Source organism: Puccinia triticina, chromosome 5A, assembly GCF_026914185.1.
Source record: "Puccinia triticina chromosome 5A, complete sequence".
In the NCBI taxonomy this organism is placed as follows: domain Eukaryota; kingdom Fungi; phylum Basidiomycota; class Pucciniomycetes; order Pucciniales; family Pucciniaceae; genus Puccinia; species Puccinia triticina.
Genome location: NC_070562.1, coordinates 4,687,208 through 4,748,155, shown reverse-complemented (window position 1 = coordinate 4,748,155; position 60,948 = coordinate 4,687,208). Strand labels below are relative to the sequence as shown.

The 60,948-nt window shown below is 45.0% G+C and overlaps 5 protein-coding genes across 5 annotated transcripts; 2 read left to right on the top strand and 3 right to left on the bottom strand.

Annotated features, from left to right (window-relative positions):
• Positions 1 to 384: 384 nt before the first annotated feature.
• Positions 385 to 2,420, bottom strand: PtA15_5A574 (uncharacterized protein; the record flags this gene model as incomplete). The annotated part of the gene is made up of 3 exons (XM_053169350.1): positions 385 to 1,077; positions 1,145 to 1,209; positions 1,277 to 2,420. The coding sequence occupies 3 exons, from the start codon at positions 2,418 to 2,420 to the stop codon at positions 385 to 387; spliced, it is 1,902 nt and encodes a 633-aa protein (XP_053020556.1).
• Positions 2,421 to 17,081: 14,661 nt separating this feature from the next.
• On the top strand, positions 17,082 to 18,005 carry PtA15_5A573 (uncharacterized protein; the record flags this gene model as incomplete). Its single annotated transcript, XM_053169349.1, has 5 exons — positions 17,082 to 17,124; positions 17,274 to 17,447; positions 17,512 to 17,640; positions 17,755 to 17,879; positions 17,964 to 18,005. The coding sequence occupies 5 exons, from the start codon at positions 17,082 to 17,084 to the stop codon at positions 18,003 to 18,005; spliced, it is 513 nt and encodes a 170-aa protein (XP_053020555.1).
• A 3,686-nt stretch (positions 18,006 to 21,691) lies between these two features.
• On the bottom strand, positions 21,692 to 24,055 carry PtA15_5A572 (uncharacterized protein; the record flags this gene model as incomplete). Its single annotated transcript, XM_053169348.1, has 6 exons — positions 21,692 to 21,697; positions 21,997 to 22,287; positions 22,354 to 23,433; positions 23,512 to 23,649; positions 23,750 to 23,826; positions 23,890 to 24,055. 6 exons carry the CDS (start codon positions 24,053 to 24,055, stop codon positions 21,692 to 21,694), a joined length of 1,758 nt encoding a protein of 585 aa, XP_053020554.1.
• Positions 24,056 to 25,283: 1,228 nt separating this feature from the next.
• Positions 25,284 to 27,038, top strand: PtA15_5A571 (uncharacterized protein; the record flags this gene model as incomplete). Its single annotated transcript, XM_053169347.1, has 11 exons — positions 25,284 to 25,480; positions 25,611 to 25,694; positions 25,761 to 25,785; positions 25,892 to 25,904; positions 25,973 to 26,165; positions 26,245 to 26,260; positions 26,348 to 26,439; positions 26,506 to 26,631; positions 26,708 to 26,741; positions 26,809 to 26,943; positions 27,018 to 27,038. The coding sequence occupies 11 exons, from the start codon at positions 25,284 to 25,286 to the stop codon at positions 27,036 to 27,038; spliced, it is 936 nt and encodes a 311-aa protein (XP_053020553.1).
• Positions 27,039 to 38,965: 11,927 nt separating this feature from the next.
• On the bottom strand, positions 38,966 to 42,435 carry PtA15_5A570 (uncharacterized protein; the record flags this gene model as incomplete). The annotated part of the gene is made up of 12 exons (XM_053169346.1): positions 38,966 to 39,145; positions 39,197 to 39,425; positions 39,506 to 39,604; positions 39,657 to 40,144; positions 40,232 to 40,396; positions 40,484 to 40,634; positions 40,703 to 40,906; positions 41,325 to 41,356; positions 41,529 to 41,735; positions 41,817 to 41,891; positions 41,969 to 42,227; positions 42,353 to 42,435. The coding sequence occupies 12 exons, from the start codon at positions 42,433 to 42,435 to the stop codon at positions 38,966 to 38,968; spliced, it is 2,172 nt and encodes a 723-aa protein (XP_053020552.1).
• Between the last annotated feature and the right edge of the window lie 18,513 nt (positions 42,436 to 60,948).

Here is a 60,948-nt window from a genome sequence, read left to right as displayed (position 1 = left end):
AAGTAGTTCGGCTGATCATGGTCAAATCTTCTGCACAAGTTCCTCTCATTTATTCAAAAACAGAAACAATCGTTTTCCCTATCATACAAACAAAGACAAAGTAAAATCAAAATCAAACAAACAGAAACTTCAACGTAGGGGGAGGGCAAAGACAGATAAAGCGGACAATAGAAGCAACATAAGAAATAAAACGGATAAATTGAGGGTATACTTAGGTAACAATTGCAGCAAAAATTTTTGTGTTTAAAGGGGGGTTATAAGTATGTGTATAACGCTTCAAAGAGAGAATGCACAGCGTCCTTTATACAATCTAAGAACAAACCGAAGAGAAGATTGAAAGAAAATGAAAGAGGAGGAAATGGCATAGGGTGAGTTAAAAAGAAGTTAGGCGAGGGTAGTGGAAGAAGAGGAAAGTCTAGAGTGCAGTTGAGGCTCGGCGTCTCCGTTGGCAGAACGAGCCTTGGAGATGTGCTGCGAAGGGGAGCGAGCAAGGGTGTCGGAGAAGGCCGAGTGTGGGGGCTGATGGCGGTCGAGGAAGGGGCTGTAGCGAGTAGTCGAAGCAGTCGAGGTGGAGGGCATCGAGCTGGTAGACTCAAAGTAGTCGCCGGTAGGTCTGAGACGCTCGAGACGGGAGCGGGGTGCCGGGGCGTCTTGAGGAGGGACCTGTTCGCGAGAGCCGAAGCGGGAGCCGATCTGGATTCGCAAGCTGTCGATCCGGGAAGAGCCGTCGGAGCTCAGGCTGCAGCTGCTACTGCTGTTGCTTCGCGAGTGACCAGCGTCGCCGAGGTCGGACAACGCGCGGGTGGCCGGGGCGGACTGCAACTGCGGGCTGCTCGAAAGGTAGCCGGAAAGCGAGACGCCGAACGACTTGTCGCCTGCGCCGTTGGCCGAGGAAGTGCCAGAAGACAGACGTTGCTGGAGGCGCGAGGTGGGAGGGTCGTGCGCGTTGCGTCCGGCTTTCGCTCCTTCCTTTTGGTCGTGGCTGCTGGGGGCAGCTGGCACTCCTGCATCAGTTGCCGTGGTGTGCAAGAAGCAGCATCGTTTGCCATACGGACAAGAGCCGTGAAGCCAGAATGTCTGTCAAAACGAACGGAATGGATGAGCTCATGCTGATGCAGTACAGTGGGCGATAAGCGTGACTTACGCGACAAACTTCGGTCTTGAACTTGGGGTGTCTGCTGACGTTCTTGAGTTCTTCTTGGCCGTGGGCTGGTAAAACAGAGTGAGAAAATTAGTGCGAGGATACAAATGAGAATGACTGCATGTGATTGCTCACCAAATTGACACTTCGAGCCGTAGCGGCAGGTGCCTTTCTCCTCCCAGCTTCGGCACAACTCGGTCTTGTACAAGTTAGTCTTCTTGTTGGTAGGGCTGGGTCCGTCATCTCCGTTCTGAGAGAGTCCACCGTGGTTCAATCCGGCGCCGTTGGCAAGTTGAGCCAAGACGTTGGTACGGGCGGCAATCAGCTCCGGAGTGAGGCCGTACAAGTCCAACAAGGGCGACACGCCGAAAGCAGCGGTGTAGGCCATCAAGGTCTGAGGGTCGATCATGGGCGGGGCGGCATATCCTGCTGGGGCGGTTGGGTAAGCGCCAGTCAGAGAGGCAAGCGAATTAACAAGGTTGCGGGTTTGATCGGCAGTAGTGCTTGTTGCTGGGTGGACCCCAGGGTAGGCCTCGTTTTTCATCCCGCCGAGGCCGGCAGGGTACAACCCCATACCAGGTAACCCGTTGTTGACAAGGGGGTTCAAGCTCATCTGGGCCATCGATGCAGCCAAGCCGCCGGGGTAGCCGGGGAATTGCAAGCTCGAGTCGGCGTGGCTTCGGCTGTTCCACGAATCGGTGGAGGATGCAGTAGATTGGTAGGAGGCCGAACGAGAGTGGCCGCTGGCACCATCCATGAAAGCGCCCGCCAGGCGGTGATAGTCATACGCCGGCTGTTGAGCAGCAGGTTGCGAGCGCCAAGCACTGAAGGCATTGTAAGTGGGTGCTGATTCGGTAGAGCCGTGGAATGCACTGTCGACTTCAGAGGGTTGGGCGCTCGAAGGAGTAAAGCAGTCTTGGGTTTGCCGGGATTGCATAGCAGCCTGCGAAGGAGGATCAACTTGTCGCTTGACGGGGCCCTGCGCATTTCTGGCAGAGGGGGCAGGGGGAGTGACCGGGTGGACGGCCTTTGCAGCGGGCGAGCCCATAGACCCAACGTCGGAGGAGGCAGTGGACATGTGAGGAGCAGACATCATGCTGCACTCAGAGGCCGTGCTGGATCGCTTGTAGTCGAAGTGGTGGAAGGTGCTGTTGGGCATCGGGGTACACATGTCGGTGGACGAGCAAGCGGTGGAGGGGCGAGAGTCCTGTTCCGATGAGGGAGCAGACGAAGTGGAGCTGATGGAAGATTTGGCTTGGTTGAGGGACAGCATCATCATGATATTGACTTATAAGTTAAAATGCAATACGATAGGCGAGAGGGATACTAGGGAAGAGGCGATTGATAAATGTTCCAGACAGCGCGGTGGGCGAGGGGTATTCCGGGTAAAAAAATAAAAGGTGAAGAGGTATTGGGGGGGGTGAGAAGTCTGACGTTGGCCGAGAGCAGTGAAAATAGTGCGACTCCAAAGATACTTTTGAGACTGACGGTGATGGGAAGGAGGCAATGGAAAGATAGTTAAAAACTATGGAACAACAGAAGCGCAGGCAGTGGCCAAGCAGGAGAGACTGGCGACTCGAAAAGGGTCACTGGGCTGATGGGAGGCTGTACTTCACTTCGAACTGCAAGAGGAAAGAAGAAAGTATGTACGGGAGAACAGGATGAGCAATCAAGCAGGCAATGGGGGCTTTGGATATATCTTAAAAAGAAAATAAAAAGTGTGGGTTGCGGATGGGGGTATGGCACAATTGAAATGGCGGGGGTGGCGGAGACTTGTTATATAAACGAAAAAATAAACAGTTAGGTGATGGGAAGAGATGAGCGGATTGAGCGAAACTGGGACGGAATGGGAGTAGATTGGCGAGGTTTTGAGGACGATTTTTTAGGACGGCTGGATTGGCTCAGAGACGAACAACCCCAGAGACGAGAGGGTGTATCTATGCGGCGACTGGTTTCAGCCTCAACAAGTAGTACCCTGAAGGATGGGGATATGGTCGGTCGTCAACTGACGCCAGACAACACGCTTGATCATGAAACGGTCAGCCAATCTTGGCGGCGCGCAAGAGAAAAGCCGGGAAGAAGACGAAAAAAAAAGGCATGGAAAGAACTGCCGCCAAAGAAGATCGCGGAAGAACATACCTAGTAGCAGCAAGGAGAAGACCACCGGCGTCAGATGTATGGCAATACGTATGAGGCTCCCCGTTCAGATTGAATGGCTTTGGATCGTGGCGGACAAGAGCCGACAGAAACGGTATGTTGGCTCGGATTGAAAGGGTAGTGCAACAAGTTTTCGGCGCTTTTCTACTTCGAGAACCATTGCAGGGCGTCAGTATGGAATATCCCCTCTGTTCAGCATCGGCTGGACAAGTAGCATGGACCAGGGAAGCATACGATACACACCATACACACATGCAAAAATAATAATAGTGATAAGCTTCGTTCACGTTGTAGGATCGCTTGGGGCCGAGCGCGTTGTCCAGATAGGCCGGAAGGGGCTAGGCGATGGTGATGAGGGGCGTGGCTGTAGTGGAGCAGTTGTGGAAGTCGTTCGAGACAGCTGGGTTGTGTGGCGAGGGGGCTGTATGTATTAGCGAAGTACGCCTGGATGGTGATGGAGAAGACTTTAAATTTATGACGGAATCCAAATACAGGCTGCTGTGGAAGAAGGGTAGCACACGACGGCGGGGGAACCGATGGCTGGTTGCTCGAGCAGGCTGGACTTTTAAAAGCAGCCAATCGACGATAATCGGCCTGGCAACTCGCCTCTTCCAACAGAGCACCGTTGGCTGGAGACCAGAGAGATGTGTGGAGCGGAGTGACTGTGGGCCAGCATTATGACTGTGGACCCGGCAATTGCCAAGGGTCGGTGTAACACCCTCCCGGAAAATTGGAAAATTATCTGTGGAGCTGCCGAAGCCAGACAACTGGGCGTACGTAACAATGCCGGATGCTGAGGCCCAAGTTTGTATCGAGGGAGCCGATGCATACAAATTGCTCGCGTGGGCTGGAGACCGACCGGGCTGGACTCGGTGCTTGGGCACCGGAGCCTGGCTATATTCCCAAATAAATATTTGTGCCGGCGCATTCGAGCCTTTGTTTTAATCGGACGTTACGAAATTCAACAAGTGTTTCTGGCTGTGTACATAATACATTCGGGAAATTTTATCAAGCCGTGGCCGCCGGCAGCCTTGAACATGAAACATGACATATTCTTTATTCCCGTTCCCAGGAAGATAGTTTCTCGGCTCTCGGTGGGTCGTCGGGCGGACGAAGCTGGGCAGAGCGATGGAGCCGGACCCCAATCCTTGGTTTCCACACCAGTCAACGGTCAGAGGAGGTTGCCCATGAGCTCTCTTGCCTTCGAGGCCCGTCCACTGTCACAGTTGGCACGACCTCGGTCCTTCCACACACGCACACTGCTTCGCAGTCTTCGGTGATCCTTCCCTTCCTGGAATCAGACTTGTGAGGTGACATACATACCCCCGAGTGATCGGAGCGAAGAAAGCACTATCGACTTCGAGGGAAAAATGTGAGTTGATGGTTGCTGTCACCCCAGGGCAGCACTACATATTTAGACGCCAACATCAGTCTTTTGTTTGGTTGGTTGCCACATGATTTATGGAACGCCCATCAATCAATTAAAACAAGCATAACTCCGCCATCATGGACAACACATTGTGGCTGGAAATTGGCCTTAATTCGCACTTGCCACGCTCGACTGTCTTTGGAATCTCTCCACACAGCAGCTTGGCATGGGCATGCATACAATTTATGCTATTTGCTGTGGAGAGGCAGCGTTAATCGGTATCGGTCAGAGCAGGTCAGAGCCTGCTCCATGGAGGGGGGAGGCTGAATTCATGGGAAGCTAAATTCACTGCCACATCTGGATGCCTCTTCTCTTGGGTCTTTATCATGTGATAACTGATTCGTGATTTCACATTCCTGGGAAGACTTGCCGTCAATCTGCAGCCCCCTGCAGAGCCAGATCTGCAACCAGAAAACCTTAATCTTTGCCGGGACATGCTGTGACTTTAAGGTTCCGATCAGGTGCTCCGGAGGCGGTCTTAACCTATCCCGCACCCTGACCCTGGTAGAATTCGGTATCCGGCCGGATCTTACCGGATATTTTGCTAAAATGAACAATCCAAGCTCCCAGGGTGAGTGGGAACACTCGTGGGCTCCCAAATAGCACTTCGATCAGCCTGTGAAGCTTCTAGGACACCCGGAAAGCATCAAGTACCATGCCACGACGGAAACGTTCCCCCTCGACGACTTCCGATGGTTCTTCCGACTCGTCCGACGATATTTGCGTGGTTGAAAAAAGCCCTTCAACTAATGTTTCAAGTACGGTGCAGCCAACCGGAGAAAAGCGGACTAGCTCGTGGGTGTGGAAATATTTTGAGTGTAAGACCATTGAAGGAAAACAATGGCATGTCTGCCAGGCATCTCTTGTTCCTCGGGGTACTGTAATCTGCAATGCGAAAATCGCCCCCGACAAACGAGGATCCACAAAAAGTATGAGCAACCACTTGCTTAATAAACACGGAATCAAGAAAGACAACGCACGTGACGTAGGATCTCTAGTTTGGTTCCTCGATAAGAATAAAGAGGTCTCAATGGAAAAGCTTACTCGAGAAAGCTTGCTGTGTGCTGTTGGTTGGTATGTTGTCCGATGTCATATTTCTTACCAAACTGTTGAGCATCCAGAGTTTCGGAGAATGCTTGAGTTGTGTAACCCTGAGACAAAAAGCCTTTTCCCCTCTGCCAATACCTTGAGCAACTTCATTCTCACCACCTTTATGAACAGCCAGAAAGCTCTGAAATCTTTGCTCCGATAAGTCCCCTCTGAAATCAGCTTGACTTGCGATGGTTGGACCTCACCTAGCAACAAATCACTCCTTGGAATCACGGCACACTGGATTGAAAACTACAACCTCAAATCAATGATATTGTTGACCAAGCTGATTGATGGCCCCCACTCTGGAAAAAATCTAGCATCTCATCTTGCCAAAGTCCTTGAAACATATGGAATAAAGCAAAAAAATTTCTGTATCACGGCGGATAAAGCATCAAATAATGGAACAATGGGTCAAGAACTCCATGACCTCTTTGGTTTTGATGAGGAAAATTGCTTGCTTGGATGTATGCCACATGTGATAAACTTGGCAGCAAAAGTTGGGATCAAGTCCTTCTCCAAACCAGTACGCGGATCCAGTCCTCCTTGCACGCTTGCAGGCATTCTTAGCAATCCACCTCCCCGAGTAGATTACTCTAGTCTTATCTCTCGAATCAGTAAGCTGACAGCATTCTTGAAAAAATCATCATAAAAAGCTGCTGCATTCGAAGACATCAGCAAAGCTCTAGTGATGGTAGCAGATGTTTCAACTCGGTGGAATTCAACATATGACATGCTGGACCGCGCATATCACATTTGAGCAACATTCAACTATTCTGTGAGAGAAATGCATTATCTCAGAAGTACAATCTTTCAGACTCCAAATGGGAAGGTGTCCGACATCTTGTCAGCTTTCTGGAGCCTCTCTCCCAAGCGAGCCACATGATGTCCACAAGTAAATTTCCGTCGATGATGCTAGCGGCTCCGGTCTACACCTGGATCATGGAAAAGTTGAATGAGGTGAATCACATCTTTCATTTTCATTCCTCAACCCATCCAACTTACACTCATGTATCTCTCACATTGCAAAATACAGACTCATTCGCAGTATGAGGCTCAGGGATTGATTCCAGCATCAGAACTCATGATTGCCAAAATCAAACAATACTTTGATATCGCAGCTAAAAAACCTGTTTATCTTTGCTCAACTTTGCTCGATCCTCGAATCAAAACCAGTATCTTGAACGATCTACTCCTCCTTTACTTTGATATGAGCAAGGATGAAGTTATCCAAATGTTCAACAAGGCTGCTGAGCATTTCAGCAGTGATTCAACATACACGGAAACAGAGTTGTCAAAAAACAAAGAAGGAGCTCAACACAACATTGGTCACTCATCGATAAGTTTGGCATTGTTCAAGAAGAAGAAAATCAAAATTTCCTCTCTTGACGAGGAAATCACGGTATACTTGGACTCCGAATGCAAAGAAGAGGCTTGTGAGCCACTAACTTATTGGAAATGCAACTCAAAGAAGTTTCCGACCCTCGCCACAATGGCTCAAACATATCTGGCCGCCTCAGCTTCGAGTACTCCCTGCGAACGAGCATTCCCGGTCGGTCGGCATATTCAAGATTACAGCCAAAACAGAATGAAAGTGACAACACTTGAGTCAATCATCTGTTTGCAGAACTGGATTGAAAACGGAGTGATCAGCATTTGCAATGCCAACAATATCAAGTAGTGCTCTCTTTATCTTATGTTTTCCTACTTCCAATGCAGGATTCTTATTTTTTCCTGCTTCCGTCTTATTAAGTCATCATCATAATGTAATGTGACCCTACCACCTGCGTTCTACTTGAGTATGCGGTCATAATAGTGCAAGATAAAGCCTTTCGGAAGCCTATCACAGCCACCCCATCTGTATTGGGGTAAACTGAGGAATCCAGCCGGATACCGGATTTCCACAGGCCAATCCTGAACCCTGATCCGGTCCGCAAAACCCGCGGATTCCTCCGGATCTGCGGGGTCCGGATCGGAACCTTATGTGACTTGCTGTCCCAGGGGCTGCAGATCTGATTCTGCAGGGTCTGTAGATCTCTACAGCAAGTCCTCCAGTAGATTTTAATATCAAAGGTGCCAATTGAATCAAAATGTGTACAGTTGCGCGCGGCATTCTACTGTACAGAGCTGCCCACAAAACTTGTTGGGCTACGCGGGGGAAAACCCCGGCTATGTCGGGGGTCCAGAACTCTAAAAGAGTACATTTTTGGAGTCTACAGAGTGTGTAGATTCCAAATCTAAAGTGGCAACCAATTTGGTCCAGCCAATTTTTATTTTTTTTTGTTCACAGCCCATGTTTTGGGACCCACCTCCAAATACGGGCATAAGTACATATGTATGGGGTCCTAAACCCATACTTATGCCTCCTGGTTGGGCACTAAACCCACAAATGAAGGCAGAGACTGTCATGCAGTGCTTTCGGGAGTGCCTGGTGGGTCTAAAACCATAGCTGGGACACCATACCATGTCCCAGCTGCCCAAAAATATGTGAAAAAACTGTATTTTTTCCAGGTTTTGGGCCCCAACATTTGGGACCAGCCCAAAACCTTGTACAGTAGAATGCCGCGCGCAACTGTATCATTCTGGTTTGGGCCTGTTTGGGCTTTTCCTTGAGTCTTGTGGATCCTGTTCAAATCACATTTGCCTTTTGCCTCCAGAAGTCAGTCACCCTTGAAAGATGTTGGAGCCTGCACACTGAAGGAATTCCTGCCAAAGCTGCAGCTCTTGCAGATCTTGAGTTACACTCAAAAATCCCAAAGTTTCACATCAAATTCTAGTCCAAGAGGCTCTAGAATTGGAGGACTTCCCATCACCTAAAAGGCTTGAGCTAGAGGAGGCCGCTAAACCTTGTTTGCTGGTGAAAACTCAATATCCATCAATTTTCACCAGCCAGTAAGCTTTTGCTTGTCCCTCTGCTAGCTAGATTAAGAATTTTAGCCAACAGGAAGTCCTCCACTATTCTTCATGGCCTGCAGACCTTAACCAGAATTTTTACACTGCCCATCAGAATTAGGGTTCTCAAATTTGAAAACATACAAATGTGACATCCTGCCATACACACTTTTTTTGCAGGGAAGCATTTGACAGTCCCTGCAAATAAGGTTGTATGTTTTCATGACATATGTCGCTATGTTGCAACTTTAAGAACTGCAAATGCACATGGCATATCTCATGAGAAGTCAAGCAGTTCATGGCTGTGCTGCAGATTTGACTCAACCATCTGGCATATCATGCCACAAAAGATGGGTGCCTTCTGATATTTCATCTCAGGTTTTTTTGATGTTCTTTTTGGCATGGAAAAAAGGATGTTTGGCTGATACTTGTTGGAATTAGGAGGCTTTGAGACTGTACACCGGCCATGAACTAATTACTTATTCAAGTTCCCCATACTTGGATTCCATTAAAATCAAATGTAAAAAGGAAAACAGTCTATTCTACTACTAGGTTTAACAGAATCAAAATTTGGGGCTCACTGCAAGAATTTTCTACTGCCAATGATTTATTTGGAAAATGGGAAGATATAACAGCAGACCATTACAATACATTGAGCGTATTGGGTAAACATTTTTCATTGGAGATGCATACCTACATGTCCAATTTTTTGTTTTTAGCCATCATCCATACAATAACAGCCAAAAACTAAAAATTGGACATGTAGGCATGCATCTTCAATGAAAAACGTTTACCCAATACGCTCAATGTCTTGTAATGGTTACACCGTTGCTTGTGGCCAAAAAGAACCTAAAAACTTTCTGTATAAAAAGCCTAGCTCAATCCTTATTCCATTTGTTTTTGGAAATCATATATTTTAAGTTTTTTTGTTGGGGTTTATCTTGACAGCTGTCAGATAAGGCCTGAGGGTAAACCCAACATGAAATACCTCATCCTGCACAAGACCCTCTTGATTCAGGGTGCAAATGGGTCGGGCCAACCTAAAACAACCCAAGACCCATTGGGTTTTGGGTCAGGTTTGGGCACATTCTTGAAGAAAATGACATGACCCAAACCCGACCCGACCCAACTGGTAAAATTGTTGGGTTGGGTTTGGGCAGCCTATTTCCTAATTGGGTCAGCCTGCAACCCAACTATGACGCCTCCAACAGTCAAGTTGGGGGCTTTTGGCGCCTATGAGGTCGGGTCGACCCAAGACCCAAACCAACCCAACCCGGACCCGACCCAAGATAGTATGACATTGGTTTGGGTTTGGGCAGCATTTTAAAATCTGCCCCAACCCAACCCAACCCGCGCTAAATGTTGGTTTGGGTTTGGCCGCTGTTTTTCAACCCAAACCCAACCCGTTTACACCCTGACTCTTGATGAAGGACTTAAGAAGTATCAAAAATTTAAAAACCAAGCTCATATTTGGAACCAGGTAAGCTTGCTTAACCTGCCAGCCACTCCACAGGGGAATTCTGTAAAAGCTCTGGATTTTATTCTTGAATAATAATCCTGAAATGAACAATCTTCATGCTTTTATAGGTTTGAGCATCACTCACCGTGGGAGTTTCCTCAGCACTTGCGTGCAAGTGCCATCTCTTAACTCAGTCATAGATTTGGTTGGATCTCACTTAGATGCTGGTTTGAAGGCAAGTTTCATGTCTGCCACAAAATATCCTGAAATGACCTGGAACAATACTTGATCTATTGTGTAATGTATGTGCAAAATGTATGCTACACCAACACCCAAAACAAGGCCATTTTAATGATAGGTTTTGCTTTAACAAAGTTCCTCATATTTCAATTATCATGATTTTCAACCTCTTAGGAAACCCATACCCAGTAGGTTACTCTGAAACGGTTTTTGTATTTATTTTCAGGGCACACACCAAAAATATGCCAGTTCTTTTTAAGTTGTTTCTATTACACATGGTGCAAACTTTGGATGTAGTGTAGTGATACTGTGGGAGGTAGAGCTGGTCCCTAGTACCCGTGGAAGTGCACAGGTATCTGCCGGGTGCAGGTGCGGGTGTCCAGTCTGGGTCCAAATTCAGGCAGGTACCTGCGCACAAATTGCCATTCTGCACAGCTCTGCTTGCCCCTAGTGCCCATTGGCGGGTACTAGGTACCTGTGGACGGGTACCCATGGAAGTACGCAGGTAACTGCCAGCAGGTTCTGTATATGGTTGTGGGTGTCCATTCTGGGCATTCTGGGTCAAAATTCAAGCAGGTACCCACACCCGCCGCAGGTACCCGGGTGCAAAGTGTCAGCTCTAGTGGGAGGTCTGATTTTGCTCTGGTACTACGGTTTGACTTTGGCGCTGTGGGGCCAGCTGTCACACAACCATGTAACCTGTGCGGGTTTCTGTGACAAATCGTGTCACACAAACCTACGCGCGCGCGTTTGTGTGACACATAGACCATCACCCAGCCATATCATGCCAAGATGAGTGCCCCGCAATCCCAGGGGAAAATTAGCTGAATCCTTTAAGAATTGTATCTGATTTTCATCCATCAGTACAGAAATCCTGTTAAGCATCTTCTCTGAATTCATTCACAAACCCTGGGGAATCTGTGGCTCTCCTGGACTTGTCCCAGAATTCTAACTCCCTTGGGAGCTGAAGAATGTGTCACAAAAATTTACACATGTGTGATGGTGTGTCACATTTTTCATCACTGAGCCAAGTGATGCCAGCCTGAGTGCTCATGCAGAGCCAGGGGCTTAGGTGGACCCTTCAAAAATTGTTTATAACATTCAGCCATATGTACACAAATAATTTTGGGGATATTTTCTGAAGTCATACACAACTCCTGATTAATATGAGGTTTTTTTCTGCTGGACATTTCCCAGAACTTCAAATATTTTGTCAAAAACTTCAGCAACTAAAGAATGTGTCACACAAACTTACACGTGTATCTTTCTGTGTACCACTAACATATCTCAAGCTTTTTGGGATCTATGATAAAAACATGATAGAATGAAATATGTAGAGCTGGCGCTTTGCATCCAGGTACCCGCAGCGGGTGCAGGTACCTTCCTGAATTTTGACCCAGAATGGACACCCACACCCATACCCGGCACCCGCTGTCTTTTATCTGTGTACTTCCACAGGTACCTAGTACCCGCCAATTGGCACTAGGGGCAAGCAGAGCTGTGCAGAATGGCAATTTGTGCGCCGGTAACTGCCTGAATTTGGACCCAGACTGGACACCCACACCCACCGGAGGATACCTGCGCACTGCCACAGGTACCCGCCCCTGGGTGCCAAGTACCTGCCAACGGATGATAGGGGACAGCTTTAGAAATATATGTTTCCCATGGTAAATACCTTGTTCCTGCCAAGTATTAGATATTGCTTTGCAAGGTAGTTGAAAATGTGTTCTAAAATAGTTCCAGTAATAACTAGATTCAAGTTGGATCTGGTTTTCAATTGAAATAAACTCCTTTCCAAAGTGCCTTCAGCTCAATTGAGCATAATTGAAACATAAATTCATCATTAATTCAGCATACATTGAGGCTCAAGTTCCGTGTTATATCTAACAGGTTTCTTAAACAATATTGTCCAATGGCACTTGCACACAAGTGCCACGCAAACTTCCATGGTGACTTGCAGTGATTCAGTAACGCTTCTCGGGACAATATGTAGCTTTGTTGCATAAGCACAACTTTCCTGCTACAAGAAGGCTTTGGCACTGACACAAGTTAGATAATGTGCCTGCTTGTCCATTAGAGACCCAATACACGCTTGGCACCACCTGGCGGGCACTACAGATACCACTGGCAATGGACAGGTCACACGCACTCGCCAAGGCATGCTTGTTGATGCATCACCATGATGGCTGGGACAGAACTTCTTTTTGATCGTGAAGTTACCTAGTCTTGAGGGCCAAGATGATTCTTCCCTGGCCATCTTGATGGTAAAAACTTTCCAGCCATCAATACTGGACGGTCTCAATGGCAGGGTAGAAATACTGTTGGGCACTAAGAAAAACCTTCATGGTTGAGTTGTTCCAGTCATTGAGACTGTGCAGTCTCTATATAAGCCGGTGCATCTTGAGCATCAAGGTGGCCGGGAAGGAGTACATATTCCCTTACGGCCTTCAACTTCAAGACTGTACTGTCAGTACAGTCTCAATGGATGAGATGACTGATCCATGGTCACTCAATGGCCAAGGTGTTCCCTTCCGAGCTTAACTAAGCCACTTGTGGTGAGCGGGTCTGGGCAGCAGTCCACAAACTTGTGGAAGTCCCTCTTCTGCGGGGGGGGGGGGGGGGGGGGGGGGGCGGGCAGCCCCAGTTGCGGAGCGACCCCTCCAAAGGAGGGACTTGAGTCTAAAACCGACTTAAGGCTGCGTCACGGTTGGCCAGTTTTGGGATGCCAACTTTTGGACAGCTGCACCTCCTGTACATCCATCTCCCTGGAGGTATACAGTTGGGTGGGAGATAGAGGAGGATTGTGCGGATCTGCTCATCCAATTTTCAAAAGAATATTCTGAAAATTGGACCAGCAGGAATTTTTGCAAGATCACAAAAATCCAAAAATCTGACTCTTCAGGATTGAACTGAAGTTGATTCTTGGCTTCTCAACCAGGATCCCTCCTTCACAAAATTCCTCCAAAATGTTTCTATTTACTATCTTGGGATGGCCGTCTTGTCCTCTACCCATGGACCCCAACACCTGACCCACCCACAGTAGCCCGGCGGAATACCACCCTACTTACCAGTGCATTCCCGCTGGATCCTGGCCTTTGACCGGCCTCAACAACAGTTAACTTACACCGCCTCCCCAGACAGCCAGTACGCGATGAATCTGTATCAGCCCAGTTACCCTGAGCCGGAAGGAGGGGGGATAATGGTCTGTTCAACTCAGTGAGATTCTTGACGGGTTTGCGGACAATGGTGGTGGGCCTTGCAAATGGTTGCACCCTAGTAGAGCAGAATGGTTCAGGTGGCCAGTATTCCTGTACAACTAGGCCTAATTTGCCTATGTGTGTGCCTGGTTTATAATTGAATGGGTTTTGAATGACTTTTGAAACCCTGCATGTGACTATAAACAAGTTACAACCGGGATTCAAAACAGTCCTAAATAAATTTCAATAAATTTTCAATTATGTTTATAATTGGGGCCTAAACATGTTGAGAGTGTGGTGATGCAAACAAGGCTGCTCCCAGCCAAACCTTGGAATTGGCTCACACAAGAAAGGTTGTAAATTTTGAGATAGAACAAAGTGCAACTGTGATTGCAACACCTGAGTTGAATATATTTTAATCCTTAATAACAAATGACTCCGACAAGACAAGCTCTGACTCTAGCACACACAACTGCAATTGCGCAGGGATTATTTTGATTTTAATGATTGTGATGGTGAGGGACGCGCGTAAGAGATTTGAATGTCTGATTTTTAGGGAAAAGGAAGAAGGGGATACGGAATAATGATGATAGGGTTCTTTGGGTTAGTTTGATTTCTTGGAATGTTTGATGGGATGGGTAAAGGTTATTGATGTGCTTATTGGTCTCTTCCTCACAATCAATAATGATGTAAATGTGTGAGGAAAAGACTAGCAAGGTTTGCGCTTGGGATTTGCTTTTTATGATGGTTGAAAGAAGGGTTAGGTTTACAACCGGTACTCTTTCAGATGCTGGTGAGAATTGGAATGGATTGCTGCGTATTCATAATGAGATGTGGGTTATTCGGAATATAACAGCCCCCCTCAATTCAACGGCACCTTCCAATCCAATCATGTCTTGAAATTTGATGAGCAGGGATTTTCCTAGATTCTTGGTGAGAATGTCAGCTATCATGTTTGATGCATACACATGTTTCATTTTGAAGGTGCCGGCTTGGATGTGCTTGCGGATCCAATGATGTTCTATTGCTACATGCTTGACGCGTCCACGATGAACCGGGGTTTGAGCTAGATGAATAGCTCTGAGATTGTTGCAAATCATCTCAAGGGGTGTTTGAATCAGAATTTATAGTTGCTTCATAAGTTTTGCAAGCCAGAGTGCCTCTTTTCCTGCTTTGGTTATAGCTCAGTATTCAGCTTCCATGGATGATAGCGCCACCATGGGGATTTTTAGGGAAAAGGAAGAAGGGGATACGGAATAATGATGATAGGGTTTTTTGGGTTAGTTTGATGTCTTGGAATGTTTGATGGGATGGGGAAAGGTTATTGATGTGCTTACTAGTCTCTTCCTCACAATTAATCATGATGTAAACGCGTGAGGAAAAGACTAGCAAGGTTTGCGCTCAGGATTTGCTTTTGATGATGGTTGAAAGAAGGGTTAGGTTTACAACCGGTACTCTTTCAGACCATCCGCACCGGGCGCTAAGTTAGCCCGGATTAGGGCACTTAGTTTGACCCCGCAACCACATCAGGTTGGATCAACCGGGGATCAACTTGACCCGGAGCTTGGTTTGGAGCTAGTGGGGTATAAATCTAGCCCCCACTAGTCCTTGGACTAACCTCTAAAATGCATATTGTGTTTTGCTTAATGGTTGGACTTTGAGAGTGAAGTTGAGTGCTATAGTTATGGGGTTGTCTGGCACAGCCCCAGTTTAATCTCCATCATTCTGCCATACGGAGCCCGCCTGTACCAAAGTGAAAATGATCATGATGATCTTTATTTCACAATGCAAGGCAAAAACAAAAACAAAAAATGGAATTGCGGAATGCCATGATTTGTGCACAGCCACAGGACCATCCGTCCAAGCATTCTACAAAACACAATATGCATCATGCTCAATGGCATGAACGCTATGTGTTTAGGTGCCAAACATATACCATACAGGCACCTAATCACATAATCTCCGATAGCCTCGGACCTCCCAATCTACGCCGATGCGGTCGGCCACTCGGATTAGCTTAGTCCGACCGTAATCCGAGCTAGTTAGTCCAGACTAACTTAGCAACGGATGCGGATGCTCTCTGGCGAGAATTGGAATAGATTGCTGCGTATTCATAATGAGATGCGGGTTATTCAGAATCTAACAAAAGTGTTTTAGTACGCAAGGCCCTCCCTCCGGTCGAGGTCGCTTCGCGACCAGCCAAATGCACGCCCGCACGGAGGCTGGGACTTGTGTTAAGGTCGGTTCCCGTCATCAATAATGCATGTTCTAGATGGCGGGGAAGGAATCCCCTTGGCCATCAAGGCTGTAAAGTTTTTTTATAAGATGCCGGTATGGTTATGGCAAATGGAACTGGACAAAACAGTCCCGTTGCATCAGCTGTCGGCGCTGGTGGATCCCGGTATCCAATGTCGGGGCGATACTTGCGAGAGGCACCCGGGTACCGCACCGCTTTTTGGTCAAAACAATGTACCTATTACCGCAGCCATCTCCGCGCGGGAGTAACGATACAAATGTGTTTAGTTATCCTTCATTCTTTACTAAGCTACATGGAAGGGTTGAGAGTATACGGTTGGGCCTTCACCCCTGACAGTTCATCATGACCATGGCTCGGTGATCCAGCAGAGCATTAGAGATCCCAACGTGACCACAGGAACCACTGCTCTCCGGTCCGGCGTTTTAGCGTATCCAGGCCGGGGGCAACGTACTGTAGTGATTGTGGGTGTACACAGCTCCACCCAAACTTAAACAAACAAGTATGGACGCGCTATTCGAATGCCCTGACTCGCAAGGCAATTTGCCCTTGATATTTCTTGTGATCCGGCATTTTAGTCCGAAGCGCTAGAGAGACGCCGGAGGCTTGGCCGAAATGGTTTTTTACACATGACCTATTCCGATCACTCCAACAGCGGCAAAACACTATCTTCTCCTCTCTATGATCCTGCGCGAAGGAGGATAAGATGATAAGGATTAGTCCCACCGAGTCTTGACTCTTCGCGCTATCGCCCGGCCGCAAAATCCACTCAAGCAGTCATCCTGACACGTTCCTATGTCTTTGAGTCATAACATCATTATGTTTGCCGTTGCAGTCAGGTAATCAAACTTATCAGCCAAGGCGGCTATAACCTCAGACTAAGTGTACCAAACTAAGAATTCTCCAAAGAATTGACCCTTTGCAGACCGGTCATTACAAGGGGCGGCCGGACTATCCAGAATCACCTGACAAGTCCGTCATCTCTACCTCGTCCAAGGCGCTGTGGATTTCTGCGATAATGGTCACAATGTGGATATAAAAGCGGCCTCTCATCCTTCCCCTTTACGTCTACCTCCCAACAATCATCTCTTCTGCTGTTGACCATCGGCCCTGAAAACCTCTTTTTAGTCCACGAGTCTATATTTTGCTTTAATCCTTAGCAAGCTCTTTGCTGGCTGCCTTGCTTCTATCACATTAAGTCTACATACGATCAGTTTGTCACAATGAGTAAATTGAATATTCGAGACTTCGCACAAGGCAAGCAAGGTTTGTCAGCTGGTAAGACGGTATAACCGGCTTTTGCATTAGATCAACTGAGTAACATCTTGTATCGTGACCAAGAGAGCTGATTATATACTCTACCCTTTGCCTTCTCTGCTCATGATATGAAAAATGAAAAATACACGGCAAAATAGATTCGGGCGATACACCAGCATCGAGGGACAGGGGAAAAACGTTCTCAGACCCCAATGCCACCAGAGAGATTCTTGCCGATCGTCTTACCAATGAGGAAATATTCAGGTTGGCTTGCGCGATGGAAGAGGTCCGCGAAGCGCGACCTGGGCCATTGACTGGCACCCAAGGGCATGGTAGGAACATGTAGTTGTCTGTTGGTCAAAATCAAGCCTTCTGATGAAACTACAATTTCTGCAGTGAGCTTTTCTGATGCTTTCGACGGCGACATCGACTCTGTAAGCGAGAGTACCTGCAAGATTGAATTGGTCCCCAAAAATGCAGACACTCGTGGAGACAACCGCAAAAAACATGCCAGGAAGCAGACAAGTTTGTCAAGCCCACAATAAATTATTTTCCTCTTCCCCAGTTTCTATTCATAGTCAGAATCACATAAAGATTTACCAAAGATTGCTAAATATGGTGCACTGTTTCTGGTTTCAGTGATTGACTGCCGCTCGATCCTGACACCTCCCGACGTAAATGAGCAGCCTCAACAAGCCAAGCGAAGTGCAAGCCAGGTTCAAAGTAGCAGCCAACCAAAATGGAACTCAGGAGGCTCTGGCCAGGTGTGTACCCATCCAACTACTTGCCCAGCAAAAAATTTGCAGGACTTCTTTTTGAAATTAATGTACATTCAAACCTTTGACTAGCCCGGCAAATTTGTCTTCCCATCCAAAGAATTCAAATCCTGATTCCATCAACTAATTATGCATCACATCCCTTTACTTCAATATACGCTGGACATAAGGGTGGGATTGTGCAAATACAAGCTACTGTACCCTAGTTATATAAAATAAAAGTAGATCATATCAAAACTTCTCCATCAGTTGTAGGAGTATCTTCTTATTTCTTTGGAGAATTTTCTACTCAAATTCCCAGTTCTTGGAAGGATCTTTTGCTGCTTGTTCAGCCTTTCTGCCTTATTTCAATGTGTTTATGCCTTGCTGTATCCAAATAAATATCATCAGCCAATGTGGACATGATTAGTCTAAGGCTCACTTTCAAATGCAGCAAGCTTGCCTTGCAGTATGATTTATCAACAAGTGGTTGATGATGGAGTAAACTGGGTTCATACAAACCAATCAGCCTAAGATTTAAAAATCTTACCGAACTGAGATTTTTTAACCAGTGCAATTCAAATGCTACTGATTTGAAAAAAAAAAAAAACAGAAGGCAAACTTTGCTGATGCATGAGTAAATGAAGCATTTGGCAGGATGCCTCACTTTGTGGGGAACTTTCACAACCATCATATTCAATCCAAATAATAAACGGACTTACTTCACACACTGCAAAAAACTCTTTGCGCATTATGCAGTGCGCCAAGTCCCCAAACACTTCGCACACTGCGGGAGAAATATTAAAGGCCCCGTTTGGCTGCTGCGTTATACATCATAAATGATTGAATTTAAGACGCGCGCCCCCAGGGGTTTCAAAGTTTTGGTGGCAACGGGGGGCAAACTTTGGGATGTGGCGTCATAAATTCAAACATTTATGAGGGTTTAGGCCCTGTTTGGCAGCGTCATTATTGCGCAACAAATAATTGGGGCATGCCCCTTTACATTATGCAAAACATCATTTTTGGGCCTGATCTTTTGGAAGTAAACTATCAAGCTTTATGACAGCTTACTTTCAAAAGACTATCCTAAGAAAATGTTTTTTACATATGTAATGGTATTGCATTTTGAACATTATGCTGTGTAATATGACACTGCCAAACACGGCCTTATGACGTATAACGCGGCAGCCAAACGGGGCCTTTGATATTTCTCCTGCAGTGCGCGAAGTGTTTGGGGACTTGGCGCACTTCACAGTGCGCAAAGAGTTTTTTGCCGTGCGCGAAGTAAGTCCGTTTATTATTTGGATTGAATATGGTGGTTGTGAAAGCTCCCCACAAAGTGAGGCATCCTGCCAAATGCTTAGGACAGACTGAGGCAGTCCCCGCGATTAAGAAGCCCTCCGCGGCGAACTTATCCAAGTCCCTCCAAGGGGGCCCAAAGGGCCCTCCGCAGGAGGGACTTACACCTAAGCGGTGAAAGTTGGCATGGCAGGGAACAAATTTGAGGCTCCATGAAGGGTTTTTTTTTGCATCAGTGTTTATACCCCCATGTCATGGTTTTTTTGCATAGTATGTTACACCAAAAGATAGAGAGGAAGCAGGGCTTCATCTTCATCTTATCCTTATTCCCTCAGCTCTACATTCCTGTTTGTCCGGGTGCTCCAAAGGCAAACTTGTACGGACTCGCTCGAAGATACCGCGATGCCATATTCTCATGAACTCACTGACACACACATGCAGTTTCAATTACAACCCTAAGATCAGTATAGGCTACTGAACATGATATGTCAGGTGGCTGTCTAAACTCTGAAAGGAAAAAAGATATTGGGGCAGTTTATTGAGTTACTCACTCCTCCCCCTCAGGAGGAAGTTGGATGGTTTGTTGCTTTGATTACACAATGAAGAAAGCAGATAATGAAACTTTTAAAACAGCAGTCCCCTCCACAACATGCAGAGCTTTCATGTACTGAAAATTAGGAGAAATAACTTGTTAAGATGAGGGAGAGATTGTGAGATTACTAAAAAAAGTGTGATTTTCTCAAAAAATCATGTTCCTCCTCGAGCTTAATTAAGCCTCTCCAAGGAGGCGCGAAGCGTCTCCGAAGGAGAGGCTTACGTGTAAAGTCGGACCCCCGGGCTGAGGACATCCAAATTTTGGCAGGGAAATGCTAAAAAATAAACTCAACACCCAATTAAAAATAAACCACAAGTCCTTCTCAAATGCCTTGAGGGGCAGTTGTAGCTGCCCATCTTGGGCATCTCTGAAAAAACCTATGATTTGATTTCTGTGTAAATAAGACCAAAAACTAAAGAGCCACAACGTGAGAAAAGGAATAAGCCAAGAAGGGAAGAAAATGAGACAATAGAAAGTGAACAAACCCTGAGACAAGTGATTGTCTATAAAAAAGAACAACTGAGTGTAGAAGAAGTTGAGTGTAGTTGTGTTGAACTGGGAGATGAAGATGAGGATTAGTTGAGAGGAAGGAAGTAAGAGAATGACATGAAGATAAAGACAAACCCAGATAGGAAGTTAGGACAACAGTATAAGAAGTAGAAGGAAGGGCGCTAAGATCTGAAGACAACAACTAATGAAGAAAAAAAAGGTTAGCCATGGATAGTCGGATGAGATCGTAGAGCGAGTCCGGAAACGCAGAGTGCATTTCTCACCAAGGGGAAAGCTAGAAAGGAGGTACTAGTTAAAGCTTTCGGAACTTGTTGAGAGACAAGTGGCTGACGTCTTGAGGAGTTCAGGATGTCTTGATCTTGTTTGAGGAGACAGCGCAAGTGTGAGATCGACAATAGTGTGGACAGATGAGGTTGAATCGGATGTCGATGACCACGAGCGATGTGGAGAAGCGGGAGAGGAATAGACTTCTTAGATTAGGTTTGAGTTGGTGAGCGATGGTTGACGGAGCTAGATGCGGCGCAGATGAGCGTGCGTGAGCGCGCGGCACGAAGAGCATGTCACGAGTTAAGGCGAGTTTCAACATCTCCTGCTTTTTATTTGGGAAAATTTGGCCATAAATAAGCTGCTCAGCAGCTTTTTTGGCAAGGGCACTTACAGGTTTGGTAAAGCAAAGTTCAATGACCCTTCGGATTCTCTTTTTCTCGGATCACGGAAAGTCTCATGGTTTTTAAAGTATCAATTTACAATTTTAATAGAAAATTTGAAATTACTCTCCAGCTTGTATGCCTTATGCCGTGTATGCAATAAGGACCGGATCTATCCGAGAACTTATCTGGGCCTGCATTGGGCGGATTGCTCCAATGTCCAATACTTATCCATTCCCCTAGCTTCCTAATGCTATGGAAACCTTGAGCTTTGAGGGCCGTACATATACCAAAAAATCACAAGCTTTTCAATGGTCTGAGAGGCGTGACCAGAATCAGAGTGCTTGTGGGTGATTTGGGGGTTGTAATGTGTTCCTCAGCCAAATGGCTGGTTGCCCTCACGCAAAATTTGGGACATAATATTCAAGCCCCTCCTTCGGAGGCGCTTCGCGCCTCCTCGGAGGGGACTTGTATTAAGCTAGGTTCCTCCTGTGCCAAAGATCACCGCTTGCGAGCAAGTCCCTCCTGCGGAGGTCGCGCGACCTCCTCGGAGGGACTGTGTTAAGTTCGCCTCCGCGGCTGCTGGCCGAGGAGGGACGGAGGCAACGGGCTAAAAGACGCGTGCAGACAGATGAAGAGTATCACAGAATGTTTTGAAGCCGGGAAGATGATGTTTAAATTTTGATTTCAGAGGGTGCAAAACTACGATGTATGGGGACAAGCGGTGATTATGGTACTTCAAAAAAACAAACATTGAGATACTATGATCCCTACTTCTGTTGAGAGCGATTCGAGGTGTTTTCGGTCTCTTTTTCCGGTATTGGACGAGCTGAGAAACTAACGGGCAGTCCCTGCCATTGCCTTTTGCATGGCACGCTTAAGTCCCAATTGGCACTTTTTCAGTTCATCGGCGCTGGAATCTAAAAAGATGAGTTTCATTGGTGTGGTTAGTTCAGTGTCGGTTATTGCGATTGTGCCGTCTCAGTGGCTCACCCTCAATCTCGAGCTTCTCGAGAGCTTTAGCAAGTTCGGCCTCGACGGCAGCCTTGTTGTTTCGCTTGATCTTCATGCCGACCTCAGGCGAAGTGATGGTCGCTTCGACCTGCGAGATGTAAGACTCAAGCTCCTGCTTGGCCTCGTGCTTGGCAGAGAACTCCTTGTCGGCCTGCTTGAACGACTCGGCGTCCTTGATCATTTGATCAATCTCAGCGGATGATAGACGTCCGACCGAGTTGGTGATCGTGATGTTGGCTCTTCGGCCGGAAGTTCGATCAAGGGCTGAGACCTTCAGCAAACCGTTGGCGTCAACCTCAAAGGTACATACAAGCTCAGCTTGTCCTCTCGGCTGAGGGGTGATTCCAGAGAGCTAGAAAGCGCACTTCGCGTGAGTTACACAAATCAATTGACAAGTATCATCAGATGATGGACGTACCTCGAATTCTCCAAGCAACCTGTTCTCCTTGCAAGTGACACGTTCGCCTTCGTAAACAGGGAAGGTGACTGTAGATTGGTTGTCCTCGACGGTGGTGAAAGTTCGAGATTTGTTGGTGGGGATGGGTGTGTTTCGGGGAACGACAACACCGAACACGTCGCCCTGCATGGCAACACCAAGAGACAGAGGGGCGACATCGAGCAACAGAAGGTCGGCTGTCTTCTCACTGGTCTGACCGGTAAGAACGGCAGCTTGGACGGCAGCACCGTAAGCAACAGCCTCGTCGGGGTTGATGCTCTTGTTCAATTGGCGGCCACCGAAGAAGTCGGATACCAAGGATTGGATCTTGGGAATCCGTGTCGATCCACCGACAAGGACGATATCCTCAACCTTCGACTTGTCAATCTTGGCGTCTTTGAGGACCTTGTCGACGGGGTCGAGGGTGGATCGGAATGTTGTGGCGTTGATCTCTTCGAATCGGGCTCGAGAGATGGCAGAGGAAAAGTCGGTACCTTGGAAGAGAGAGTCGACCTCGACGGTGGTTTGGGTAACGGAGGAGAGTGTTCGCTTGGCTCGCTCACATGCAGAGCGGAGACGACGAAGAGCACGGGCATCACCATCGATGTCCAACTTGGTTTTTCGCTTGAACTCGTTCTTGAAGTGTTCAAGGAGGGCATTGTCGAAATCTTCGCCTCCCAAGTGGGTGTCTCCAGCGGTAGCCTTGACGGTGAAAACACCGCCAGCAATCGAAAGGAGGGAAACATCGAAAGTACCACCTCCCAGGTCGAAAATCAGGACAGTTCGTTCCTTCTTTTCCTTTTTGTCACTGGCTTCGCCAAGACCATAGGCGATGGCGGCAGCGGTAGGCTCGTTGATGATACGGAGCACGTCCAGACCAGCAATAGCACCGGCATCCTTGGTTGACAGCCGCTGGGAGTCGTTGAAGTAAGCGGGCACAGTGATGACGGCCTTCTTGACCTCCTTGCCCAGCTTGGTCTCGGCAGTCTCCTTGAGCTTGGCGAGAACCATGGCAGAGATCTCTTGGGGAGAAAAAGTTTTGGTCTCTCCGAGGTAGTCAACCTGAGATCAATCGAATGAAGGGGTTGGTTAACCGCAGTCAATGATCGAGTGCCAGTTCAAGGTTGAAATATAACCCACTTGGATGAATGGGTTACCATCCTTTTCGATGACGGTGAAGGGCCAGTGGACCATGTCTTTCTTGACATCGCTGTCATCAAAGCGACGACCGATGAGACGCTTGGCGTCAAAGACGGTCATACGAGGGTTCATGGCAGCCTGATTTGCAGCAAGGTTGCAGCGCGATGGTCAAGAAAAACGGATGAAAAGCATCAGGTGATGCGATGAATCCAGGCGGACGAAGGTGGGCTAGACGAACCTGGTTCTTGGCGGCATCACCTATCAGACGCTCCTCGGGGGTAAAGGCAACGTAGGATGGTGTGGTACGGTTACCCTCTGGGGACACGAACAAATAGTCAGTAGGGTGGAGGAAGCTAAAGGCCGGAAGAAATCACTGACGGTCATTGGCGATGATCTCCACCCGGTCGTTCTGCCATACACCGACGCAAGAGTACGTGGTGCCGAGATCGATACCAATGGCACCGTTGAACTCGGTGCTTTCAGCCTCTGCGCCAGGGACGTTACCATCAACGGTAGGGGTTTGTTCGGCAGACCTAGTTTCCATTGCGAGATGGATGGAGAGGCGATGGGTCAAGGTTCAGCGGATTGCAGTTTTGGGTTTCTTGGACAGTCAAGAGGACAGTCGATCGAAGCACTAGCAATCCCATGATCGAAACACGCAGCCCGATCGACGGCAAGATGGGGCAAAGAAGAGTACTTACATTGTTAATGGGTGAGGAGGCTGAGCGTGATAAGATGGGATCCAAGGAGCGAAGACTGCCGGTCAAGAAGAGAGAAGTGGAGGGAGAGGCAGCTGGGCAGCAGTCAACAGGCGAAAAAATTCAGAACAACAGCCAGGAAAAAAAATCGCCAAAATGGCCAAAACAGGGTAAAAACCCCAGTGCAAAACCCAACGGCGCAGGGGATAGTAGCATACAGCACCCTCAAAACAGTGTACAAGCATCAGACCCACTGCTTTGGCTCGTTGGAGATGCCTGGCTGTGACACTGGTCTTGCAAGGATGTGACAGTGGTCTCGCCAGGTGTGACAACGGCCCTGGAGCTATGAACATGCATATAGTCAGATGCATATCGACCGCAGCTCACGATCAAGTGAGATGCGCATCGGACTGCGGTGGGTCTGGCCAGCAGAGCGCTTCCTCCGGCGCACACACCGCCGCCAGACCATGCGACCATGCAGTCTCGGAGGCCGGAACCTCTTGATCATAGAGATCGCCGGACGGCGTATTTTATCAGATGTACATCGACAGGCACGACACTCTGAGGTCGTGTAACCCGGTATGTAACCGCCTTTGATACGAACTTGACCAAGTCCCTCCTTCGGGCCACCCCCTCGGAGGGACTTGGTTTTGAGGAGACGCCCCTCCTCAGAGAGACTTATGCTGTGAAGCTCGTATGTCGCTGGAGTTAGCACTCGCGCCCACGGCTCACCCGGCGGTGGTTTTGAACTCACCGGAGAACGCGATCGTTCTTCTTTGGAGGCTGACTGGGGGGCCGCTTTGGGTTTCCCACAGGCTAGTTGCTTGTCAAAGTTTATCGTGTGATGCAGCTTGCAGGTGTCAGTCCCGATGAGCACATCGGCAGCTCTTAAACTTCGATATAAATCTTCATTTATTTGAGCCTGGACCTTTTCAACAGCAACTAAAAACATTAAAATTGCAGTGGGCGCTGTGATCCTGCTGAGCGATTGTCGAACAAATCAAAGTCGGACCAGATACCAAACGGTGAAACAGACTTCGAACCAGGCCCAACTGCGATATTAAAGCGAGTCTGATGGCGGAAATATCGGATCACGAAGCCGTTCACACTGTTCTAGGCGGCCTGCAACCGGGCGGACCATGTCTATCTTGGTTGGCCGGCCTGGTAGCATGCGAGGCCCTACGATTGACCCAACGATTCAACAAAAGTACACCATGGTCCATTCGTTGTTTTGCATACTTCGGCTTAGCAATGTCGGCTACTCTGGCGGGGTACGGATCTCTCTTCGAGTCATCAACTAAACAATTGATCCTTCAGACGGAAGTTAATATGTACCTCACTTTTGTATGTGCAAACCTGGATTTCACGTGCCATGCGGTCGGCTTAATGGAAAAAATAAAGCCTTTTTGCCTCAGTGCTATATCATTATTGTGTTCGCGGGTACGGGGATTACGAGGCTCTTAAGTATGTCACTAGGGTTCTTCGGTAAGCTCTAAGATCAAATCACAAGACTATCACAACGAAACTGAGTGTTTGCATGATTCGTCTCAGGTATCATTTTTTTTGTAGCAGAATCGTAAGCGTTGTAAAGATCTGACATCTTTGCCACGGGGCTTTGGCCCCCTGGCTAAGAAAGATATGACTATTTTCTGAATTGATTACGCTTGAATTTGGATGCCCAGGCAACGTTGGCAGGTGTGATATTTGCTCACGTCATTGATGAAATTCTTGAAGGTTGATCAAGATCAAATCCTTTCGCATAGGATTCTTATTTTATACCCATTCTGTGTGGAATTCCAAGACGGGGAAGATGAAGATATGCAAAATACCAATCGTTCAGATCATTCTTGTGTTGATAAATGCATGTCTTGGCGGGTTATTCGCTCTCAGACTTCTCCGACTCTTCAAGATATTAACCTTTCGGGAATTTGGCGGTACTTGGCTGTTTGAGAGATCGTAAGCAGTGCTTTTACACGCTCCAATCATTCATCGTCTTCGAATCAAGATCTAGACTGATTCTGATTCAAATTCATAGAGGGTATGCTATTCAGGTATATTGTCTCTAGTCATGCTGTATAACTCTTATCTGGCAGTTTCAGATGAATGACAAGACTTTTGGAACCTATTTCAATAATAAGCTGGTTTGCGGTGTTTTATTGACTTTTATCAAGGCATACGATCTTTATCACTCAGATGCGATTTCAAAAGTACTTGCGCTGAAGGATGACCCGTTTGTTTCGACTTCTATACTCGTCCATCGATCTACTAATCATTCTGACAATCATTGATCGAACAGATTTCGGTGCGCTTGGGGTACATTATGCATCTTATGCCAAACAGCCATTTTCCCTACTATCTTTGACACTATCTCAGTATGTCAGTATCAAGCTGATGGGATGAGTGGAGCGAGTTACAGTATCTTGTAAGCAATGCTGTTTCCCTTGAGTCGGCTAGAAGTGATTTTTTTGCTGAAATGCATGGATGAGGTTCGAAAACAGGTCTGTAAGCGCCGAGCTTCACTTATTTGGGCCTGTAAGCTACATTTCCAACCGTCATGTCCAATTCTCAGTGAACGCATGTTGATGCCCTTTGAATTCAGATCATGGCCATTAGTGCAGCACTTGATGACGAGGAGATAGTTGTGTGTGGGACACCCTGTCCAGTGGGAAGGAATGATCTTGATGCCCGAGATGTAGCTAAACCGAGTGTCATCTTCCAATCACTGGAAAAGGAGGTAAGCGATAACCCGTTCAGCTTCTCGGAGACGTGTTTTCGGGTTTACTGATGGGATGTTGCGCAAACCTGAAGGAGGAAAATGATAAGGTGTAGGGCTCGATAACATTGCAGTAGTGGATGGATATCCACCAGATCCATCATGACCGTGGGTTTATCCACTTTTTTGAACTAATTTAGGGTGTTCAAATTTGACTTGCATAAAATCATAACACCATAAAATCATAAAATTCTAAGCTGAAAAAAATATGTTGCACCCAAGCACTCAAATTAGAGCAACATTTCTAGAATGATACATATGAAATCATCACTTGAAAGTTTTATGATTTTATGATTTTATGCATTGAAAATTTTATGATTTCAACTTTGAACACCTTGAATAATAATGCAAAAAAATAAACAATATGGTATGTTTTGTTCATCTCTCTGTATATTGTCAATGGCAAAGGGCTTCTTGAACTTCTGCAAAATAATTTCCAAAATGGAAGTGAATCGTGCCACTTGATTAAGCTGAGAAGAGCTGCATTTTACGTTTGCAATAGGGTTCAAGTCTGGCTTGACAGGGCACTTGATACATATTGATGACAAGTCTTTGACACTGCCAGCATCATTGGTTGCAATTGTGCAAATAGGCTGAGTGCTCCTGGTATAATTTTTGTCAACAGCTTTTCCCAGAAAATAATGTGAATGAAACCAATCCTTTGCAATTAGGTCAAGGGAACTTCCATGGAGTAGGCCAGGACCAGCATTAGTGGTTTAACATTGAGAAAACCGGAAGACACTGGACAAATTTCTTTTGGCAGTATTCCTTCCCCCCAGCCCCCCATAATCAAAGCACAGGCACAATCTGTCCTGGATTGCTTGGCTCTTTAAGCAATTGGTGCCAAGATATTCCCTCCAATCTCCTACAGCTCTCCTCCTTGTATACCTTTGGAACAATCCCCATTTCAACACACCAATAGCAACACTGAAACCAATCTGATCCCAGGATTGGTATCAGCCAATATTGGATCAAAATCCAGGCCAATACTTGAGATTGGATTGCACCAGCAGTATGATCCAATCCAGATTACTATTGTTGGAGAGATTGGGCTCCCAATCCACTATCTGTGCAGTGGAATCTGATCCAATCTTTGCCAATACTAATAAGTATTGTGATAAATGAGCATCCAAGGGGGTGTGCGGTGTGGTCTTAAAATTTGGCAAGACTGTGGCGCTGCGCTGAACGCCACCCTCAACATCAGCCCAAAAATGAAGCAACCATCCCCTGAATCTGGTAAACCTCAGCCTAAACATCAAAGAAACAAGGTTCCTTCAATCCTCCTTGTTCATATCATCCACACCACCAACCCAAATTAAAACAAAAAATGAGGATAACAACTGTGTGGATTCTTCCAAACATTCTGGGCTTATGCGGAGTTGGGTGTGGAATCACTTTGAAGTATCCATAAACAGTAAAAAGACTGTTTGTGAGGTTGTTACAAAAGGTGGTAAAGCTTGTGGGGCTACATTGAAGAAGGACAAAAGTGGTAGTACTAAAAACTTCCATGGCCACTTACTTACAATCCATCAGCTTGTTGATCCAAAGATTCGTGAAGAGGTGGAAACCCAGGTAGATATGAAGAAATAGGCCAAGGAAGGCAATTTGAGGCCAAAAGTAAGTACTTTTTCTATCCTCATATTCATACTGCAGATTTCTAAGCTAATGAAGTGTTGATTTGTTTTCAAGGTTGAGCTCAACAGTGAATCATTAAACAATGCTCTTCTGAAATTTATTGTGCAGTGTGATCTACCCTTTTCTGTTTTTGAGAGAAAGTTGTTTCTGTATCCTTTTTGGCTTATCATAACATCAATAATACTTGCCGCTCAGGTATTACTAGACACCTCTCCAGGGTATGCTTTGAACATCAAGAGCCAATGAAGCTCAAATATCTTGCAAAAATTCTCAAGATGCCTGGACTGCACCAAACTTTAAATATTTCATGTCAGTGACAGCACACTTCATGACCAAGGATTTCAAGATGAAGGACTTGATGCTTGCCATTTCTCAAGATAAAGATTTGTCTTGTTGATTTTATTTTTTCAATGTGCTTTCAGGTGTATGGGAAACTGATTAAATTAACACTGTTCTTTTCAGGGAGTCACACCATCAAGAATTTTGCCAACATGTTCTACAATTTACTTGAAAATTTTGGCTGCCTTACCATAATGGACAATAATGTGACAAAAAACAACAAAATGACTTGGGAACTCCACCTTCAACTTAATGGCCTCAGCACCTTCTTGGGTGTATTGCCCATATCATAAATCTTGCTGCAAAGGCCGGAATCTCTGTCCTTGAATGCCTTGAAGACACCAACAATGGAGAACCACTATCAATGACTGACATTGATGGTTCAACCACTCCAACACCATCATCTGATAGCTCTTTAATTAAAGATGGCAATTGGGACCTAGGGACCCGTACAAACAATGGGCCTTTACTATACAGATATTGGTATAGTATTTTTGTCATATTTTTTTGGTCCAATACTGATACTGTTATTTCCATTTTCTGTAGTGGATTTTAATACTATATACAATTACATGAGGCTTTTGTTTTTGGAAAATACTATACCCAAATGAAGGAAGAAACAATAAAAATTCTCAATACTATACTGGTCAGATGTGGCCAGTACCAATACTTAGTAGGGATTAAAATCTATCTATTTCTTGGGCTTGGGGATCAAAGCACCCAAAGCCTTTCCGGCCTCAGCAAAGTCCCCTGAGAGAGGACTATCCTCACAAAGCCACATAAGGATGCTGATCAATTGTCAAATATTTGAAGGGAACAAACAACAAAATCTGGAGCTACACGTGTCTGCAGCCGCAGAGAACAATATCTCAAACAGAACAAGAGCTACCTGGCGTTCCTAAATAAGCTTGTGCTATTACCCCAAGGACCAGGTAGGTGGCATGGTTTGCCTGTACAGTGGGTAAACAATTGTATCCGACACACTATTTTGGGCTCTAGAATCTCCCCCCACCAACTTCAAGTCATTCCTTTTGGTGAGCTTGTTCAAAATAGGCTTCCAAAGATGAATATGAAAAAATAAAAATGAAAAAACCAAGTTATGATTTTTCAATTTTTTTTGGAAAAAAGCAAGTTTTTCTTGCACACTTGATTCTTTTGTTCAGAGAAAGTTGAATGGAAAGAAGGCAAGAATCAAACATGAAAATAATGATAATAAATGAAAAAATGTGACCCAAGAAAGGTTTAGCTTGGTGGGTGGACAATCTGCACTGCACACCCTGGACCGCCAGCCGGCGAAGCTGCAAATGCTGGAACGCCAACCAGCAATGCTCAATGTGCCGCACCACCAACTGGCAATGCTGAACACTCCGCGCCGCCAGCCGGTGAGGCTACACGTGCCAAATTGCCCCTCGGCAAAGCCCCACCATATGAAGTAAACCCGGGCACCCAAGCCCCCCCACCACAACCCCCTGCGCAGGGCATAGCACATCGAATCAAATCGATTCGAGTATTTGTATTTGAATTTGATTTGAGTTGAATAATGCCTGGGCAAATTTAAGCTTGAATATTCAAAAAAATTTGGATAATGGCTCAAAGGGGCGCGTAGAGGGCCAATGCAAGCTTCTCTGGGGCCCAAAGGCTCCAGATCAGTTTGCACAGGCCCTATACCAGCCCCTTTGATGCAACACAAAAAAAACCTGCCTCTGGCACTTTGAAAAGTGCGTCCGCCACTACAATCGGTGCTTCTGCCACTATGCAAAGTCCGTCCGCCACGTTGAAAAGTGCATCCGCCACTTTGAAAAGTGCGTCCGCCACTACAATAGGTGCGTCTGCCACTATGCAAAGTGCGTCCGCCACGTTGAAAAGTGCGTCCGCCACTTTGAAAAGTGCGTCCACCACTTTGAAAAGTGTGTCTGCCACTATGAAAAGTGAGTCCGCCACTATCCAAAGTGTGTCCAGCACTCTGAATAGTGAGTCCGCCACTATCAAAATTGAATCCGTCACTGTGAAAAGTGCGTCGGCCACTATGAAGAGTGCGTCCAGCACTATCAAAAGTGCATCCGGCAGTGAGTCCACCACTATCAACAGTGTGTCCGCCACTATGAAAAGTGCGTCTGCCACTATGAAGAGTGCATCCAGCACTATCAAAAGTGCATCCGGCACTATCAAAAGTGCATCTGGCACTATAAAAAGTGCGTCCGGCACTATCAAAAGTGTGTCCAGAACTCTGAATAGTGAGTCCACCACTATCAAAAGTGCGTCCGCCACTATGAAAAGTGCGTCCGGCACTATCAAAAGTGCGTCCGGCACTCTGAATAGTGCGTCCACCATTATGAGATATGCCTCTGGCAATATTATAAGCGCCTTTGGCACCATTATATGTTTGAAGGATGACCCCCTCAAAATTATATGGCCCAGAAATGGGCCAAAATAAGTCAAAAACACAAAAAATGTAATTTTTTGGTGTTTTTAATGTATTTTGGAAGTTTTTCCGTCAAATATCTCTGAATACTTGAATGTTTGACGAATCAGTATTCACGGGGACCCAAAAACGTGTCAAATACCACCGTGCTATGCCCTGCCCCTGCGGGGGTAGATGGAAGGGGGGAGGGGGGGCGGGTACCGGGTATGTACATCATACCTGCCGGCGCCGGAAAATAAGGGACCCACACCCGTACCCAGACATACCAGGTGGTCCCAAACAGTTGTGAGGAGGCACCTGTTTGCCATCTTTAGCTGTAACTGATCTCGGCAAGCTGGATACATATAATGTATCCAGCTCACCATAATAACTTCTCCCAGAACAATGGATACTTATGTATTCATCTTGGGAAGGGATCATTCCCCTGGCAAGCTGGATATATATGATACAGCTTGGCAAGGGATGTCCACCCGGTGAGCTGGAGAGGACTCAGGAGTACCATTGCCAAGAGGAATCCTCCCAGCAAGCTGAATCTGCCCAGCTTGCTGGGAGACCTTTGCTGAGCTGGATCTACCAGGTAAAGGCCCTGGCTCCCCCCAGGGGGTGAGAGGTACTTGTAGGCGGTACCCAGGTACTGCACCGCTTTCTGGCCAAAACCCAGTACCTAGTACCCCACCCAGCACCACTACACGGGTGCAAGGCGGGTGCAAGGGTACCCACCAAGCAGTACTACTCTAGGTACCTGCCGTGGGTACCAAATGACTATCTCTACATCACTCCTCTTAGCTAAAATACTACCAGCAAAATTGGCTAGGTTGAGGTTATCAGGTAAACCCCTTGGGCTTATATTTCATTGTTGAGATCAAACCATTTTGAATTGGTTGAGTGCATCCCAGTTAAACTGGGATGACTTGAACCCAGCCAAATATGCTGGCAGTGAAAACCATAAAACCCAAAAAAAACAGGTTTCACTTGATTATATTCTTCACTCATCTTACTTTATAGAGTTTTTATAAACATCTTTTAATTGATAAAAATGATCTAGTTCTAAAAGAGGCTACCACACACAAGTTTTATCCATCCTAAATTCACACCACCACAATAAATAAACTATTTGTTAGGATTCTGTGTAGTATGATAGAGGGGCAGGTCTTTCAAACCACCTTTGAAATTAGTATTGCTTAGCTGGATCATCATAATGTTATTTACCCCTCAAAGGACTTCAAACCCATCCAAAAGTGAAATATTTTGGATAACTTAGAGGTGAATTTCTTATAAGTTATAACCTTTCAATACATACAATATTGGCAATGATTAATGAAAGGGTCAGGCTTTTGATGACCGGCTGGTGTTTTTCAATCAAGAGGATACATACCTCTCAAAAACTGGTCCAGAGCAGTCATTGAGAGGACTCAACCCTCTTGGTGACTGTTCAGTCCCGTCATTGAAAGGGTAGGGTACTCACGCCGGTCATTGAGGGGATCCTCTCAATACCTGGTCTGTACCCTTCATTTAGAGGGATGAATCCTCTTGATGACCAGAAATTAGGGTTGCTAACTGGGCCGGCCCAAACGGCCCACAAAGATTTACCTTTGACCCAATAAAGTGTTCAGGGCACATGGAATGGGCTAGAGCCTAGGACCATGGGATTCTTTGGAATGCCCCATTTGTAGGAATGGCAATTGGGCGGCCCAAACACAGCCGGGTTTGGGCGGGGCATGGGACGGCATTTTGGGGAATATTCAAAAGTTGACCCGGCCTGCCAGACCCGCAGCAGAAATTAAGCAGGTCTGGGTAGCCCAACAGGCGCCCCCTGGGATCCCCCGGAGCAGATATCGTATATACTAGCAATTCAGTCCGATTGGCCGGATATCTGACTTCGTGCGACTGCCAACAACCACGGAGACTCCAACTATGGCGCGGCTACCTCTCAGAACAAGGACGACATTGAGGTTCCTCCTAGTACCAACCTGGAAAGAAATGAAGAAACACCCAAGCCTTGGACTCCAGTGCCTAGCAAATCCCAAGATGATAATCCAACCAAGCGGCGCAAACTTACCAGCGGGGTTTGGGATCATTTCACCAAGATCGTTGGTGAATGGTGTAGAAACCACTGCATCAACCCTTCCCCCAACCAAAATACAAGATTTATTTCATTATATCATTTCTGGCTGGGGCCCGTCGGCGGCCCACGGGCGACCCGACTAATAAACAGGCTTGGGTCGGGCAGCGATTTCAGGAAAAATGACCCGGCCCGACCCGCCCACTAATCTTGCGGCCTGGCTTGGGTCCGCCCGCGGGCGGCCCGAACCCGCCCAATTGCCATCCCTACCCAATTGTAAAAAAATGGGATGGGTTGGGCCACAGCTGAGTTTGCGTTGGACTTGAGTCAGCCCAGATCAGACCTGGGAAAAAGGCAGGGTGGAGTGAAACGCTCCCGCCAGACCACTGGTGTACCCAACATGGCCCACCACAGTGAGCAGCTTAGCAACTGTCAGCTGGATAATATGTCAGAGCCACCAGGACATAATATCAAAAGCAAACATGAAATATCATTACATAAGAAAGAGACATTATTACTACCATTACTTATACTTACACATATAAAACCCAGAATATTATTCCATATTCTTAATCTAAGCCTAATTTAACCTAGGGTACCTCACTTCAAGGCACCCTTGATTGTTATTCCTTCCTTGTGTAAATTGACTTCAAAGTTTAACAGGTGCACCACGTCCTGTGTGAATGCACCTGTATGCTTATATACATATGTACATATGCTTATAACACTTCAATAACCACGGAACTGAAGTGTTATGTTTAGTTTAGAAGATAGCCCAACTCAGGTTGAGTTAACTCTAAACCCGCAGGCTGCGCGCTACGTCTAAAGACGGCGCAGAGCCCTAAAAATGAATGAAACCCTAAGAGGGGCTACCTGTACATTACAGCACACCCACCAGGGAAGTAATGACATCAATTCTGCCCCTCCACGTGAAACACTACACACATTACATAAGCTGTACATATGTAATGATGTCACATAGATGCAAACAGAATACTCCTGACGCATTAAAACAGCTCAATACCTAATGCATACACAGTACAGACCAATTGAGAAGCACTGTGGCCCATTTGAATAAATATGAGACACGTAACAGCTCATCTGCCTGGATGAGGGAATCCTGAACTGTAGGCGCCCACAAATGGCCAGTACATATTCCCAAAAGAAGACTAGCTTCTATGGCGCCATCAGCCAGGCTGGAAATCCGCCTGAAGGCGCCCCAAATAGGCTAGTACATCTTCCCAAAGAAGAATTAGCCCTTGTAGCGTCAACAGCCTGGCCAAAAAGCGCCCACAAGTTGGCCAGTGGCCCTGTAGCTCCCCCAGGCGCCCTAGAGAGCTGCCACGGGTATTTAAAGGGCCCTCTGGCCGCCCCAGAAGGCCTTTCCTCACGCTTTTACATACCTACTTGAATTTACCCGCCTTCAACACGTGCTCAATAGCCTGTTTCTAGCCTGGTAAGTCCCTTAGTAGTTGTTTTTAGCCTCATTTTGTCGCCAGAAACTGCCCAGTGTCCACCAAGCCTTCAGAATCAACCTCTTCAAGCGCTTTCAACTGCCCAGTTTCTACCCAGAAGAACCTCAAGACTTTAAGGGCTTTTTACTAGTAAGTTCAAACCCCTTTCTCTTGAGATTCTTCGCCATTCCTTGCTGGGATTTAAAACACACCTGTTTACAGGCCCCAGTGTTTGCTTTTGAGGGATTAAACACCCCTGGTTTTATCAGGCCCCTCTTTATTTAATTATATTAATTTTATTAATATAATTACGCCATTTTTTCATATATTTTACACCATAATTACCAATATATCCATTGGAATTATCCCTTATACTTTTGTCTTAGAGTTTTATACTCTTTTATCTTATTCTTGCACCACGTGTAGCTAGAAGGGTTTGTCCTTGGCATCACGTAGGCTGACAGCAACACAAGTATCCAGCAATCTCTGGAGCAAGTATTGTATCAAGTGCATGCCCAACATGGGCTCTCATTCTCAGACCTGGGATATTGGCTCTGGCCTCTTTCTGTTGCATAAGGCTGTGACCCGAACCCATGCCCCGGGAATTGAACCCCGGGGTTCGGGGCGCGGGACGGCATTCTGGAATGCCCTGAACCCCGGGGCATGGTCAGTTTTTTGAGGGGGGGGGGGGGGGGGGGGGAGCACGCAGAAATGGCATTTGGATGGGTTTTTTGAGTTTTCTTGAGCTGCTTGGATTTGTGTATCAGCATCAATGGATACCAAGGACTATGTACAATGTAACTCCGGGTGATGTGATTGAGAAAGATTGAGAAAAGAACAGAAATAGCTAAAAGGGCCCGTCATAAGCCTGATACCAATCCTTGAGGCACAGGAGCTGCTCAATACTACTTGGTGCGAGGGCAGATTGTTGCCAAGAGACAATGCGCCGGCCCTTTGAAAAAACACGCTCAGACGATGCACTTGTGGCTGGAATGGCAAGGAAGCGTTGTGCCATCAAAGCCAACTTGGGGAATTTTTTTTGTTGTGAATCCCAATAGTCGAGTATCTTGATGTCTTCGGGTTCGGGATCCTCTTTTAAGTAGCGAGAAATCTCTCCTTGAATTCCATCCACTGACGCAGTGGTTTCATATAGCGATGTACCAAAGAAGCTCTTCTTTGTTGTTGAAGTAGCCGGCACAGCTTGTTGAGGAGCGGGTGGAGTTGGCGGCGGAAGGGTCTTCTTGAATTCAACTGCAGTTTTGCGGAATGTAGCTTGGATTTGATCGATTGAGAGATCATAGTGCTCCATCATGAAGGTAGCGTGAACGTCCCAAAACGCGAGTTTAAATCTTGGGTCCAATATCATCGCGCAGATATAAACAGGTTTTTTGAGAGCGCTGCTGAAATACTGATCGATCTTCTCTATCATGTTGTTTGCTGGAACAACAAGTTGAGCTTGATCGTACGGACCGTTCTGAACCAGATGAAGATGTTTGACAAGTGTTATGTAGACTGGAAGAGCAGAGTTTAACGTTGGATATTTTGAAGCGCTGAGCATAGTGGTCGCATCGGCTAGGGGTTCAAGCAGTTCTGTAATATTTTTTACTTGATCCCACTCGATGTCCGTTAACTTGTATTTGGAAGCCTCTCAACTGTCTTCACAAAAGTGCCGACAGGATTTTTGGAGAAGAAGCACTTGCTGAAAAATTTCATAGGTCGAGTTCCAACGAGTTGAGACATCAATTTTTAGACTCCTGAACCTCTTATCTTCAATTTCGGGTTGCGCAAAGCTGACCGCCTTTAGAAATCGTTTGCGACCTTGGGGAGAGAACCGCACATAGGTGCACAAGCCGTGAACTTGCTTGAGAATAGAATTCGCGTCAACATCGGCGCCATCCGGTTCAGAAGTAACAAATGAGATTGCCATTTGGGGATTAGGTGGATCCTGCGGGTGAGATGATCCCATATCGACCGAGGATAGCTCCTTTCCATCCAAATCTTCTTCTTCATGCATTTTTCCAAGGGCAGAAATGCCAGCCTTGGCCGCAAGATTGATCACATGAGCGATGCAACCAAGAAGATTTGTTGAGGTATTAAACTCCGGGATTTGAAGAGCGAGATCACGCGCCATTTTGTTGTTGGTGGTGGCATTGTTGGCGGTGATAGTGTTCAATTTCCCAACACAGCCGTAAGTGTCAAGAACATCGTAGAAGAGTTTGGCAAACATTTGTCCAGTATGACTTCCTGGAGAGATGAATTTGAGAGAAATCAGTTCAAAAATCCCAATTTAATTAAATAATATTGTATGTACCTTGAACATGCGGGACTGCCAATGTCAAGTCCATCACTTGGAATTTTTTGTTGATGAAATGAGCCGTTACTGCCATGAAGGCGGTACAGCTGGGTGCAGTCCAAGCATCCTGAGTGAAACAGAGTGTGTCTTGTTCCTTCAGATATCTTGCTTTGATTGTTTCCTGAGATTGTAGATGCACACGGGCAAGGTGGGTAGAAATTCCTGTCCTGCTCAACTTGTTGACTAGGGGCATTGCACTCTCATTGAAGAGACGGATCAGATTGTGGAAGGACTTTTGTTCAACTAGCAAAAACAAAAGGTCGCATTCAGCCAAAAAGTAAACGACCGCATTCTTCAGGGATTCACTGTTGAGTTGCACCTAGATTGAAGATTTGGGATTTAACAAGTTTTCAACACCCTGATCTCAATAAATACTAGAGGCCAAGGCGGCTGCGCCGCTGCAGAGCTCAAGAAAACTGGTTGTCTTGCTGCACCGGTATCCAATTGGCAAAACCACTGGAAAATCAATAATACCTCTTGAATCAGCACAATTGATGAATTTTTATTCCCCATATCATTTGCTTTTTTATGCAAAAAATTATCCAGTTGGCTGTCATTTTCCCAATGAGCCCTCCGCCTGCCCCTTAAATTTCATTCTCTGGTGAAAAAACATCATTGCCAATAGTTTAACAGCTCAAATAATATGCAAAATTGAAGAATTACTGAGAGTTTTGGACTGTTTGGGTGTGTAAAACATTGTTCATACATGGTAGCAGTCATTTTCCTTCTAATCCTGCAGCATATCACTTATAATTCATTTCTTCTCCTGTCATAAGATAAAAAAAATCATCAATTCTACAGTACTTCACAATACCTTACAATGTGTTTCAGGCTGTATTTGAAGAAACCAACCTGTAACTGCTGTTGTCAAGGGTGTTCTTTTATCCCTCAAGTCTACCATTAGCTAACTATTTTATTTTATTTTATGATATGTTAAAGTCATGGGTAAATGTAACAGACCTGTGTTGTAGAGCACGATTACCTCCTGCCAAGGGCTGTCATGGGCTTGCTTGGGAAGATCACATGCCCACTCCAGAGAGGGGCTTTGTTGAGTTCAAATCTGCTCATGATGATTCATTGGTTTGGCTTACGAGTTAAGCAGTACAGAAAAATTCAGGGAGCAAATTGACTAAAAATATCCAAACTTGGCTGGAAAAAGTGAATTTTTTGTAATTTGAAATGATCAAAAGTCACATCCAAAAAGAGGAAAAATCAAAAATGGATCAAATGGCTAATTGATCAACACTACAAATCACAGAAAATCAATCAAAGATTCACAGGACAAGTATATACCTAAAAGGAAACAATCAACATTTTGTTTAGAAAGATATCAAGGGTTTAGCTGTTCAAAATTGGTTGTTAAAAGTGTATACTGTTTGAGATTCATAAGATAATGTTTGAGATTTGTAATTATTTTCCAGTTATGATCATCTATAGTTCAAGAATGCATACGAGCCCACCAAGCAACAAGCCAACGGCACCGACCGTTTGTGGTAGACTGCTCAAGATGGGAGCACGTGCTTCGGGGCCGGAGAGACCCCTGCCAGTGCATCTGGTTGCAAGGCCTCTCTGGCACACATACATCTGACAATTTGATCCAATGTCAGTTCAAGATGGGTTTTTTCCTAATGAAGATGAGCATGCGTACCTGGAGAGGGGGCTCGGCCACCACCTTCTAAAATTGGACAACATTTGCGCGAAGAAACAGTGCTCTCAGATCAATTGGCCCGGCCTTTCAATTGCAAGCTCTGGACACACGAGTGTCGTGAGGGTTTTGAGTAAGCATTGGCCCGATCTGCGGGTCTTCCGCTCATGAGAGCATTGAGAGCAATGCCGAAGGCGCCGTAATCACCATGCTGAGATTGGCTGGTGCGGAGATAAAGCAAGCGGTTTGATGGCTGGAAAAGGGTAGCAGCACGGTTCAAGACAATTCACTCATTGAGGGGCACGAGGCCGGCGTGTTGGTTGATGGCTCTGAACTGGAAAGCGTGTCTTGGATGGGACCGGGTCTGGGGAAGCGCGCCGGGCTTCAAGGCCAGTCTGGAGATGCACAAGTCGCAGCGATAGGAGTATGCGCCCGGGTCTGCGAGGATCTTCTGGAGCTGGACGGGCAGGAGCGCTGCCGGATCCGGAGCCTGATGGCGAGGGGTGTGGGAGTCATGAGTGGGCGAAGACGGCCTGGAGAATGGGCGTGTTGGAGGCCGTCGTTGTCCCCAATCAGGCTCTCCTCTTTGCCCTCAAGATCCTTGGTTATGCACATCTTCCGGATACAGGTTTCGAGCAAGCTGGGCAGCGGTGACGGCAACTTATTGTCGACTGGGACAAGCGTCCTGGCGGGCGGGGCGAAGTAATAATTGCTGGTAGTCGGCGGTCAACATGGGCGTGCTTGCATCGCCAGCAGTTGTCCACATGGATCCAGCCGTCGAAGGGCCGGAGTATGTCCCAGCGCCGCTGTTCCGGAAGGTGTCCTGAATGTTCTGGGAGCCCTCGAGTGATTGGAGAGATAGATGTTTGTGATTCTTGTCTTGGAAAGAGCGGCGACCACCCTCCTGCGGCTGGATTTGCGCAAAGGTCTCATCCTGGACCGAGTCGGCGGGGTTATAGGAGGACATGAGGTCGTAGGTATTGAATTCCAGCGAGGTAGGTGGCCCTACGGAGCTCATGCGGGATTTGCTGAAGTTATCCCCATGAGCTTGTGCAGTTGAGTTGGAGGGAGACTGATCATCCTCCAAACTGGGATCTGGGTTATTGAAAGAGCCGAAGTGGGTGATGGCTGATGTGGATTGAAAAGTCTGCTCAGGTTGAGAGCTGAAGAGATAGGGGACATTAATGGGGTCGTATAGATTGTTGGAAGATCCCTGTAAGTTCATGGCCTCAGAAGAAATCTGTGACTGGTGCTGGTGGAGATCGAAATAAGTCGGATCATTAGTGAAGAAATCTTGCCCGGAACTTCATACTTCATTGCCAGGTGCATCAACCTGAACTGAGAAGATGGGAGGACAGAAACTTTGCTGCTGGAGTGCGGCCGTCAGCTCGGATAGATGGTCGATATTATAGGACTCGTACACCGAGCCAGCCTGGGAGCCAACGGCGCTCAGTAGCGGAGATTGAAAACCAAATCCAACGGGAGACTGCGCGAATTGTTCTTGCTGTCTGAAATCAAGACTCAACAAAATCATCTGTCCTCTGGTGGACTGTCTGAGATGGTGAATTCATTATTCTAAAATGCTGCTCACTGGCCTGACAAAACAACGAATATTAAGGTTGATAACTTGGAACATGATGAATAAACAGTAGACATTAGGGGAAATCAGTTCTGAGGAAAAAAAGTACAAGCCAACAAATTCAATGGCAACAGCCGTAGGAGCAAAAGCTACAGTTTTGCCCCTACAAATTTTCGGAGGGAAGAAAACGTTTCAGAGATGAGGACGTTCGGCGAAAGCTTTAGAGCATACCGGAGTCGAGCCAAAGGGCTTCTTGGACCGTCTTCCAAGATATCGTGTTTAGCGACGTGGTGAGCTTGTTCATCTGATTGGAATTTGGGCGCTTCTCTCAGAGCGATCGTGATGATTTCTGACATAGACAATTGACCGGCTGCTTTCCTTTCAAATTCCGGCTCACGTCCGTATCCTAGAACTGCCACTTCAATCAGAACGTCCCTGTGAAAAAAGTATCATTCTGTTAGCAACAAAACCTCCTTCACATTTTCAGATCTTTCGTCATCCAAATTTCCATGATGCAGCTTTTGCCGTGATTAGAAAACAGGGCCGGATGGTCTCTGATATAAATTCATCCTCAATAGTGTCTTGAAGGTTTTCAAAATTGATTCTCTAGAGTACTGACACAGTGAATCCAACAATGGGGGAATGTTTACTGGGAAACTCAAACAATTGGTAGGGTAAGTGGGTTGAAAATCAATCAGTGTTGAATGAACGAGATATTGGACCTTGAAGAAAAGCAGAGACCACCCCCAATCAGTAATCAATGATGAAGAGTGGAAAAGTATGCAAAGAAACATGGTTCCTTGGGATTGTGTGGTAATCACCTGTTAGGAAATCCTCCAAAGGGTGTGAGAACAATACATCCACTTCCTCGGCATTGAGTCGAGGCTAAGCAATAATGTAGGGGTTTTTAGGGAAAAAAGGGAGAGGATGCGTTTGTATTTTGTTACTTTTATCTAAACTCCAGAAATGGCTGAGAGAGAGGGGGAAAAGATTGATTAACGATTATGTGAAGATTAGAGATCGGGAGTGTAAGAAGTGAAGATGAGATGTTTCTTACCATTAAAGTTTGATCGGCAATGAAAAATACGTTGGGGGTGACAATGAGGTTTACGCGAGTTGGAAAGGGCGATAAGGTGGCCAATTTTCGGACTTTATGCCGGTTGAGGGTGATCCCACATTCTTCGTGTGCTTCGCGGCGAGCGGTATCTTCGAGTGACAAGTCTTGTGGTTCCATCTTTCCTCCTGGTAGGGCTGTTTCGCCAGCCTTATGTGATTGGTATCGAATCCAAAACAACCTGTTGGCTACAGTGCATGTATCTTCCTTTCAAGAGACATATTAGCGTACGTATGTCCGCATAGTTTTGCTCCTCCGAGTTAGCAAGACATTGAGATGGCCTTGGCGACTGGCGAACAATCCGACCTGGGCGACAAAATACGGTGGAGGTGAGTATCAAGTTAAATATTTGTATTACAATGGACAGAATCCGGCTCACGCACCATCACCGCCGCTTGGCGTTTTTTGGGGAAAGTCGGAACAGGCGGTCGTCCGCCATCATCATCATGTTCGGGACAAAAGAGGTGGCGACGAGAGGGGGGCTTGAGCCAGGGATTTCCGTTCAGGAACAGCTTGCAATTGACGAGTTGGAGGATCGAGGCGGGCAGGAACTCGAGCCGGTTGTACGCCAGCTTGAGGACCCTCAAGCTCCGCAGATTGCCAATCTTGGACGCCAGTTCGGTGAGCTGGTTTGAGCGGAGACTGAGATTCTACAGGCCTTGGAAATAGCAGATCCGGCCGAGCTGGGCGAACGCGCTCAAGGTCAGCTAGTATGACGCCGGATGGAAAATAGAGACGTGTGAAACAAGAAGCAAGGAGACACTGACTCGAGATCAAGACACATATCTCTGGGGTTGACCACCCGCAAGAAGGCGGACGAGAAGCAAAGGTGGCTGTGAGCGCTCAGCATGGTCTCAGTCTCATCCTTCGGTCGAACCTGGTCGAACACAATGAATGGTGCGAGTCAGGTCTTCGGATTGGGTTCTCTTGGCGGTAAGCGTGTCCAAGCTCCTTGGAGGAGAAAAGAAGATCCCGCCTCGACGTGGTGGGGTGGAGAACGGAGCGGCAAAGGGGTCTGGTTGCGTCGTTTCCGTCCGAAACCGACCGTTGTTTTTCAGTTGGCTTGTTGTTGGAAGGAGATGGCTTGGTGAGGGCGGGAGTGGCGGTGGTGTCAAAGGAACATGGCGGTGGCGCCACGATGCCCCTGACAGGTCAAATTCTATGGTTGATTTCAGCTTCCAGTAGCGCACATCAGATGCGTTGACCAGGATGGCCAGAAGATCTGAGATGTAGCTAATGCCTTGCGGGTCAAAAAATATGGACAGCGGCGGCGTGGCGGAGGCTTTGTTGTCAAGGATACATGCGGGGGGATCCAAGGGGAAGGCTTGAGGCGAGCTTGGCACTGCTGGTTGATTGTGTATAAAAGGGGGGGGTGCTCTTGTGTTCGGATAATCCCCCAGGCGTCCTCTGCCACTGTACTTCCAGTGTGCGGTTCGTCCTCACCCCCTCCGCTGTTGCACTTGTGCAGTTTGAGGGGTTAAAATCGTTGGCCCCCCTTTGCATAATGCCTTAAATGCGGCGCGCTGGGGGTCATCCTCTCACCGTTTTTTAACCCTGCTAGACAGGGATGGATGGTGGGCCACGGTGCATCAGCTTGCTGATGTTAGGTGGCTGGTTGCAGGTTGTTGTAAAATTGTGTTTTTTTGTTGATGTTGGCATTTGTAGAGGGAAAACCCTTCATGTCTTTTGCTGGAAGTTGTAGAGGGGAAACCCTGCATTTTTTTTTGTGATTTTTGGAGATTTGTAGGGGAAAACCTTGAAGTTTTGTTTTGTGATTCAGAGGCTTTAATAAACTTGGATAGATGATAAGAATCAGAAAGTTAAAACAATGTACCTTTGGCTTGCATTCACCTTTCTTGGCCCAACTTCCAATATCCATATGGCTAGACTTCTTGGTCTTCTTGAGAATATTCGGATCTGCTAGATGGTGGATTGTCAAAAGGTGTCCGTGGAGGTTTTTTGTACTTCGACTCTTATCTCTCTTCAACTTCACCCCGCAGATTTTTCCGTTTTTCTGCTCAACCTGACAGATGACCTCATTTCCTGCTCCACTTGATTTGATGAAGTGGTTCCAGACCCAGCTTCTCTTCAACACCTGAGTAGTGGTAGTAACTTGAACAGATTCACTATCACTGACATCAACATACTCTTCTTCTTGGTTGTTGATTTCAATAACTTTGTGTCGGCCAGGAAGCTGGGAAGATGTTGACTTGGAAGCTTTTGAGGCTGGATTGGAAGGGGGTGAGAGAGTAGGGCCCTTGCGCTTCATACTGAGGGAGGACTGAGGTTTGCTGAACTAGTAGGTATGCCACGTAGTGGGGCGCGTTGCCAGCCCTGGTTGCCGCTGCTATGCCTTGGGGCATCGGGGTTCGGGTCGGAATAGCGGGGTTCAGGGTTTGGGCTGAGCCTCATGCCCCAACCCAAACCCCGGGTCACAGCCTTACTGTTGCATACAATTCAAGCCCAGATACAACAAAGGGTAGTTACGTTACGTTGCGTTATCCGCGCAATTTTGGTAACGTAACTACCCCCGTTATCCGGGCCCCCCCGTTACTTTACTAGTAATGGGGTCATTTCAGGCCCCGCGCGTAACATAACAGGCCTCATTTTTGAGGCCTGCTATCGCGTTATCCGGGGGATAACGCAATAACAGACCATTTAAGGCTTTTTAGCCTCATTTTTTGCCTGTTCTCAAGGGCTCCGCGCGCCCGGATAACGCAACAAGCATAAAAAGAACCGGCTCAACGTGTTGAGATCACGTAATTGCACTGCCGTTACGCGTAACGCGTAGATAACGACAAAATTTTCGTTACGTTACCATTATCTACGCGTTACGCGTAGCGTAACTACCCTTTGTTGCCAGATAGTAGGTTGGTAGATCAGTGTGATGACCAATCTTTACCTGAGGTCCTTCTTCCCTGAGGTCCTTCTTCCAGCCAAAGAGGACAATTCAAAGGCCTTGAAAGATTTGCAACACCTTGTGTCAGCCGGCTACGCAGAGCAAGCCAGCGTAACAATTATACAAATGATTATAAATAATATTTCACATTTTTTGTGTGACAGATGTCTATGTAATCTGTCACATATAATATAAAAATATAATAAATACATAAAAATATATTGTACATATAATTTAATATTGATAGTTATCTTTAAAAATAGATAATATTGGTAATATACTCCAGGTGAAGTATAAAGTACACCCGGGTGAGCGAGTTATACATGTCAAAGATACTCCCATGACATGTGTCAATGTCCGGTAACTTTGGGGAATAGGAGATATATCCTCAATAAGATCTTCTTGACAACTAAGACCCAATCCGACATCAAACTGATCGACGCCGTTAATCTAGCGCCCCAATAGAACACAAGGAAAGATAAACCGACGGATATCGACAGCCCCATTGCAAGACGAATGATCATCGAGCGATAGTTGCCGCCCCAGTCCGTAGTCTTCAAAGAGACTTCCCCATCGAACTTGGATACCTTTAGGATATATAAAGAGGTCAGTTATCCCACTTCTTTTTCTCTTCAGCTTAGACACACCAAACGATCCACTGACCACTCTATCGACTCGACTCCGAAATCGATCAATACAGTTCTCAGTAGAACTTTCGTCTAAAAGCCTTTGTCCTCGTCCTTATACTCGAAGATCGTCGCGATAAGTGATTGGTTACCAATAGTAAGTAATAACCTTTCACTTTATCGCCTCATTTCTTCTATCTGTAAGTCTGGGAACAAAACCAAACCTGTTATCAGGCCCCAGCCACCTATCTCAGAGGGATCAAACCACCCCCGATACGTCGGGCCCCTCTTTTTTTCCTTTATATTTATTTCTTTGAAATAAATAAACAAAACAACTCCTTAAAAAAACCCTTAAAATTATATATCATCACCCTGTGTAGCTAGAAGAGAGCTTCTCTTGGCATCACCGAGGCTGACAACTGGGGGTCTGGCCGGGAACAATCCTCGTAATCATTATTGTACTTGGTTCTTATAATATTCAATTCTTCTTGTTTGATAAAAAATACCAAACCAACAAAATATTCTGATTCATCTTCTATCTCTCAAGTTCTATTCAAATAATATAAAAAAAAAATACAAAAATATTGAACTATTCTTTCATATCTCTTTCTTCTAGTGAACCTAAAAGAAAACACCAAACTGATTGCGTATTATCTTCAATATCTCAGGTTACGAAAAGAAGAAGCTGAACGCAACTACGTTCCTACCGCCAGGGAGTCTCTTACTAAAGAAGAACAAATCCAACTCGCTGTTTATCACGCTCACATACACGAGCAGGAGGACATCGAAGCTAGATTAGCTATCAACGAGTTAGTTCGCAAACATAGAACTTATCACCGCGAACAGAGACGCCTTAGAAGAAGTAAGCATTGCTCTTTTAAGTTTAATTCTATCGAGAAACTATCTAACTTCTTATTTTCTGTTAGTGGCTTCTGACAGCGAATCTATCCGCACTGCTGTAGGCGATATCTCTGCCACTCCTGGTCCCGATCTCGCTATTGAAAAAAGCATTGATCCGATTATCAGTCAGTTTAAAATCTTGTATTAATCATTTACTAACTTATTACTAATACAATATGACTGTTCCGACTAGATCAAACAAACCCAAGCTCAGAGGACTCCTCCCAGATCCAACAAGACCAAGAGGAAGAACAGCTCCAAGAGCGAATCAAGAACATGAAATTCAAGCATCTGACTCGAAAGGATGCACCAGCTCCAATCCCGGAGAAGGATACGTTGAAGGACTTGGCGATGGATCTGGACATACCTCCATCCACCTCTTCGGCAGCTACCCCAGCACTCCCTACCACGACCGGCAATCCGGCGCTCCCAGCCGCGCGCAAAATATCCTTGCCCTCGGAGAAGGAGAAGGTGGTACTCCTGGTCAGAAAGCATATTGGTATTTGGAAGAAATGTCTCAAGGAGGAATTACTCGGAGCGACCCCGAACCTCCGATCTCTTTTAACCGAGGCGCAAGAGAGCCAAAAAGCTCTCCAGAAGATTATGCCAAACGACGAGATCAAAGCCTTCGTCAAAGGGTGGAACCCATGGACCAAGAAGAAGAAATTCTTCCCCGCTCCTCCCAAGGAAGAACGATTTGGCAAGCGTCGAAGCTCGACCTCGATCAACTTCAAGAACCCTCACAAGTGGAAGAAGGTATTGGATATGCTCAAGATAGCCAAAGGATTATACAAGAACATAAATTAGATAATAGTATTGTATCCACCTTGTTAGATTCATTAGATGTAGTTAATATGAATCTTTCCACATTAGATGCTAATAGCGAATCTAACTTAAAAACAATTGTAAATAAGTTTGATTCTCTTTTATTTGATCTCAAAAAAGAATTTAATAATACTTCTTCTGAAGTATTAAATTGTATTGAGAAACCTTTGCCCATTGAATTCCAGCCCCAACATTTGGAGATATTTAAGAGATTACTCAAGGAAACTGAAGATCTTAAAAAGATATCACTTAATACTGATAGTATTGTAAATAAAATATTACTAAGTATTAAGGAAATTGGAAAAGATTCTTCATATGAATTGTTGAGTAAAATTGAATCAATGATATCTTCTCATTCTGACTATGTAATATCTTCATTGAAACAAGATATTATCATAAACCAAAAGAAAAATGCAGATACTTTGGATGATATCAAAGATCTCTTGATACAACAAGGATCCCGTATGAATAATGTTGAGAATTTAGCTGAAGCCATGCACAAACAAGTTGATCAAGTCCAAACTGAATTGAAACAATTCAAATTAAATACAGCAAAAGCTTTTGCAGAGAAACCTGAACCTGTATTTACTCCAAAACCTGAACAATACACTCATAAATTTAATAATCCTTTTATGCGTGATTCTGCTCCCCACAAAACTCAAGATAATAAATCTGGAAATCAAACTGAGGGAGAGATACCTACAGGGCGTAATAATGGTTCACCACCTAATAATGGTCCACGTTACGCCAATAGTTTCAGAACTATGGATAATGCTGCTATAAATAAATTACTTCCTCCTATAAAAGATTGGCCTAAGTTCACAGGTCAAGGTGACTATGATCATATCAATTTTATCAGATATATAGATCATATGTTGAAATCTTATAGAGCAGATGATGAAATAGCAGTAGTGAGATTACCCAGATTATTTGAAGGAGTTGCTCTAGACTGGTTTGTTAATAAACAAGAAGAAGTTGGAGATCAAACTTGGGAAACTTGGAAAGAATTGATCAAGGCCAGGTTTGGCACTAGAAATTGGAGGAATGGAGTAAGACTAGCTCTAGATAATGATTTCTTTGACCCTGGACATAATGTTCCTCATGAATGGTGCTTAATTTAAAAAAGAAGAATAGATGCTATACATCCTTCTGCTACATTAGAAGAAAGGAATGATAGGATGCTTAATCAACTGAAATATACCATACAACATCCTATGAGATGCAGGTTGGGAGACAGATGTGTAGATCTGGCTGAATTCATTACTACTTTGGAAGAAGTAGTAGAACATATGGGTTTTAATAAGAAATCAAGATATAATCTAAGGGAGAAGATGATTTCTTCTCAAGAAGTGCCTAGAGAAGATAAAGCTACTCCCGCTAAAGAGCAGTTTAGAAAACCACCACCTCAGCCAGAATGTTACAATTGTGGAGAGGTGGGACATAAAAGACCTGATTTTCCCAAACCCCGTAAGAAGATCATGAATGTAGAAGGAGTTGAAATTAATGTTTCAGAATCAGAAGAATCAGATGATAGCTCTGGAATAAATCTAGTTATTAATGATGGAGAACCAGACTATAAAACTCTTGTAATTCAAGCTGATATAGGCAATGAACTTCATATCAATACTATTCATGGAGATTCTCATCTTACTCAGAAATGGCATCCTAGTATGGGAATAGGACATGTTACAGATGCCAAGATTTTGACAAATAAACCTGAGCAAGGTAAAAATTATACTTTAGGTAAATCCAGCTACACCACTGTTCTTTTTGCTGGAGCTGAGGTAAAAGCTTTGCTTGATATTGGAGCTTTCTGTTCATGTACTAGCCAATCCTTCTTAGATAAATGTTATTCTGAATGGAGAGAACACTTATTGCCTGTACCAAAAGCCAAATTCAGCAGTTGTAACTCAAACATGCATCCTATAGGAATAGTTTCTATGCCTCTAATATTCCCTCACACTAAAGGATCAGTGAGACTTATTGTTGAATTTGTAGTATTGCAGGATGCTTTATGCGATTATCTTATTCTAGGAAATGATACATTTTGTATGTACGGATTTGATATTTTCCAAAGTAAAGATAGGCATTATACTATAGGTGGTGATTGGAATAGAAAGTTCCAAATTTGTAATATTAATTCTATTATAAGTGATCCAGTTACTAAGATAGATCCTGAAATACAGAAACAAATGTTATGTTTTAAAGCAGATTATTTAAATCAAGCAGCTGTTAATAATGAACTTAGTGACAGTCAGAAAATGGATATTTTGAAAATATGCTTTGATAATAAACAAGCATTTTGTACTTCAGATGAACCTATTGGAAATATCAAAGGTCATGACATGAGCATAGAATTAACTGTACAAGCACCTTATCCCCCTATGTTGAGGAAGGCAGCTTATCCTTCAAGTCCTAAATCCAGAGAAGCTCTTGAGAATCATATCAGTGAACTACTAGATCTCAGAGTTATCAGAAAAGTTGGTCATAATGAACAAGTAGAGATGACTACTCCTGTTATGATAGCTTGGCATAATGATAAATATAGGATGGTAGGTGATTTTAGGGCCTTGAATACTTATACTAAAGCAGATCATTACCCTATACCGAGAATTGAACATGCTTTGCACAACTTATCTAAAGCAAAATACATTACTGCAATGGATGTTTTGAAAGGATTTCATCAAATACCTATAGAAGAGGAAAGTCGTAAGTTTCTCAGAATAATTTGCCATCTGGGAGTATTTGAATATCTGCGTATGCCCTTTGGTATTAAGAATGCTCCCTCTCACTTTCAAAGAATGATGGATTCTATATTTGGCCAATATATCAGACAAGGATGGATGATGGTATATATAGATGATATTATAATTTACTCTGATGACTGGGATGATCATAAAGAAAAGGTAAGAATGATCTTAGAAAAATCCATTGAAGCAGGATTAAAGATGTCCATCAAAAAATGTAACTTTGGATATGGAGAGCTCAAAGCCCTGGGACGTATAGTGTCTGGTCTTATGTTGGCAGTAGATCAACACAAAGTGGCTGCAGTAAGGGTGTTCAAAGTTGAAATCATAAAATTTTCAATGCATAAAATCATAAAATTATAAAACTTTCAAGTGATGATTTCATATGTACCATTCTAGAAATGTTGCTCTAATTTGAGTGCTTGGGTGCAACATATTTTTTTCAGCTTAGAATTTTATGATTTTATGGTGTTATGATTTTATGCAAGTCAACTTTGAACACCCTAAGTATTACTAAATCCCATGCCAAGTAATAAAAAAGAAATGATGTCTTTTCTGGGATTCTGTAGTTATTATAGACAATTTGTTCCACAGTTCTCTAATGTTACCAAATGTTTATATGCAGTTTGTAATGAGGATACAATATTTGAAATGACTTATGAGAGAGTGCAAGCTTATGAACAGTTGAAGAAACTATTGACTAGTGCGCCAGCTTGGCTCAGCCTGATTATACTCAGCCATTTATATTGTATATTGATGCTTGCTTAGATGGGTTAGGAGCTGCTCTTCATCAAGAATTTCTTATAGATGATCAGGTTGTGGAGAAACCTATCCTTTTCATATCTAGACGAATTAAGGATTCTGAAAGGAGGTATGGAGCTAGTCAAATGGAATGTTTAGCGCTAGTTTGGGCTCTTGAAAAATTGCATTACTACCTTGAAGGTTCTAACTTTGTAGTAATCTCAGATTGTATGGCTGTTAAGACTCTAATGAACATGAAAACTCCTAATCGTCATATGTTGAGGTGGCAAATTGCAATACAGCAATACCGTGGTCATATGACTATAATTCATAAGGTAGGTAAGAAACATAAAAATGCTGACGGATTAAGTAGATGGGCTTTACCAAATACTCCGGATAATCCTGCGTATGATCCTGATGATGAAGATATTTTTCCCATATTAGGTATTCATGTGTGTGATTTGGATGAGGCTTTTTATGACTTGGTCCGTAACAGTTATGATCAGGACTCTAACCTGTTAACACTGGTAGAAATCTTAAAAAATGTTAATTGCCCCCCTGAGTTGATTTCTAGTTTACAATCTGAATTACTGGTAGATTATAAATTAGGAAAATTTACTCTGTTAGATGGATTACTGTATTATAGAAATAAACACTCTAGTGTACTAGTACTCTGTGACAAAAATCAAATAGTTGATATACTAAAAGAGTGTCATGATAGTATAACTTCTGGGCATTTTTCAGAAGACAGAACACTAGAAAGGATTCGGAATACAGCTTGGTGGATCAATTGGAAGAAAGAAGCCCAAACTTATATAAAATCTTGTGACATCTGCCAAAAAGCTAATAAGCAGACAGGAAAAAGATTTGGCCTTCTACAGAAAATTGCTGAACCTAAATCACAATGGGAAATTATTAATATGGATTTTGTGACTGGTCTACCTCCTGCTGGAGCTTATTCATATAATTCTGCATTAGTAATAGTAGACCGTTTCTCTAAGAGAGCACGTTTTATACCTAATCATAAGGATGACACAGCTATGGAAATTGCTATGTTATTCTGGAACAGAATAATGTCTGATGTAGGAATCCCTAGAATTATTATTAGTGATAGAGATCCAAAATTTACATCTGAATTTTGGCGCAACTTACATGATATGTTAGGAACAAAACTTGCTTTTTCTACAGCTTATCACCCTCAGACTGATGGATTAGCTGAGAGAATGATTCAGACATTAGAGGATATGCTCCGTAGGTTCTGTTCATTTGGCTTTGAATTTAAGAACCAAGATGGTTATACACATGACTGGGTTAACCTTCTACCTGCATTGGAAATTGCTTATAACAGTAGTAAACACTCCACAACTAGAGAAGCTCCTTATGTCTTAGAGCGTGGATGGATACCTAGAATACCTAAAAATACTGTTAATGACAAATTGCCATATATTCATCCAACTTCTTCAGATTTTAAGAAGATGCTAGATGCGGCTCATGATCATGCAAGAAATTGTGTAACAGAAGCTGTAGAATATAACAAAAATAGGTGGGACAAGAGTCATAAGGAGCCAGAATTCAAGATTGGGGATAAGGTGATGTTATCTACAGTAAACTTCAATAATCTGGGAGGTAATAAAAAACTCAAGCCTGCTTTTGTTTGACCTTTTGTTGTCAAGCAACTTCATGGAAAGAATGCGGTTGAAGTAATTTTGAGTGAAGAGCTCTCAAGAAAACACCCGGTTTTTCCAGTAAGTTTAATTAAACCATGGGTATCAAGACCTGGAGAATCTATAGATGTTCAACCTAATATTCCTGTAGAGGAACCAGTTGAGAATTCAAAATTACAAGTACAGAAAATTCTAAAAGATAAGAAAGAACGTATTAATGGTAAAGATGTCCGTCTGTACCTTGTAAGATACAAAAATAATTCAGCAGATAAAGATAAATGGTTACCTGAAAATAATATTCCGGATGGAACAATTCATCTGCGTAATTATAGAATTTCAAAGAGATCTAAACCCTGATTTTTTTCTATAGTCTCATCTTAAGGGGTAGGAAATGTCAGCCGGCTACGCAGAGCAAGCCAGCGTAACAATTATACAAATGACTAGAGGCCAAGGCGGCTTCGCCGCTGCAAATCCTAGGATCAGTTGCTACACTCAATTGTAAAACTGACACAACACAACAAAATATTGGACCAATTATTGGTATTGTATTGATTTGCCAATACAAAAGAACTTGACATGGGTGTACTTGATCCAATAAAAAAGACAATACACCTGGATTTTATTTCCTAGTCAAACACACAAATATCTGGAATCTTTTATTGTATCACCACTGGGTCTCTACACCACACTATGCTACAGGCAATGATGGGAAGTTACATACGTTACGATATCCAGAGGGATTTTTGTAACGTAACTTCCCACCGTTGTGGTGTGCTGTGCCTGTTGCAATGCCAAAAAGGAAATATGAAAAGGTATTATGATAGTACAGTTACATACAGGTGGAACCCATTACAAGAGGAGGAGATAATCTTACACAACAGTTACAACATTTACACACATACACCCTTTGGTCACCGCGGCGGATTGGACGGAAGAATACACGACGTGGATACAAGGACAAGGGAGGAGGAAGGAAGGAGGACCAGAGAGAAGCTTTGACTCCCAAATCGTGGAAAGGAGGAGTATTCTAGTTGGGTGCAGCGTGCATGGAAGGTGGCTTGGTTACATAGCAACATATTCTGAAGGATATGGAAGGTGGCTTGGGTACATAGCAACGCATGACATCAGGCAGCGCAATATATGCAGGCAGATAAGGTGTACGAATAGTGTCACTGCAGCATAATTCCCTCATTGTTTGGGTGGCTGTGTAGTACAGGTGTACATATGCTGTGCAACTGGGATCCCCTGCAGCTAAATTCCCTCAAACACATTCCCCTGGAGCTAAAATCCCTCACTCTTCAATATAAAAGGAGCTCTTCTCCCCCCCCATAATTTCTCTTTTCACCATCAGCCTACAGAGGTTTGGTCACAGTAGTAGTTTAGTAGTAGTAGTTTGGCAGTAGTAGTATTGAGTAGTGTAGAGTCAGTCAGTCAGTAGAGTGTTAGTGCAGTAGTAGAACCAACAATCAACAACCAACCAACCAACCAACCAACCAACCAACCAACCAACAACCAACCAACCAACCAACAACCCATTCTCCTTATTAGCATATTAGTAGTAGTAGTAGTAGTAGAAGTAGTAGTACAAATTATAACATCAACAACAGTAGAGGAACTTCACCATAACAAACCACGTTATCCTTAGTTATAACCGGTCTAAAAACACATTGAATTAGATATTTAGGTCTGATAGAGATTACTATATAAAAGTAAGAGCTATCTTGGAATCTGCCACATTTTCTTAAATATTGATTACAAGACTCTTGGTTATTTTCATAGTACTGTTAGAGGGGCAGGTCTTTCAAACCACCCGTAGATTTTAATAGCCTTTCAACCTATCATACAATTTATTTCCCCCTCAAAGGAACTTCGATTACCCATCCATCCCTGGAGTCCTACACCGTTACCAGATAACGCGTTACTGTTATCTGGCAACATTGCTCCTTGGGCAGGTGGGTAACGTAACAGAGGGTGTTTTCACCCTCAATACCCGAAAAAATAACGGAGATAACGCGTTAACCGCATTATCAGAGGTAAAAATGCTATAAAAGGGGGAAAACCCCCCTTTTTTGCGCAGGTTATCCTCCTATAATTGTGAGGGATAACGTAACGAGGCTAGGAAGAGAGGGAAGAAAATTAAAGAAAATGCAACAGAAGCTTTGCCGCCGTCATGGTAACAATAACGGCAAGGATTCCGTTACGTTTTCGTTACGCTACCGTTACAGGTAGCGTAACCTCCCATCGTTGACTACAGGGGCATTTAGTGTGAGCCTGAGTCTCTATAGTGACAGCAGGACACAAGAAATGGGGGGGCAATAGTTGGATTTCTTGGGATAAAGAAATTACAACTATAAAAGAAAAAAGAGAAAGAGAGAGAGAAACCAAGCAGGATAAGAAGGAAGAGAAGTACTAGGTTATTCTAGTGGGAATGCACGTCCACTGGCAATGCTACTCTTCAGAAGAGTGCTGCTAATCTGTGCAAGAAGCGCTACAGCTTCCTCTCAGGAGGGTATCTGGATTAGATAAGTCTTAATCCAGCCACAGTTTTTTAGACTTCTCTCTGGACAGTCAAGGTTCTTAATGGGAAACCTGAGGGACAGCCCTGAACCTAGATTTTGAGGCAAAGGCCTGATGATAAGAAGGGACAGCCCTGTGATCAAGATGGAGGCAAAGGCCTATAGATTTGGAGGGACAGCCCTGTGATCAAGGAGGAAGCAAAGCAAGAAGAAAAGGCAGATCCAGCAAGACACAGAGTTGTACCTCTGAGATAAACAAGGTTCAGTGAAAGAGGTTACTTACTGTCAATATCCTAGGCGCCTGTGACGGTAGGTATACTGGGAGTATAGTAGGCTCTTTGGTGGTGATCCTGGAGTTATCTGGGTGGTGGTTCTGGTGTGCTGAAGTCTAGTGTGGATCCGCCTCAGGCAAGGGGGATCCTGACTACGAAAATTTTCACAGTTTGCTTATGTAATTTACATATGTACATGTGGTTTGGCGCGCCTAGTAGCGCTGACACGTCACAACTGCGCAAGGGCGCTACAACTCAGTAACTCAGGGAAGGAGTATAGTTACAATGAATTGGTAAGTTGTAACTAGAGTTAAAATTGCATGAGGAAACAGAATATGAAGTCAAAACAGGGATATCTCTTAAGATGAAAAAGATATAAAGTAATTTATATGTAACAAAGGTAGAACAGGCAGCTTTTAGGTCAGCTGTGATGACTCTAAGGCTGACATTTAGTGATAGCATAGCCACCTGTGAGTCTGTAGTGTTAGAGATTCTAAGCTGCTTTGTGGTATCCTCAAGCACCTTTAGTGATGAAAAACCACTGAATAACTCTACAGCACAGCTTAGTGGGAGCTATTGTTATTTTGTGGCCTGTTCATGTAGTGCTAGCACAGATCAAGCAGAAATTTGCTACACTACAAAGTCAGATCAGAATTTTGCTACTTTAGGACACACTAATGCCATTGGTGTAGATGTCCCACTCTTTTTTTTATTAGGACAGTTCAAATCTAGTGATTATGAATGCTGCTGGTTTTTGTATGTACTGGAGTGCTGTCTGTTGTTTTTGGAAAATCAACAATTTCCCAGCTAAATTAGCTTGGTCAGCGACAGAGCTTCAGGTGCTGAGGTCATAAAGTGAATAAGTAGGTTGTTGGCTGCCACGTTCACAGCACACATTTTGCAGCATTATTTTTTGTGTTAAATCTGGAAAATTTTCAAACTCACACATGCACAACTGAACCATACAGAAAATCGTGAGTCCAAAGATTTATAACAAGCACAAAAAACATCCAATAAGTGGAAATAGATAAACCGTTACTTTTTAGGAACTTAAAATATCATCATGTGTTTGCAAGAGTCATGCTTGCAACCACATGATCTCACTTCAAGACTTTGGGCCAATAACCATGTACCATGGAGTTTAGGTCTTAAAGCAGGAAAAGAGTTTGGGTACCTGTGCAACAGGCCTGTGCAACAGGGCACCATTTGAAGTTTGGATGACAGCCTGCAGGGGAAATAACAACAGCAGGTCCACACAGCATGCAAAAACTACAGTAATTGATGTTGACTGCACCATGCAGCTTCTTGATGACCATAGTGACTTTCATCAACTACAAGTAATCACACTTGACACCTAACCACTCCCCCAATGAACAGACATCACATCAAGGGGGAGCAGTACTTGCCTCTTGATGGCCAAAACAAGCCTGCTATCAAGATGGACCAGCTCTTGTGTTGGCTGGAAAGTTGTAACAGCCACTCACCACGTTATAAATGGCCACTCTGTTGCGGGCATTGAGAGGAGCATGCTAGTTTCTTCTGGACATGGAGAGAAGTACAAACTCACCTCAATGGCCAATTTGTTTTGGACATCGGTGCAGTTTTTACTCCTCTCAATGAACGGAGCAAACCGGTCATCAAGAGTACATTGGTTTGTTCTGGTCATCAGGAGGAGTAAGCACTCCCCTTGATGGCCGCTCTGTTCCGGTTATTGAGGGGAGTGTGCTCCCCTTGATGACCGGAACAGAGCTTTCATCAAGAGAAGTACATCCTCCCCTCAATGACTGTGGATTGTTCCTGTCATTGAGAGGAGTGTACTCCCCTTGATGGCCGCATTGTTCCGGTCATTGAGAGGAGTTCACTCCCCTCAAAGACTGGATTGTTCCGGTCATTGAGAGGAGTGTACTCACCTCAATGGCCGCATTGTTCCGGTCATTGAGAGGAGTGTACTCCCCTCGAAGACTGGATTGTTCCGGTCATCGAGAGGAGTGTACTCCCCTCAAAGACTGGATTGTTCCAGTCATCGAGAGGAGTGTACTCCCCTTGAAAACTGGATTGTTCCAGTCATCGAGGTGTACTCACCTTGATGGCCGCATTGTTCCGGTCATCGAGAGGAGTGTACTCCCCTCGAAGACTGGATTGTTCCAGTCATTGAGAGGAGTGTACTCCCCTCGAAGACTGGATTGTTCCAGTCATCGAGAGGAGTGTACTCCCCTCAAAGACTGGATTGTTCCAGTCATCGAGAGGAGTGTACTCCCCTCAAAGACTGGATTGTTCCAGTCATCGAGAGGAGTGTACTCCCCTCAAAGACTGGATTGTTCCAGTCATCGAGAGGAGTGTACTCCCCTCAAAGACTGGATTGTTCCAGTCATCGAGAGGAGTGTACTCCCCTTGATGGCTGCATTGTTCCGGTCATCGAGAGGAGGGTACTCCCCTTCATGACCGGAACAGAGCGTTCATTGAGAACCGGATTTTTCCGGTCATCAAAAAGAGTGTACTCCCCTCGAATACTGGATTGTTCCAGTAATCGAGAGGAGTGTACTCCCCTCAATGGCCGCATCGTTCCGGTCATTGAGAGGAGTGTACTCCTCTTGATGACCGGAACAGAGCGTTCATTGAGAACTGGATTGTTCCGGTATTGAGGGGAGTGTACTCCCCTCAATGACTGGAACAGAGCGTTCAGCAAAAGAAGTACATACTCTCCTTGATGGCCAGTACATCTGGCCATCAAGAGGAGAGTCAATGAAAGGAGTGGGTGTCGGGGGGGGGGGGATCTCAATGAGTGGTACGTTCAGCCGCCGTTTTGACCGCGCCGACTATTTTTTGTCTTTTGGTCATGGATTTGATGGGTTGGGGCATCTGAGGCCGTCCAGTTATGAAGCTTAGAGCTAGAGACAAGGGTGCTCAGGTCCCTGCTAGACAGGGTCACAGTAATGGCAGGATTTGTTTTGGCTATTCGCAGCCTTTAACAAGTCTGGCAGGTCAACAAAATTGTGCGGCGAATGTGTCACAAAAGTGCCCGAGTAATTGGCCGTACGGCCGGACTCATACGGACAGTGAATGACCTCAGTCTCACTACTGGCAAGGGTCACTTTTTGTTGGCTGCAGCAAAAACGGTGAACTCCCTCCGCCAGAAGCTCCCGGATCGTTTGATTCTCCTGGTTGCATAGTGGGTGTGTGGGGTCATTTTGAGCATCACTTTATCGTCACATCCCTGACCGCTGTTTGGCCAGAAAGGGTGGAAGCTTGGCGAGGGAGACGGCGGGGCGGCAGCGATGAGGCGTGTATTTAACGTGGAAACGGGGGCGTGTGGCAGCGGTGTCGCGGTGTAGAGGTGTGGCCTGGGCAACATTGAAAATTTTGATTTGGGGGTGAGAAGATTCTCTTGGGCAGGGCCTTCTTTGTCTCGCCGGGATGCAAGTGAAGTTCAACAAGGCAACTCCGAGGCGGTGGAGACGGTGCAGGGCTGGTTTTATCTGTACTGTTGAATTGAGCTGGCAAAGGCATAGCCATGGCAAGAAGTGCGGCTGGATTGTACCCAGTGGCAAGATTGAGTGGGTATATAAGGAGGGAACCATGTCAAGCAGAAGTGTCCATGTCAAGCATATATACCATGTCAAGCATATATAAGGAGGGAACCATGTCAAGCAGAAGTGTCCCTCAGGGGTTCCGGTTTCGTCCGCCCCCTCCCTGGAAGCCCCCTAGTTGCTTGATTAGGCCCCTCCTTGACAGCTCTTTCACAGAGTCTTTCACAACCGGCCCTTTTTTGCTTGTTGCTCTTGCACAGCTGGAGGGTCATCCATAGGGCCTTTGGGTCTTTGGGGATATTTTCAACAGCTGTGTGTATTATCTAAATTGTGTACTCTTCTGTTTTGTAATTTCTAAATCCAAAATACGCCAAAACTTAGATCTAGGTTTCCACATTTGTGTGGATTTAAGAAACTTGGATTATAAATAATATTTCACATTTTTTGTGTGACAGATGTCTATGTAATCTGTCACATATAATATAAAAATATAATAAATACATAAAAATATATTGTACATATAATTTAATATTGATAGTTATCTTTAAAAATAGATAATATTGGTAATATACTCCAGGTGAAGTATAAAGTACACCCGGGTGAGCAAGTTATACATGTCAAAGATACTCCCGTGACATGTGTCAATGTCCGGTAACTTTGGGGAATAGGAGATATATCCTCAATAAGATCTTCTTGACAACTAAGACCCAATCCGACATCAAACTGATTGACGCCGTTAATCTAGCGCCCCAATAGAACACGAGGAAAGATAAACCGACGGATATCGACAGCCCCATTGCAAGACGAATGATCATCGAGCGATAGTTGCCGCCCCAGTCCGTAGTCTTCGAAGAGACTTCCCCATCAAACTTGGATACCATTAGGATATATAAAGAGGTCAGTTATCCCACTTCTTTTTCTCTTCAGCTTAGACACACCAAACAATCCACTGACCACTCTATCGACTCGACTCCGAAATCGATCAATACAGTTCTCAGTAGAACTTTCGTCTAAAAGCCTTTGTCCTCGTCCTTATACTCGAAGATCGTCGCGATAAGTGATTGGTTACCAATAGTAAGTAATAACCTTTCACTTTATCGCCTCATTTCTTCTATCTGTAAGTCTGGGAACAAAACCAAACCTGTTATCAGGCCCCAGCCACCTATCTCAGAGGGATCAAACCACCCCCGATACGTCGGGCCCCTCTTTTTTTTCCTTTATATTTATTTCTTTGAAATAAATAAACAAAACAACTCCTTAAAAAAACCCTTAAAATTATATATCATCACCCTGTGTAGCTAGAAGAGAGCTTCTCTTGGTATCACCGAGGCTTACACCTTGGATATCCACTTCTCTTGGGCATTATTGCGTGAATCAGGCAAGTCAATTGCAAAACAGATTGAGTTGCTGAGTCCGGCTATTGTTTTTTAGGTTAAAGAAGAAGCCAGCAGAGATAAGAGGATGGGAAGTAGAGAAGATGATCAGAATGGAAAGGAAGACAACAGCAGCCAAAGTTTATCCCAAACAAGTGAGTAGTTTTCAGATCTGTCTGGGGTGGGAAGGCTTATGGGTAAGATAACCATTGGAGCCTACTGTAATCTTCCTGGCCGGAGGTATACCAGAGAGCAAGTTTGATCCATTTACCTTTCAAGGCTAGTGTTGAGGAGATTTGTGCTGACTTGATGAGACCAGGTTGCCAGGCACACTCAATGCCACTCAAGAGCCAATACAGCAAGTGTACTTTGGGCCGTGATGGGCTGCCCAAGACCCACTATTCAACCTCAGGTGCCCATGGGGCCGGCCCATTGGAGCATCGGAGACAAAAAAAAAGGTGCCTTAACCAACGATGCATCTATTACGCTACGGTTAGCGTGTAATACCCTAATTTAGCGGTTTTTTAGCGCCGCTACGCTAAACTAAATTGTAGCGGGCGGACTATTACAATTACAGCTAACTCAGATTGGGCAAAAAAGTGCAATTTTCGCTACGAATTACAGCTAATTTAGCGTAGCAAGCCGCTAATTAGCTGTAATTTAGCTGTAATTTAGCGTTAGCGGTTTTTAGCGGGTTGGTATTACGCTAAAAATTACAGCCCCAGATTATTAGCAACAAGTGTTACAATTTAGTTTTAGCGGCGCTAATTACATTTAGCGTAATAGATGCATTGTTGCCTTAACCAAGCCCAGAGCTGTTGGCGCAGGTTGCTCATGGGCCGGCCCAGCCCAATTATCAACCCTACCGGCAATCATCATCATCAACATATAATCCTATTAAAAAACCTTCTACATTGATATGTTGATGCCTGATGAAATTGTGCCCTTCCAGCCCAGCCATGTGTTAAAAATTAGACTCTTGATGGACAGAAAGGGCAGCAAGAAATGAGAGTGAGTCTCAAAAGACTAAGGAGAGGGGCAGTGAGATGGAATTCTCATCGGATGCGGTTCAATTGTGGCGCAGAAAATGAAGGAGAGAACCAATGATTAGTTAATTGCTTGTTGTATGCTGGGTTTTAAAAAGATTAATAACAAGCGGCCAGCATGTGGTTGGAAGAAAAAATAAAAATAGATGAACACAGAACAAGTTTCAAGTATATGCTTGACACATGTATGACAAAATGTTATCTACTACTCATGGTTTCAAGACTAA